A 72,089-nucleotide genomic window follows, 5' to 3' on the forward strand; every position below is an offset into this window, starting at 1 on the left:
TATAAAATCAAAAAACCCTAAGCTAGGCTAGCAAGGAAAAAACAGAAAAGAACTAATAAATAAAAATCAGAAATGAGAGAGGGGCGGCGGACTTGGCCCAGTGGTTAGGCGCCCATCTACCACATGGGAGGTCTGCGGTTCAAACCCTGGGCCTCCTTAACCCGTGTGGAGTTGGCCCATGCGCAGTGCTGATGCATGCAAGCAGTTCCCTGCCATGCAGGGATGTCCCCGTCGTAGGGGAACCCCACGCACAAGGAGTGCGCCCCGTAAGGAGAGCTGCCCAGTGCCAAAGAAAGTGCAGACTGCCTAGGAATGGCGCCGCACATATGGAGAAATGACACAAGATGATGCAGCAAAAAGGAACCCAGGTTCCCGTGCCGCTGACAACAACAGAAGCGGACAAAGAAGATGCAGTGAACAGACAACCGGGGAGGAGGGAAGAGGAGAGAAATAAATAAATAAATCTTTTAAAAAAAGAAAGAAAGAAATGAGAGAGGGTATATCACCACTGATTCCAAACAAATAGAGTATCATAATAGGATACATTAAAAATTTTTATGCCAAAAATATGGACAATTTAGATATAAGGCACAAATTTCTAGAAAGTCTCATCAAACTACATTGATGATAGAAGAAATCAAAGAACTGAACAGTCCAATCACCAGTAATGAGATTGAAGTAGTCATAAAAATCTGTCAACCAAGAAATGCCCAGGACCAGATGGATTCATGAGCAAATTCTACCAATCATCCTCAAAAGAACTAATAATAATCCTGTCTAAAATCTTCCAAAAATTGGAGACGAGGCAACATTGCCTGACTCAGTCTATGATCATATGATATCTCTACCAACACAGAAAAGACATTCAACACAATACCATCTTCTTCTTGATAAAATCACCTCAAAAGATAGGATTAGATGGAAAGTTCTCAACATTACAAAGGGCATATATGAAAGCCACACTGCTATCATCATACTCAATGGTGAAAAGTTATAAGGTTTCTCTCTAAGATCAGAAAAAAAGACAAGAATACCCACTGTCCCCACTCTTGGTTATCACTGTAGTAGAAGAACTTCCTTGAGCACTTGGGCAAGAAAAACAAATAAATGACATCCAGTTTGGAAAGGACAAATTTACACTAATTGTAGATGCCATGACTCAACATGTAGAAAGAAAAAAAAATCTGCAGAAAGCATGTAGAGCTGATAAAGCAGTTCAGTAAAATGACAGGATGTAAGATCAACAGACAGAAATCAGCAGCTTTTCCGTACATTAGTAATGAGCAATCAGAAGAAGAAATCAAGAAAAAAATTCTATTTACAGTAGTAACTAAAAGAAGCAAATATCTAGGAACAAATTTAAGTAAGGATATAAAGGACTTGTAGACAGAAAATTACACAACATTGTTAAAGGAAGTCAAATAAGACCTAAATAAAAGGAAGCATATTCCAAATTGATGTATTGGAAAACTAAATATAATTAAGATGTCAATCCTTTCCAAACTGATTTACAGAGTCAACCCAATTCCAATAAAAGTTCCTACAGCACTTATTAACAGACCTGGAAAAGCAAATTACCAAAATTATTTAGAAGTGTAAGGGGCCCCAAATAGCCAAAATCATCTTTGAAAAAAAAAAAGAAATTGGAGGGATCATGCTACTTGTCTCTAAAGCATGCTACAAAGTGACAGTTGTCAAAACTTCATGGTATTCATGTGAGGATAGAAATACTGACTAATGGAACTGAATTGAGAGTTCAGATATAGACCTGCATATACAAAGCCAACTGATATTTGAGAAGGCCACCAAGTCATTCAATTGGACAGAACAGTCTCTCCAACAAATGGTGCTTAGAAAACTGGATATCTATATCCAAAAGAATGGAAGAGGATTGCCATCTCATGCTCTATACAATAATTAGCTCAAATGGATCAAAGTCCTAAGTATAAAAACCAAGACCATAAAGCCCCTAGAAGGTAATGTAGGGAAGCATCTGTGAAATCTTGTAGTAGGAAATGGTTTCATAAACTTTTCACCTAATGGATGACAACTAAAGAAAAAAAATCGATAAATGGGACCTCCTCAAAATTTAAACTTTTGAGCTTAAAATGTGTGAAAAAAAGTGAAAGACACTCTACTCAATGGGAAAAAAATGTGAGAATAATGTAGCTGATAGGGGTCTAATATCCATCCTACAAGAGGAAATCTTACCTCATGAAAATAAAATGGCAAACAAACCATTTAAAAATGGACAAGAGATTTAAATAGACACTTTTCCAAACAGGAGATACAAATGGAAAAAAAAAGTGAAACGACACTCAACTTCACTAGCTATTAGTGAAATGCAAATGAAAACTACAATGGGATATCATCTTACACCTATTAGACTTGCTGCTATAAAAAATAAAAGAACACTCCAGCTGATGGAGAGTATGTAGAGAAATAGGAACACTCACCCAGGGCTGGCAAGAATGTACAATGCTGCAGCCATAGTGGAAGAAGTTTTGGCATGTGTACAGCAATGTTCATCATGGACTTATTCACAAATTGCCAAAAGTTGGAAATAACCCAAGTGGCCAACAATGGATGAATTGATAAACTAAATATGGTATATACATATGATGGAATATTACTTAGCTGTAAGCAGGAATGAACTGTTGATGCATATGACAGCAAGGACGTATCTTGAAGATCTTAAGTTGAGTGAAGTAAACCAGTCAGTAAAGAACAAATATTGCATGATCTCTTTGACATGAACTAAAGATACAGAGCAGACTCACAGAGGTAGCATCTGGAAGATAGGTTACCAGGAGATAAAAAGGGTGTAGAGAGTTGTGAGCCAATGTGGGCAGAATCTAAGATAAAGTGGATGATGGTGATTTGGCAGTGGTTGGGGGTGATGATGGGGCAGTGATGTGAGTGGGTTCTATGGTGCTGGCGTGAGAGTGTGAGAAGAGTTGTGGGAGTGGTTTGGGCTAACTATGGAGCTAGAGGCAGGGCTGGAGGAAGGAACTGGTGAACTGTGGGAAGGTTGAGGTGTGGTTGAGAATACAAGTCCGGTATTGTGCTTTTGGCAGGCATTGCAGAGGATAAGCACTGGTGCAGGGTATAGGTGGTGTGGGGATGCGTGGGGAAGTGTGCCTCTGGGGTTTGTCTCCAAGATGAATGTGTTCATGAGGTTGTATGGTGTTACCTAAGTAGGTGGAGACAAATTCAACAACCAAAAAAAATAGTACATTACCATTCTGGGGAGTCCCACTACATTCTCAAATAGAGTAGAAAGAATCTCTAGAGTACATAGCCCATACCTAGTAAAAGAAAACAGACCAATATGCCAAGCCCTCCATATTATTCTTATGGTCCCTATTCTTGTAAAATTGGAAAAGCCTAATATCTATGCCCTAATAGTTAACTCCTAAAACCTCCTTGTAACTTAAATATGACCTCTCTGTAAGGGGAGGAATAGGGAAGAGTAGTTGGAACATAGGACATTTTTATGGCATTGGAATTGGTCTGCATGGCATTGCAATGATAGATATAGGTCATTATATTTTTTCTCAAAGCCAATAAAACAGTACAATATACAGCACAAACCATATTGTAAACTAGAGACAATGGCAAATAGCAATGACTCAACATTTGTTCATCAATTGTAGTAAGTGTTCTGCAATAATGTAGGATGTTATTAATAGGGGAAATGTGGAAGGAGCAGGGGAGGTGGTGAGGCATATGGGAATCCCCTATAGTCCAGTGTAACTCTTGTGCAATCTGTAACTTTCTTAAGTTTATTCTATGAAAAATAGATTATTCCCTAGGAATTTATTCTCTTAGATGCTAAATGAATTCTTTTCAATTTTCATTTGGAAATATTCTTTGCTTATGTAGTAAAACATAATTGAATTTTGCATGTTTATCTCATAGCTTGCATTTGCCTGGAATCCTTCATGAGATCTAGAAGATTTCATGTGGAATTTTGGTATTTTCTATATAAAGAATCTTGTCTTCTTTGAACTCAGATAGCTTTGTTTGTTCCTTTCTAATTTGGATTCCTTTTATTTAATTTTTATTGCATAATTTATTTGGGAAGGACTTCCAATAAACTTTTTCATAATAATAGTCAAAGCAGGTATTCTTTCTTGTTCCAGAGCTCAAAGGGAATGTTTTTACTCTTTCAGCATTTAATTCATGATTACCTTTTTTCATATCTTTTACCTTTAGCATAATGAGGAATTTACCTTGTAGTCTTATTTTTTCTGAGCATTTTTTAGTGGTAGAGCATTGGATTCTGTCAATTGAATTTTCTGCAGCAATAAAGATTATTATGTGATTGTCCCCTTCATCATATTCCATTCATATTCCATTCATTGATTTTCTTATGTTGAACATCCTTGCATTTGCAAGATAAATCCCACTTGATCATAGTGGATAATTCTTTTAGTATTCTATCTTACTGGATTTTCTAATATTTTGTTCAGGAATTTTCATCAATATTTTTAAGGGAAAGGAGTCATCGGTTTTCTTTCCTTGTTAATTATGTATCTTTGGTATCACAATAACATTAGCTTCATAGAGTGATTTAGGACACGTTCCTTTTCCAATTTGGAAGAATTTGAGGATTGGGATTAATTCTTACATGAATGTTTGGTACAACTCACCTTTGAGGCTCTCTTATCTAGAAATTCTCTTTCTTGGTCTTGGGAAGTTCTTTGATGATTTATTGAATCTCTTACTTTTTATACGTTTGTTGGAATTTTTTGTACTTTCTTGAGTCAATTTAGGTAAATTGTGTGCTTCTAGAAATTTCTCTACTTCTTCTAGATTATTTAGATTGCATGCAATTGCTCAGAGTATTCCCTTATAATCCGTTTAATACCCGCAGTAACTAGTAGTATCCCAATTACATTTTAGATCTGGTATTTGCATTCTCACGTTCTTTAAAATTTCAACTAAGCATTTGTAATTTCATTGATCTCTTCAAGAACTCACCTTTAGTTTCATTGGTTCCCTCAATTGTTTCTCCATTCTCTTTTTCATTTCTCTCCACTCTAATCTTCATTATTTACTCCCTGTACTAACTTTAGTTTTAAGCTGTTGAACTCCTATAGTGCTCTTTTTTTATTACCTTTATTGCACTTATCAGCACCTGAATTTCCGTTGGTTGCATTTTATGTATTCCATTTGTCTATTGATAATATCTATTTTCATACATTGTTCTCATGATTTCCTTTAAATTTTGCACTTACATTCCCTTAAGTCTTAGAGTTTATTAAAATAGATTATTTACACTCTTGTCTAGTATTTTCACTGTCTGTTCTTTCTAAAGATATTTATATTACTTCACTTTTTAAATATTTTCTTTTATTAGAGAAGCTGGGTGTTTACAGAACAATCATGCATTAAGTGCAAGATTCCAATATACTACCCTACAATCAAATCTTTGCAATCATGTGAAACATTTGTTAGAATTGATGATAGCAGTTACTTATAATTATACTAATAATGTCACTTGTTTACCTTAAGGTTCACTATCTGAGTAGCATTTTTCCATAAGTTTTAAAAATTATATTCTGTTACCATACATATGTCTAACACTACCCATTTTGATCGTATTGAGATATGTATTTCAGTGCTATTAATTTCATTCACAACATTGTGATACCACCATCACAATCCATTACCAAATCATTTCCATCATTCCAAATAGGAACCCTGTATAGCTTCTAAGCCTTAATTTCCCATTCACTATTCTCACACTTTCCCTGGCTAATTATATTCTTGCTCCAGATTTTATGATTTCACTTATTCTTTTTCTTGAGATCATACAATATTTGTCCTTTAGTGAATGGCATATTACATTCAATATTGTGTCTTCAATGTTTATCCATGCTGTTTCATTTATCAGGACTTAATTTCTTTTTAAGAGAGAATAATATTCTATTGTGCATATATACCACCTTTTATTTATCCATTCTTTGGCTGATGGAAACTTGGGTTTTTTGCATCTTTGCCAACTGTGAAGAATGCCACTAGGACAACTGATGTGTAAATAGAAGTTTGAGTACCTGATTTCAATTCTGTGGGTTATAAACCTAGTAGAAGAATTGCCAAAACTTAGGCACCTTCACTCTTAGCTTTCTGAGGAACTGCCCAATTGCCTTCCACAGTTGCTGCACTACTTTACATTGCCAACAACGAGTGTTTCTATGTCTCCACATCTTCTCCAGCACCTGTTATTTTACATTTTTAATATTAGCCATTCTAATGGGTGTGAAATTGTATCTCACTATGATTATGATTTTCATTTCCCTGATGGCTAATGATGCTAAGAATTTATTCATGCACTTTCTGTCTATTAATATACCTTCTTGGAAAAGATGTCTTTTACATTCTTTTGCCCATTTTTAAGTGGGTTGTTTGTCTTTTTGTTGTTAATTTAAAGGATTTATTTATGTATACTGAATATAAAATGCATTGCATATATGGTTTTGAAATATTTTCTTTCATTGTATAGGCTGAGATTTTGTTTCATGATAACGTAAGTTTCGATTTTGATGAGTTTCCCTTCATTTATTGTTTCTTTTGTTGCTTGTGCTTTGAGTCTAAATCTAAGTACCCATTGCATAATACAAGGTCCTAGAGATGTTCCCTTTCTCTTTATTCTTGAAGTTTGAGATTTCTATTTCTTCTATTAAGTTCTTTCATCCATTTTTAGGTTTTTGTGTATGGTGTGTTGTAGGATCCTCCTTTTTTTCTTTGTCTTTTCCAAATGGAGAACATGTTTTTGCAGCACCATTTGAATAAAAAGACTATTCTTTACAACTGAGTGGTCTTTGTTTCTTGTCAAATATCATTTGTCCAACTTTTGAGGGTTAATCCTAAGTTATCAGTTGGATTTTCTTTTTCTTCATATCTGTCCTTCTGTCAATACCATGCTGTTTTCAGTACTGTGGCTATGTAATAAGTTTTAAGTTCTGGAAGTGTGAGTACTCCCACTTCATTCTTTCTCATTGATTTACTTTTCCAAAGAGATGTGGGTGCAAAATCCCAGAAATCTGTAGGCATTAATAAAGGGCAATTATTTTTGGTAAAAGCTTATAGTCCCAAGGCCATGATGTCCAAATCAAGGCATCAGCAGAGATACTTTCTCACCAAAGTCAGCTACTGTTGACCCTGGTGTTGTCACATGGTGAAGCAAGATGGCCACAAATCTCTGTGGAAGTTTCTGTCTTCCCGTCTAGAATCTACTGTCTCTTGGAGCTCCGCTTTGAGCAATAAGACATGGATTATGTCTCCTTCTAGGCTTCCTATATCAGTCTCAACTATCCCATTCTCTTCCCAAGTTCAGCTGTAAGCTATCAGGCCCATAGCAGGGCTGCTCTTCTCTTGAGCTGTTCTGTTGGTCCAGCCTCTTAGAGGCTTCGTGCTTAAGCAATCCTCCCTCTCATATAGCAGAATAAAATATGCCATCTCCCTTTTTACTTGTATCTAATCCTGTGAATCCACTTATATCAGGCACAGCAAAAGAGTGGGGACTCAATCTGAGTCAAACCTGATGGATGTAGTACAATCCAAAGGGGTAAAGCAATCTTATCAAGTAATCTAATCAAAGCTTCATCTGAATTAATGCAAAGGTATCCAACCCTGAGGAATAGATTAATTTGCAACTGTGGTCTTTCTCTCTCATCCCAAACTGCCACATATATCAAGGTGTCTTTAGCTATTTGGAGCTACTTACATTTCTATATAAATTGATGATTGGTTTTTTTTTTTTTTGAGTGTTTTGGCTTTTTAATGATTCCATTTTATCTTCCTTGTTGGCTTATTTGCTATAACTCTTTGTTATGTTATTTTAGTTGTTAACTTCAGGATTTACAGTAAATATGCTTAACTTATTACAACCTAGCTTCAAGTGATAAAATACTACTTGGCGTTAGTGTAAGAACCTTAGAATACTATGTTTCCATTTCTCCCCTCCAGGCTTTGTGCTATTATTGACATACATTACATTCTACTGTCACATATTTATAAACCTCAAAATGCATTGTTATTATTTTGGCATTAGATGTCAGTTGCCTTTAAAGAGATTTAGATAATTTTTAAAATCTTTGTATTTACCCATGTAGTTTCCTTTTTTGATGCTTTTCATTCCTTTGAATAAATCCACATTTCTCGGGGTATTGTATTAGTCACGGTTCTCTAGGGAAACAGAACTGACAGGAGAACTGTGTAAATAGCATGAGGTTTTATAAATTGCCACACGCAACCATGGAGATGCATGAGTCCTAATTCAGCAGAGCAGGCTGCAAGCCCGGGCCACTGATGAGAGTCTTTGATGAGCTCCCCAGGAAATGCTGGCTGTCTGAAGTGGGGATCGATCGGAATTGCCTCTGAATGCTGAAATCACATCTCCTTTTAAGGCCTTCAGCCAACTGGATGAGATGTCACTCATTGCTGAAAGCAATTTCTTTAGGTAATTGTAGATATAATCAGCCACAGATGTGATCAATTCACTGATGATTAAAGTCCACAAAATGTACTTGCATTACGATTAGCTCAGTGCTTGCTTGCCCAAACGAGTGGGCACTATTAGCTGGTCAAGTTGACACATTAGCCCAACCATCAATTTTGAAAAGAATGTTGCTAGAATTGTGAATGCATTAAGTCTGTAATTTGCTTTTTTTAGGGTTCATATCTTACCAATATTTACTCTTCCAATCCATGAACATGAAATATCCTTCCACTTATTTAGGTCTTTATTTTTTAACAATGTTTTATAATTTCTGTGTATGAGTCCTTTATATCCGTGGTTAGATTTATTTCTAGATATTTGACAATTTTACTTTCTATTCTGAATAGAAATCTTCATTAGATTTTTCATTGGTGTATATAAAAACAGTACTGGCTTTTGGTGTGATTTTTTAATCCTTACATTTTGCTGAATTCATTTATTAGATCAAGTATTTTTCTTGTAGATTTTTCAGGATTTTTCTGTATAACAGATTACATCATTTCCAAATAGGGAATGTTTTCATTATTTCTTTCATGTTTGCATGCCTTTATTTGTTTTCATTGACTAATTGCTTTGGCAAGAACTTCCAGTTCAATAACAGTGGTGATAATGGGAATCCCACTCTCATTCTTGATTTTAGAGTGAATTATTTCGTTCTTTCCTCAAGTGGGATTTTAGCTATTGACTTTAGCAGTATACTTCAAAAACATATATTCCAGAGACTTAAATCTTTGGTCCTTCAATGTGCCAATTGAACCAAGAATTTCAGGAGAGTTGCATCACCTACCCTCCAGTTCATTGGACTCCCAAGACAGCTGAAAAGGAGATGATGATGGAGAACACCCATCCCAAAGGACAGAGAGTGTCTGAAACTGCAAGCAAGACACCCCACCGACCCCCTGGGATCTAAGTTCTCTCTCAATTAGAAGCAAAGTATGCATCACCATCCCCAAATTCTCAAAAGTGGGGAATAAACAATGGACTAAAGTAGATTTATTATTACTTTACTATAGACTTACTATTCTAGCAATAGAAGAATTGTTATCATTGATATAAAGGAAGTGGCCACCAGAGTTTCTGAGGGATGAGAGAAAAAATAGGTGTAATATGGGGACACTTTTGGGACATTGTATTTTTCCTGCATGACATTGCAATGATGAATACAGGTCATTACATATTTTGTTAAATTTACAAAATTGCGTGAGACAGAGTGTAAACCATAATGTAAAACATAGTCCATGGTTAGTAGCATTGCTTCAATACGAATTCATCAATTGAGAAAATTATACCACACTAATGAACAGATGTTGTTAATTGGGAAAGTGTGGGAGAGGAAGAGAGTTGTGCATGTGGAATTCCCTTGTGTTTTAATGTAACATTAATGCAGAATCTAAACCTTCTTTAAAAAATAAAAAACAATTAATTAAAGAAAAATTAATTAAAGAAATCCAGGTGTGAATATTTCTATTTGTAATTTTCAAAATCCAAATCCAGCCAAGATGTACAATAGTGAATAGGTAAACTCACTATACTATATCTATAAAATAGAATATTACTGAGATAAAAATAAATGTTCCTTCCAGTCACAAAAGATATGGATGAATCTTAAATGATTATTTCTAATGAAAAGAAACCAGTTTTAAAGTTTTCCATATGTGTGATATCAATTATATGACCTTCTGTATGAAGCAAAACAATTAGACATCAGGATGTTAACTATTCACCAGAGGACTGGAGAGAGGGAAGGATGGTTGAAAAGGTGAAGCAAAGGGGAATTTTTAGAGAGATGAATCTATTCTTTGTAATACTGTCATTGTGGATACATGATGTTATGCGGGTGTTAAAACCCACTGAGCTTGACAACACAAAGAGTGTTTGTCTATTCAAGTAAAAAAAATCACTTACAAGTCAAGGGAATCCCATATAGAATGAAAATGTTCCAAATCTATCTAATATATTACAAATTCCTAACTTACAGGAGGAGATGGGAGCAAATGTACTGAAAGAAGTAATATTGAATACGAATGGAGTCTGTAAAATAAAGTAAAAATAATACAAAAATATAGTACTCTAATTAATGTAGCATTCTGCCATATAAGAATTAATAATTCTAATACTTCTATGCACCTATACTGGAATAAAGTTTCATAAATAGTTGACAGATGAGGGAATATTTTTCACATTGTGATGCAGGAGCTTACAGATAAGCAATGGGAGGAGGCTAAAATGTTCTATGGGAAAATGGTTTAGAGTTATGAACTTATGTATGGGTAAATATAGATACAGACAGTTGTATGTAAACATATTTCTAAACATGTGTACATACACAGCTTAGTATATACACACATATATTTCCTGACACTTTCTGCAGAGAGGCCCTAGAAGGCTGAGTAGCATGGAGCTCAGAACTTGGAAATTATCACAAGTGCCAATTGAACAAGTATTTTCAAGAAGTATTTTCTTGGAGAAATTGTTGACTCTAGGAGAGAAACATGCAAGAAGTGACTGACACGACTTGTATCACCAAAAAGTAAATAGATACTAAAATAAAACTCTCAATGATGGGGTTATAGTAGAGATACAGAGAACAGCTGATAGTTCTCCCATGGCCAAAATTTGAACAAATTAAACAACAGGAAAAGTAGTATTGTATCATAACCCAAAGTATGAAATAAATGTCATATTCATTCTGATATTAATAAATTATTGAGTAAATAAATAAGAAGGGACAAATTTCTCAGGCAGAAAAAAATCAATAATTGATGTAGATATTTCTCTGTCAAGGTCATGGAGAGAAATTCCACTCAAAGTATGGAATTCACTTAGTGACTTCTTTCCAAAGTGATATAAGAAAGGGCAGAGAATGAGGACCTTTAAACTGGGGGACCTCAAAACACTGCTGAAAGAAGTCAATATCAACAGTGATAAGTCATGTTGATAGGATGCACCCTGGTGATGATGTGATTAAAATGATATTTTATCTCTGGAGTATTCCTCCAAAAACCAAAGCTCAGTCTAATCATGAGAAGAACATCAGAAAATTCAAACTGAGGGAGACTTTTCAATATACCTAACCTCCCCTCCTCAAAAGTATCCAAGTTATAGAAAAAAAAGGAGAGCCTGAGAAGCTGTCATAGTCACAAAGTCACAAAGAAGTTACACAAAAATAAATGTAAGGTGTATTTTGGATGGCAGATATTAAGAACAGGGGAAAAGGGTTGAAAAGTTCTTAGAAAATATCTAAAACATCCTTCCTGGCTTTCTGCAAATCTAACACTCTTCTAAATATTAAGTTTATTAAGAAGTAAAATTTTTAGTGAAATGCAAATTCCTAGGAATATTGAACTCAAAGGTTCAATCCAGACACAATTACATGCATTGGAAAATTACTCTGATTTCACAGAGTAATTGAAATAACTAAATAAAATTATGAATATGAAATGACTGGTGTTGTGCCTACTATAAATAGTGAATACTTCATATATTACCCCACGTACTTCAACCCTAAGTACTTCAACCCCATGTACACTCACTCACCACATCTCCTTCCCCCTACCATTGTTCTATTTTCATCCCTCATCATGTCTCCAAAGTTCTGACAACAGCTAGAGTCATATTAACCCAGATGAGTCCTTTTACTGGGCAAGGATTTTCATGAACATTACTATCTCTAAACCCTACACAGACTCCAATAACCTCAAACAAAAATACCCAACGTGGGGAAAGAATACAAGGTTCTCTGCTAATTGGCTGCTTCCAATCTGACCATCCTCTTTTTCCACTTTTCATGCATGCCCCTCATTGTTCATCACATATTAAGAACTATTTTTAAAACCTTACCATATCTTATGGTTATATTGAACCTACATTTGTGTCCCTGTTATCTTTTTGGTGTGCTTCTACCTCCACCTCCTCATGGAATTATTATTCCTTTTCTCTCACTGCTTCTCCATTCTCCCCAAAACTTAGCAATATATGTTCAACTCACTCAATCATTTATTTCTCAGTATTTCAACAAATATTTATTCAGCAAAACTGTATGGTAAATAGTAAGCTTTGCTCTGGGAATGAAGAGAAGAGTAAGATATTTTGCTTCTGTTCAAATAGCTCACAGTCTTTATAAGGCAAGAGATAAGCAAACAAAGAAATCCGTAAGATGTACTGGAGTCCTCCTGAAGTATTCCATAGAAATCAGGATCAGCTTTTGCATTTCTACTAAAAAGGCTCTTAGGACTTAGAGGGGAATTACATTAAAGCTATAGATAACTTTGGGTAGTACTGACATCTTAGTAATATTAATTCTTCCTATTCATTAGCACAGAATGCCTTTCCATTTACTTAGCTCTTTGTTGGCCTCCGCTGCGGCGCTGCAGGCAGGTTGCTGCAGGCGAGTCGCTGCCGGGGATCGGGCCTACGCCACGGCCGGACCGGGGCGGCAGCGGGCGGCTCAAGGCTTGGGGGACGCGCGGTTCGATGGAGGAAAAACCACGGAGACGAGGTCTATGCGCAGGTCTGATTTTATTCGGGAAGTACATAGGGTTTTATAGTGTCATGGAGGCGGGGAGGTTGTGGGAGGGGCATGTCCGCGGGGCAGCTGAGGATTGGCTGCAGAGGCAAGGGCGGACCTGCGGTTTATGACGTAAGCCATTGATGGCAGAGGGGGTTGTTTCCGAGGTTGTGCCGGGGCGGATACGGGATGAGGGCGGTTGAAATGAGGCGGGGAGAACAGCGATCGGCTGGGAGGGGGAAGATAACAGTGGCTGGGAGGAGGGGCGGAGGGAGGCAGCAGCACAAACTGCTGCTGAGAAGGGCCATAATACAGGGAGGTTACGAGGAACAGGCGGGCAAAGTATAAGGAAGCGAAAGGCAGGGTGGGAGCAGGGGACAGCTCTTTTCTAATTTCTTGCAAATTTTTTTTGAAATATTCATTGTGCAACCTGTTAGGAATTGTCCTGAAAGACATCACAAAGCCATATGCAGGCCATTGTATATCTTAACATAACCTACACAATTGAGTGGGAGAGAGTGTAAAATACAATGTAAACTTTAATCCACACTTAGTGGCAATGCTCCAAAGTGAGTTCATCAATTGCTATGAATGAGCCTCACTAATGAAAGATGTTAATGTGGGAAAATGTGGGATGCATGGGGAATGAGTCATATGGGTTATGTGACATTTGTGTAATCTAAATATATTTTTAAAAATTGAAAAAATCCATATAGGCACTAAGAAAACAATTTACCATGACTAAGAGCCAGAAAAAAGAAGACAATGGAAAAAAACCCCTAAAGTGTTTCAGATTTTGAAATTATTCAGAGAATATGAAACACTTTTTACTGAGTTTTAGAAAATTACAAAGAGTATTACAGTTATAAAAATGGCACAAACATATATCAATAATGAAATAAACAGAACCTCTAAAGTTGAAATGTACAATGATGAAAATTTCAAACTTCCATGTAGTGGAACTGGGAGAAATTTAGCTGCAATGGAAACCAAAGGCCCATCAATCCTGAAACAGAAATTGGAAAATAAACCAAATTTATATCTGCGGACTTTCCTATATTTGACACTTTCTCTGTGTCCCTCAATTTACTGCCAATAAAATATTCTTTCTCTTGATATTTTCTTCCCACAGCAAAACAAAACCACAGGTTCATTTCAGTGATTTATTATTCTACTGAAGGTTTCCTCTTTGGATAATAAATAAATACAAAATATCTTCATTCGATGAAAACATATGAACCCCACTTAGGATGATGTACCTCAGAGCTATTAATATGTGGGTGCTTCCAATTCTTCTGAGAAGGATGATCTGTAGCAAGGGGAAATGGGAAGAGTGGCATAGGGGAAAGACACTAGAAGGTGATTTCCAGGATCTTCTTATCCAATACTGTTACTCTAGAATTTGCTTCTCTTGTAAACTCAACTCTTGTCACTGGAGGAAGGCATCATTGCTCCTATGTTTGAAATATACTCACTTAGACACTGGCTACATTATTACAACACATTATAAGAGGTAAGGGCTCTGTTATGTGTTTTCTACTGTGTCTTAGTTTAAATGATATTCCTTGGAACTGAGGGTGTTTATTCTTACTTCCCCCACTCTGGACAGTTAATCTTCAATTGACAGTGTTCATCCTCTCTAAATTTCTCATGGTAGGGTACCAAAATGATTATTCTACTCACACAACATAAATACAAGTGAACAGAACAGAGCTCACTCAAAATGAATGTTTTCCTCCTTCTATAGAATACACATTTCATGATTTACAGACAGTAATTAAGTCTCCCACTTCTCCAGGAAAAAAACAAACTAGTATTTTCCTCTGTAACCTCGTGTATATCCCTCACTGAATTCTTTTTTTAAAGATTTATTTATTTATTTAATTCCCCCCTCTCCCCTGGTTGTGTGTTGTGTCTATTTGCTGCGTCTTGTTTCTTTGTCCACTCCTGTTGTCGTCAGCGGCAGGGGAAGTGTGGGCGGCGCCATTCCTGGGCAGGCTGCACTTTCTTTCCCGCTGGGCGGCTCTCCTTACGGGCACAGTCCTTGCGCGTGGGGCTCCCCTACGCGGGGGACAACCCTGCGTGGCACGGCACTCCTTGAGCGCATCAGCACCGCGCATGGGCCAGTTCCACACCGGTCAAGGAGGCCCCGGGTATGAACCGCGGACCTCCCATGTGGTAGACGGACGCCCTAACCACTGGGCCAAGTCCGTTTCCCCTCACTGAATTTTTGAAAGCATCTTCAGCTGAAATCTTTGCTTTATAACCTCTCTTCAAGTTTTCCCTTAAAAAAAAAAAAAAAAACCCTAAACTGCAATTAAGTTTCCCTGATAAGAGACAATATGATGCTTTTTCTCTTGTAGTCATTTATAGATTAAGGAATAAATTTAGTTTTCCATGAGAACAAATTTATACCCTCAGTTTAGAGTGAATCATTATTGTTTCTACATATTTATGGTCCTGGAGAAGAATAAAATTCTACTGACAAAAAAATGAATACTTTTTTTGAGAGAGAAATAGAAGATGCAGGAATGGGGAAGTAAGAAAGGATCTAGGTAAGTACATAAGCACTAGGAAAGTATAATCGAATTGAAAAGGTCTCCATCACTCACAGATGGCATTTCCTTAATAAAAATCTTATCTTATGAATCGATGTACCAGTTAGGTATTTAAAAAGGGAACAGGGAAGGTTCTTAGGGGATTTTGAAAGATATACAATCACCATCTCTCCATAAACACACTCAAAGTGTAAGTAAGTTTGTCTTCCACCATCGAGTCATCACGGTATGGTGTGAGGTCACTAGGGTACACTGCACTTAGCAGCTTTTCCCCCTCTTTCTGGCTTGTGCTCCTGTCCTCCAGAAGAAGGGGAATAGACAGATATGGTACCTATTAACCAACACTTAAGGTAAGAGTCCTACTACCTGATGAAGAAAGGGGCCGTGTTTGTGCAGCCAACAATTTCAGCAGTCTTCTTGATTGTACAGTGTCCCTGATTATAACAGAAGTATCAACTTTCTTAGCTGGACTGTTTTTCAGTATTTTCTATACTTCCAATTATTGAAAGATATAATTCTAACTTCTTCAGTAAGATGCGTATGCATGCTTACTATGTTTTTTTCTCAAAATTCTTTAAAAATAAAATAATCAAAAATATTTTTAAAAGAAGATTTAGATTTCATAAATGTTACATAAAAAATATAGGGGCTTCCCATATGTGCCACTCCCTCAACCCCCACACTTTACCACGTTAACAACATATTTAATTAGTGTGGTACATTTGTTACAATTGATAAACACATATTGAAGCATTGCTACTAACCATAGATTATAGTCTAGATTACAGTTTACACTGTCTCACACAATATTATAGGTTATGACGAAATGTATAATGGCCTATTTCCATCATTGCAATATAATGCAGGAGAATTCTTATGTCTCCAAAATGTCCCCATATTACTGCTATTTTCCCCTCTCCTCCCCTCAGAACCTCTGATGGCCAGTGTCTTTATATCAATGATAAAAGTTTTTCCATTGTTAGAATAATAAGTCTATAATAATAGACCTAGTATAATGAACAATGGACTAAACAAAATTCTTAAAAAGCTTTTATTTAGAAAGAGATTTCTGCTTGAAAATAAGAATTTAATAGAAACTATTTTGTACAAGAACTGATTGCAAAGTAACAGTCTTGCAGTGTAGCATTCTGGGAATTGGCACATCAAATTGTTGGAGTGAGAACACCAATGACACTATTTCCATGGGATAAATGTACATGATTGTGTATGCATAGTTTGGAAAAAATAATTCACTGTATATTGTTTGCAGCAGCATCTAAAGACAGTGCCTAGGAAATATTTTTACAATCTGACTGGTCTACGTGATAAATTATTTTACTGAGAATCCTAATTCAAATAATGTGGAATAATGTGGGTCTCTTACTTGCACTGAAGAGAATTCCAGAGGGAAATGACAGGCTGAGGATATTTAGTTCTCAGATTATGGTGCAATCAAAGCACAGACATTTTATAAGACCACATGAAAGAAATATCTTTCCCTGAAAATTGCAGTTCTGATGTGTGTATGACTCACATCAGGGTCTGAAGCTGTATGTTAATAAATTAAAATTGAAAATGAATTCACAGCTTTCCCAAAGAATGTGAAGTGAATATAAATACATAAACAATTATTAATATTTTCAAAAATAACCATTAGCTCAGGGAAATAAGTAATTACAAAATGCCACTCTGGTTTGCCATTTGAAGTGATGGTACATAAATCAGTTCATGAATGAAGCATTCACCTGGTCTACTTCAGAAAGAAAACAGTACATCTACTTAAATATATGAAACTATGTCTTAATATTTGGGTTCAATTTTAGAATAAGTTATAATCAGAAATGGGGAAAACCACACATTGCTTTTTATGATCTGTAAATTTGGACTATTTCTGTCTGGAGTGCTGAAAGAAATTTCCAAATAAAATCCTTAACTATGAAAATAATTTTTAAAGGGCAACCTTATGTCACTGGAAGAATGATAGAAATTATTGAGACCATCATTTTTGAAGAATCAGGAATTGTGTTGTTGGTTACAACTTCACTGAACTTATGATTCGGAATATGCAGGAGAGGCATATATTGGAGATGTCATGGGGATTATTGTAAACCAGTCAGATGAGGTCTCCAGTTCAGAATGTGACCTCTTCCAGGAACAAATGAACAAAAACTTTGACAGCTGGTACAAGGTGTTTGTTATGAGAGTTTATTTTTCACTGAAGCAATAAAACACAAGCAGTTTTTTTCATCTGGCAGTGACTGCAGTATGCCTTCATCCCTGAAGCACCTGCTATAATTTTACATATACTGAATAACTTGTATGATATATTTTATTGCTGAAAATCCAGGAAGCAGTTTCTAACTTCAATCCTGATTCCAGGAAATAACAATGAGAGAACACATGATGTGAAATAATACAAAAGAAACAGGTGTCCTTGATATATAAAAAATAGAATTATTTAATTAGGCAAATAAGAGTATCTCTATACACTTACAAAGTATCTATATTATGATCTTCTACTTTTTACCTCTGTTAATCATGAGCAATTTTCTAAACATGAGGCAAGCATCCTTTAATACAGAGAATGTTTCTAAGCTTTTTAAAGGCCTGCTTCATGTCCTTGTTTCTAAGACTGTAGATAAAGGGATTCAGCATAGGAATGACCACCGTGTACATCACTGAGGCTATTGCATTCGTCCTTGAGTTTTGAGAAGCAGTGGAGCTAAGATACACTCCAAGACCTGTACCATAAAACAAGGTCACCACTGAGAGGTGAGACCCACAAGTAGAGAATGCTTTATACTTGCCCTCAGCTGTTGAAATTCTCAAAATGGAGGATATAATCTTAGAATAAGAGAAAAGGATCCCAGTGAGTGGAATAAAAGCCAGAAGGCCAGATGAAAAATACGTCACTAGGTCATTGAGGAAGGTATCAGAACAAGCAAGTTGGAGTACCTGATTAATTTCACAGAAAAAGTGGGGTATTTCCAACTCTGTACAAAAAGACAATCGCAAAATCATTAAGCATTGTAAAAGGGAGTCCAAAACACTCAATAACCAGGATGCAAGCAGCAGGAGGCCACAGAGCCGGGGGTTCATGATGACCATGTAGTGCAAAGGGTGACAGATGGCCACGAAGCGGTCATAGGCCATCACAGTCAAAAGGGCACTATCTAATTGTCCTAAAAGCATGAAAAAAAACATCTGGATGATGCAGCTTTCATAAGCTATAATTTTGTTTTCTGTCTGGAAGTTCTGCAGCATCTTTGGGACAGTGGTGGAAATGAAACAGATATCTGTAAAAGACAAGTTAGAGAGAAAGAAGTACATGGGTGTGTGGAGGTGGGAGTCCAAGATGATAGCAAGGACGATGAGCATGTTTCCAGTGAAGGTGACCAGGTACATGGAGAGGAACAGCCCAAAGAGCAAGGACTGCACCTCTGTATCTTCTGAGAGCCCCAGGAGGATAAATTCTGACACACGTGTTTGGTTTTCTGGTTCCATGTAGCTGGTGATACTACTGAAAAGAGAGCAGAGAAATGCAGATTTAGCCACAAGCTGCAAGTAGAAAATTAAAATAAATTCTATGGTTTGCAAATTCATTAAGTTAGTGATTTCTTTTTAGATAGATGATAGATAGATAGATAGATAGATAGATAGATAGATAGATAGATAAATAGATAGACAGACAGATAGAGCCCTTTATCTGACAATACCAGGGAAACCAAATCCTCCTGTATCTCCTTGATGCTGTCTAACTTGTCATCCTTGTCCATATTTTAAACATTTTCTCACTGCAATACTTTCAATTAAAAATTCTCTTAGAATTGATTTTAATCAACAAACATTTTCACTGGTCATTTTGTACCTTGTAATGAAAAACTTCTGGTAATGGATATTAGTGATGGTTGCATAATATTCACAATGCAATTGATATTGCCAAATTGAACACTTGAAAATGGATGAAAGGCAAATATTAAATTATGTATAAGTTACTACAATAAAAAGATGAAAGTAATTAATTAATTAAAGGTAATCTGGTTTACGGTACAACAGACTAAATAAAGATGCAGTTTCTTTTCCAACATTATCTTACATTCAACTTAATCCGGCTCTAAATGCCAGCAAATAACTTTTAGGATGTTGACAAACTAATTCTAAAATTTATATGGAAACATAAAAAAACCCTAGAAAACTAATATAATACTGAAGGAGAAGATGAAAGTTTTAGGAATATTCTACCAGATATTATCTAGCTAGCCTAAATAATACTGAAGAACAAAGTTGTAAGACCACTCTAACTGGTGTTAAGATTTACTATAATAAAGTAATCAAACATTGTTGCCTTGTTGAAATAAACTCAAGAACTGATGCTAGAGAACCCAGAAATAGATCCACACAAATACAGTCATGAGATCTGTGACAAGGAGAAAGGTCAATTCATTGGAGAAAGTGTGGACTTTTCAGAAAATGTTGCTGAAACGATGGGATGCAAATGTGCAAATTTAAAGGAATTTACATGCAGGTTGTGTATATTTCACAATATTAACTCAACATGAATGATACAATTATATGTAAAATGCAAAGTATGAAACTTCTAGAGCAAAATATAAATGAAAATCAAGGGTCAGTGGTTTGTTGATGAGTGTTTAGATATAGCACTCAAAGCACTATTCATGACAGAAGAAAATGTACAAGTTATACATTATTAAAATGGAAAACATCTGTTCTGTGAAAGTCATTGATAAAGGAATGAAAAGAGAATCAACAGACTTGGGAAAAATATTTGCAAAGCACATATAAATTATTTGTATTCAAAAATACATAGAACTCTTAACACACAGCAATAAGAGTATAGACAACCTATTTAAAAAATGGGCTAAATATCTGAGCAGAAACTTAACCAAGAATATATATAGCTGTCAAATAAGCATACACACTAAAAGATGCTCAAAATTATTTGTCATTATTAAAATGCAAAATTAAAACTGCAATAATGTATCATCACCTGTTTATCAGAACAGCTAAACAGCTAAACACTAACAACACCAATTGCTTATGAGGATATGAAGCAATTACTAGTCTCATTCCTTGCTAGTGAGTGTACAAAATGTACGAAATGGTACAGAAAAAAAGAAGTTTAGCAATTTCTTGTAAAACTAAATATAGTTTTACCATCCAACTCATCAACTCTCCTCTTAGGTATATATAGAGCTGATTTGAAAATAGACGTCTTCACAAAAAAACCTCATGAATGTTTATATAAGAGTTGTATTTATATTCTCCAAAATCTGAAAGCTACCAAGATGTCCTTTAATAAATGAATAGATAAACACACAGTGCTATATCTCTACAGTGGAATATTAGTCAGTGATAAAAATGAAATGGTCCATCCAGCCGCAAAAAAAAGGTTGAATCTCAAATGATTTATGTTAAAGAAACCACTCTAAAAATGCATCATATATATAATTTCAATTATATGACCTGAATAGGGCAAAACAACAGAAAATAGTCCCTGGTTGCCAGGGACTTAGGGAGAGAGGAGGAGGGTTGAAAAGGTGCAGCACATGAGAACTCTTAGATGAATGAAACTATTCTGTATAATTCCGTAATTGTAGAATGATGAAACTGTGCATTTATAAAAATCAATTGAACAAGACAACAAAAAGAGTGGACATTAATGTATGAAAATATAAATTTAATAGTTCAAGAGAATTCCATAATGGAATGCAAATTTTTCAAAAGCAACCTAACTGTATTACAATGTATGACATACCCTCTCTGAAGGGCATGCAGGGAAAAGTTGCTGAAAGAGTAATATTGGATAGGAATGGAGTCTGTAAAATGAAGTGAATGGACACTGTGTGTAAGTACTGTACTCTAGTTTATAAAGCTATATCCCCCCCAGGGTATCGGTTAACAACTCTTCTAATTCAATATATGTCCACCTGTCTCAAAGTGAAATAAATGGATGGCATGTGGAAGGAATATGTTTCTCACTGTGAAGTAGGAGGTTACAGATAAGGGGGGGGGGGGTAGCTGGACAGTTCTGTGTGGTACTGGATTGGAATTCGATACCTCACTATGAACTCGTGTGAAAGTGAATATAGATAGAGAGGCTTGCACACAGAAATATTGACAGATATGTGTATATACACAGGATAGTGGACACACATATATTCCCTTAAAATCTCCATGGAGAGGAACCAGTAGCAAGGTGTATATAAAGCACACATGTTAGATTTTAGCACAATTCTCCAAAAAGAGTCCTCTTGGAGAAATAACTAACTGCAGGATTGAGACAAAAACTATACAAAAAGGGCCTGGAGCAGCTTGTAACACCAGAAATTAAACAGGTGCTAAAATAAAACCCCAACTAAGGGCATAATATCAAATGTACCCAGGGCACAGCAGAAAGAGATCCCATGGCCAAAATTGGAAGAAACTGAAAAAAATAAAGTATTGTATTACAATCCAAAGTATAAAATAAATGTCATGAGTCAATACAGATATAAACAAATAGTTGATTAAATAAATAAGAGGCAAAAACCCATGCAGAAGAATTATCATAATTTATGTAGACATTGCATCCTCAAAGAGCTAGAGTGTAAATTCACTCTGATTGTGGGCTTCACATACTGAATTCCTTTCACAGGTGATAAAGGGAAAAACAGAGAACTGAGGAACTTTTTGGTCAGGGAACCTCAAAACACCATTCATCCAAGTCATCTTCAAAGTGAGAAATCATGTTGATAAAATGCAACCTTGATATGATGTGATGAAAATGGCACTCTGTCTCTGGTGTTTTCCTTCGAACAGTAATTATAGTCTAGGCATGAGAACATCATACAAGTTCCAACTGAGTCCTGTCCCAGACTCCTCAAAACCATCCAGTCATGAGTAGCAAGGAGAGTCTGAGAAGCTGTCCACATCAGAAAGGAATTAAGAATTTATGACAAATAAATGTAATCTTTATTTTGTATGGGAGATGGCAATAATAGGGATTCTTGGAAACTCTACTATCCTTGATATTTTGAATTTAACACTGTTCTGAAAGATTGGTTATTAAGAAATAAATTTATTGGTGAAATGCAAAATTCTAGAAGTATCAAATCCCAAGTCAATCCAAACACAATTCCATGCCTTGGACAAGAATATCACACTGCTGTGAGTCTCCCATTCTTTGTCAATTAAAACAGAATGGCGAAGACATTTCATAAAGTAATTGAATAAAAGAATGAATATAAAATGTCTGGCATTGTGCCTAGCATTAATAGTGAATATTTAAAAATTTTAATTAAACACCAACCACACTCATCCCCAAACTTCCTTCTTCATATCTACTGTGCTATTTCCAGCCTTCATCATCTCTCTGGTGTTTTGACAGCCCCCAGAGAGAGCTTTTGACAGGGCTAGACTTCTCATGAACGTAAATTCTAAAATCCCTGCACCAACTCTCCAATAACTTCAATCATGAAGATAAATACTCACAACAAAACACAAGGCACTCTGTTTTTGGCTCATATTGCACTTTACCCTCCCCCAAATTTCACTGTACATCAAATAACATGAAGTACTTTTAAAACCTCACCACACCTTAAGGTTGATTGATACCACATTGCTGTCCCTGTCATCTCTTCTTGTTCTGGTTCTACAAAATTGTCCTCCAGGACTTACTCTAATTCCTCCTTCAAACCTCAGTACAATTATCAGGTCCCTTGTGAAGCATTCATTAAACTCCACAAGGTACATCCAAAGTTTTGGATCCACATCACCAAGATTTCAGTACATCTCAGGATATTGCATGTACTGAATTCAATATCTCTTATCATTTGTACACATAATTTATTCAATGCAAAGAAAAATGTCACATCATTTCTTTGTTCCCAGAATGATACTTAGTGCCTGCCTTGAAGTATTTGATGACTAAATTGTTCACTGAATGTCTGAAAGAATTGAATGAATGTGGTTATAGTGATACTTCCTATAATTGTTGAATAAGAAGACATAGTGAAACAAGGAAAATGCTGCTGAAAGAAGGAAATCCCATGAATGAGGGCCAACACTGGAAGAGACAGATAGGAAAAAGAAATTATTTTAGTGGATCCATTAGCTCCCTCCACATTCAGCTTTTTTAAGTAGGGAGGACTTTTTATGTTTAAACTTTCTTTACATATATACCTTGCTGTTCCCTAAAATTATTACCAATAAAAGAGGTCCATGGAGTCAAACACATTTCCCCCAGCACCTGTGAAGATTCTGTGAGTCAACCTGAAGTTATCAGAGAAAGTGCCTTAGTTCACCAACACAGATTCTTCCTCCAATGATGGGTGAAGTTGGAAACCCTGCTCCCAGGAACGGCAGAGAGATGGAACCACTCACGAGGTCTCAAGAAGACACAATTGTGTTTTCCCATCTTGAGAGTGTAGTAAAGGAGACTAGAGGTATTGTAGCAGGAGATTTAGAGTTTTCATACCTTTAGGGATTTCATTCTCATGAGCCTCATTAATGAAGAATTGTTTTTTCGCTCTACTCCCTGAGTATTTAGTTTTATGGAGGAAAGAGAGAAAATCACAATGCAAATTTGTGTTGATTTAGACCCTTGGGAGAGAGCTTAGGAGCTCCATACACATCTCTTATGCCAGTGGATACTTTCTTCACACAAGTTGGTCAAAACTCTTTAGGTGTGGGCTCTAGTATGGCAAGGATTCCCAAAATGATTTCCCTATCTCGGATTATAGGTAGAAATTCTGGATACACTAAAGTATCTCTGTACCCTCTGGAATTGGCGCTAATACATGGGGTTGCCCTCTCTAAACAGAATTTCCTCTGGTCTTCTGCTTCACCTTTCTTCCCCATAGTTAGCACCATCTGTTTCCCTCAATCAACCATTTGTATTCTCAGTCATACAACTAATATTTATTTAGGTATACTAGATGATAAGCATTAAACTATATTCTGGGATGAAGAGAAAGGTTTCCATATTGTGCCTCCTTTCAAACAGCTCATAGTATAAACAGGCCAAAAGCCATGAAATAAATTGATAAAACACCAGAAGGTGGTATTGTAGTCCTGGTGAAACATAATTACATATGATTGAGTATCAGCTTTTCCACTGACTCTAAAAAGACACCTGGGGGAATAATGGGGATTATGTTGAAGCTATAGATCACTTTGGGTAGTATGACTGGCATTCAAAAATGAGTTCATGTTCATAATATTCACAGATACACAGAATTTGGAGAATTTGTCAACAAGAATTTTACCTTCAAGAAATATTGAAGGGAGTTCTACTGGTTGAAAGAAAACAGGAGAGAAAAGGTTGGAGGAGAGCATAGAGAATAAGAATGTTTAGTAAGAATAACTGAAACAATAAAAAGGGAAATAAAAACAAAATATGACATATATAAAGCTAAAGGAAAAATGACTAATGTAAGTACTGCTTTGACCAGAATAAAATTGAATGTTAATGGATTAAACTCTCCCATCAAAAGACACAGATTGGCAGAATGGATAAGGAAATATAACCCATTTATATGCCATCTATAAGAAACCACCTTAGACCAAGGAAAGAAACGGGTGGCAAGAGAAAGGGTTTAAAACAATTTTACATGCAAACAATGAACAAAAAATGGCAGGAGTTGCTATACTAACATTTGATGAAATAGACATTAAATGCAAAATTATTCTAAGAGACAAAGAAGGACACTATATATTAATAAAAGGGAAAGTATTCTAAGAAGAAAGAACAATCATAAATATTTATGTACCAAGCAGTGTGGCACAAAATATATGAAGTAAATCCTGGCAAAACTAAAGGGAGAAATAGATGCCTCTAAAATCAGAGTGGGGGACTTCAATGCACCATTATCAGGATTAGTCAGATCATCTTGGCAGACTCTTATTAAAGAAACAGAAACCTTGATTTATATGTTAGATGAACTAAATCTAATGGATTTATACAGAACATTACTTGCGAAAACAGCAGGATATATAGTTACCTTGAATATTTATGGATCAGTCTCCAGGATAGACCACAAGCAGGCTCATACAAGAAGTCTCAACAAATTTAGATATATTGAAATTATACAAAGCTTTTTCTCTAATCACAGTGTAATGAAGCTGGAAATCAATAAAGGATAGAGCACAGTACTAGTAAAAATATATGGAGGGTGGCAGACATGGCCCAGTGGTTAGCTCATCCGTCTACCACATGAGAGGTTCGTGGTTCAAACCCCAGGCCTCCTTGACCAGTGTGGAGCTGACCTATGTGCAGTGCTGATGCGCACAAGGAGTGCTGTGCCATGCAGGGGTGTCCCCTATGTAGGGGAGCCCCACGCACAAGGAGTGCGCCCCATAAGGAGAGCTGCCCAGTGCGAAAGAAAGTGCAGTCTGCCCAGGAATGGTGCCCCACACATGGAGAGCTGACACACAGATGACACAACCAAAAGTAAAACAGATTCCTGTGCTGCTGACAACAACAGAAGTGGACAAAGAAGACGCAGCAAATGGACACAGAGAACAGACAACCGGGGTTGGGGGGAAGGGGAGAAAAATAAATAAATAAATCTTTAAAAAAATATATATATATATATGGAAGCCAAGCACATTCTGAAATAATCAGTTTGTCATGGATGAAATTGCCAGGTAAATTGTAACTACATCGAAACAAATGAAAATGAGAAAAAAACATTAAAATTTATGAGATGCACCTAAATTGCTGCTAGGAAGGAAATCTATACTCTTAAATACTACATTAAAAAAGAAAAAAGAGCTAAAATCAAAACCTTAACTGCACACCTGGAGGAACCAGAAAAAGAACTACAAATGAATCCCAAAGCAAGCTGATGGAAGGAAATAACAATGAATAGAGCAGAATTAAATGAAATTGAGAGTAAGAAAGATTAGAAAGAATAAACAAAAACAAAGCAGTTTCTCTGAGAAAATTTGTAAAATCAAAAAACCCTAAGCTAGGCTAGCAAGGAAAAAAAGAGAAAAGACATAAATAAATAAAATCAGAAATGAGAGAGGGTATATCATCACTGACCCCAAAGAAATAGAGTATTGTAAGAGGATATATTGAAAAATGTCATGCCAAAATATGGACAATTTAGATGGAATGTACAAATTTCTAGAAAAATACATCAAACTGCACTGATGAAAGAAGAAATTGAATAACTGAACAGTCCAATCACCAGTAATGAGATTGAGGTAGTCATAAAAACCTGTCAAGCAAGAAATGCCCAGGAATAGATGGCTTCATGAGCAAATTCTATCAATCATTCCAGAAAGAACTAAAACTAATCCTGTCTAAAATCTTCCAAAAATTGGAGAGGAGGAAGCATTACCTGACATAGTCTATGATCACATGATATCACAACCAACACATGAAAAACATTCAACAAAATACAGCCTCCCTCTTGATAAAGTCTCCTCAAAAGATAGGATTAGAAGGAAATTTCCTCAACATGATAAAGGGCTTATATGAAAACCCCACAGCTATTATCATACTCAATGGTGAAAGTCTGTAGACTTTCTCTCTAAGATCAGAAAAAAGACAAGAATGGCCTCTGTCCCCACTCTTGGTTACCATTGTATTAGAAGTACTTCCTTGAGCACTTAGGCAAGAAATACAAATAAATGACATCCAGTTTGGAAAGGACAAACTTACACTAATTGCATGTGCTATGACTCTACATGTAGAAAATAAAAAAATAAAAAATTTGCAGCATAGCATGTAGAGCTGACAAAGCAGTTCAGTAAAATCACAGGATGCAAGATCAACAGACAAAAATCAGCAGCTTTTCTGTACATGAGTAATGAGTAATCTGAAGATGACATCAAGAAAAGAATTCAATTTACAATAGCAACTGAAAGAATCAAATATCAAGGAACAAACTTAAGTAAGGATGTAAAGGACTTATAGACAGAAAATTATACAACATTGTTAAAGGAAGCCAAATAAGACCTAAATAAAATGGAAACATATTTGAAATTGATGTATTGAAAAACTAAATATAATTAAGATGTCAATCCTTTCCAAATTGATTTACAGAGTCAACCCAATTCCAATAAAAGTTCCTACAGCACTTATTAACAGACCTGGAAAAGCAAATTATCAAATTTATTTGGAAGTGTAAGGAGCCCCAAATAGCCAAAAAGATCTTTGAAAAAAAAAATGAAATTGGAGGGATCATGCTACCTGCCTTTAAAGCATGCTACAAAGTGACAATTATCAAAACTTCATGGTATTCACATAAGGATAGAAATACTGACCAATGGAACTGAATTGGAGTTCAGATATAGACCCACATATACATAACCAACTGATATTTGAGAAGGCCACCAAGTCACTCAACTGGGACAGAGCAGTCTCTTCAACAAATGGTGGTTGGAGAACTGGATATCTATATGCAAAAGAATGAAAGAGGATGGCCATCTCATGCCCTATACAATAATTAGCTCAAGACGGATCAAAGTCCTAAATATAAAAGTCAAGACCATAAAGCCCCTAGAAGGTAATGTAGGGAAGCATCTGTGAAATCTTGTAGTAGGAAATGGTTTCATATACTTTTCACCTAATGCATGAACAACAAAAGAAAAAATACATAGATAAATGGGACCTCCTCAAAATTTAAACTTATGAGCTTATAGTTTGTCAAGAAAGTGAAAAGACACTGGGAAAAAATAGGTGGGAATAATGTAGCTGATGATGGTCTAATATCCATCATATATAAGGAAATCTTACCTCATGAAAATAAAAAAGACAAACAATCCATTTAAAAATGAGCAAGAGATTTAAATAGATGCTTTCCCAAACAGGAAATACAAATGGCAAAAAAAGAAAACACATGAAAAGATGCTCAACTTCACTAGCTATTAGCGAAATGCAATTCAAAACTACAATGGGACATCATCTTACACCTATTAGACTTTCTGCCATAAAAATAACAGAACATTACAGCTGGTGGAGCGTATGTAGAGGAATAGGAACACCCATCCAATGCTTGCAAGAATGTAGAATGCTGCAGCCATAGTGGAACAAGTTTTGGCGTGTGTACAGAAATGCTCATCATGGACTTATTCACAATTGCCAAAAGTTGGAAATAACCCAAGTGGTCAACAATGGACGAATTGATAAACTAAATAAGGTATATACATATGATGTAATATTACTTAGCTGTAAGCAGGAATGCGCTACTGACACATGTGACAACAAGGATGAATCTTGAAGATCTTAAGTTGAATGAAGTAAACCAGTCACTACAGGACAAATATTGCATTTCTCTGATATGAACTAAGGCTACTGAGCAGACTCACAAAGGTAGAGTCTGGAAGATAGGTTACAAGGAGATGGAAAGGGTGTAGAGAATGGTGAGCCAATGCATAACCTGGGCAGAATCTAAAATAAAGTGAATGGTGGTGACTTGGCAGTGGGTGGGGTGATGATGGTGCAGTGATGTGAGTGGAGTCTATGGTATTGGAGTATGAGTGTGAGAAGAGTTGCGAACGTGATTTGGGCTAACTATGGAGCTAGAGGCAGGGCTGGAGGAAGGAACTGGTGAACTCTGGGAAGGATGAGGTGTGACTGAATACAAGTGGGTTAGTGTGCTTTTGGCAGCTCTTGCAGAGGAGAATCACTGGTGCAGGGTATTGGTGTGGAGAAGTGTGCATCTAGGGCATGTCTCTCTCTAAGATGAATGTGTTCATGAGGTCATATGGTATTACCTAACTAGATGGAGACATACAATAACAACAACAACAACAAAAAGTACATTACCATTCTGGGGAGTCCTGCTACATGCTCAATAGAGCAGAAAGAATCTCTAGAGTACATAGCCCATACCTAGTAAAAGAAAACAGACCAATATGCCAAGCCCTCCATTTTATTCCTATGTTCCTTATTCTTGTAAAATTGAAAAAGCCTAATATCTATGCCCTAATAGTTAACTCCTAAAACCTCCTTGTAACTTAAATATGACCTCTCTCTAAGCCAAATTCAACAAATTTACTCACTACCTTCCCACTGCCATGGGATATGAATCCTGGGGATAAGCCTCCCAGGCACCAAATGAATAATAGCAAGTGTCAACAAGACATGTATTTGGAAAAGGACCTTGATCAAAGGGGGGTACATTAAATACAAAAGAGTTTTTACACCTAAGAGATTTCAAAATGAGTCCAGAAGTTATGCAAGAGGTTACGCCTATGCATGTCTCAGGTGGATCTGACAACTGCCACTGTAAACAAAGCCTTACCAGGGATGCTCCCAAAAGTTTTAGAAACATATGGACACTTTAGGCAAGGCACACAACCACTTGAAATGAGCACTCCATTTCTGAGCCTTAACATGGAGTATAAGATAACCTGTTTCCTCACTGTAGCAGAGTTAGATTCACTTATAATTTCCCTACACGATTCTCCTACCCCTTTTATTTGAACCTATTATCTGCACTATACCCATTAAATATGTATACCATAGACTTAAATTTTCAATCTGTTCATATGTCAGTTGAACCTTGAATCTCAGCAGAGTTGTAACCAACACCTGCTCCCCATTTTCAATCGACTTGCCCAGATAGCAAACAACAGGATGAAGATGGACATCCCTCATTCCCCAAAAAGAGACTGTCTACAACTCCAATCAAAACAGTTCCTTCCATCTTCCCCATAAGATAAAAGTCCCCTCTTAAACTGAAGCAGAATGGGCATCACCATCCACAAATCCTCAAGATTTAGGAATGAACAAATATAAGTGGGGAATGCAACCATGGACCAAAGTAGACAATATTATTGTAGTAATGAAGAACTTGTAATGATTGATATAAAAATAATGGTTACCAGAGGTTCTTAGGGGAGGGATAGAGAAGAATAGTTGGACTGTAGGACAAATTTAGGGCATTGGAATTGGTCTGCATGATATTGCAATGATAGATATAGGTCATTATATTTTTTGTCAAAACCAATAAAACATTACGATGCACAGCGCAAACCATATTGTAAACTATAGACCATGGGAAATAGCCATGACTCAACATTTGTTCATCAATTGTAATAACTGCAATAATATAGGGTGTTATTAATAGGGGAAATGTGGAAGGTTCAGGGGAAGTGGTGGGGCATATGAGAATCCCCTGTACTTCCAGTGTGATTATTATGAAATCTATAATATCTTTAAAAATAAAGTTTACTCTATGAAAATAGATTATTTCTGAGGTATTTTATTCTCTTAGACGCTATTATAAATGAATTCCTTTCAGTTTTCAGTTAGGAATATTCTTTGCTCATGTAACAAACATAATTGAGTTTTGCAAGTTTATCTCATAGCTTGTATTTCCCTGGAATCCTTCATGATATCTAGAAGTTTTCTTGTGAAACTTTAGTATTTTCTATATGAAGGATCTTGTCTTCTTTGAATACAGATAGCTTTGTGTGTTCCTCTCTAATTTGGATTCCTTTTATATAATATTATTGCATAATTTATCTGGCATGGGCTTCCGATAAAATATTTAATAGTAATATTGAAAGTAGGCATTCTTAATGGACACAACCAATCCAGTGTCCACATAGAAGAGGTGGCATTGGATTGGGAAAAGTGGACATAATGGACAAAGGGTATGGGGAAAGGCAGGAAGAGATGAGAGGTGGAGGCGTCTTAGGGACATGGAGCTGCCCTGGATGGTGCTTCAGAGGTAATCACCGGACATTGTAAATCCTCACAGGGCCTACATGATGGAATAGAGGAGAGTATGGGCCATGATGTGAACCAATGTATATGAGGTGCAGAGGTGCCCAAAGATGTACTTACCAAATCCAATGGATGTGTCATGATGATGGGAACGAGTGTTGTTGGGGGGGGGGGAGAGGGGGGTGGGGGGGTGGGGTTGAATGGGACCTCACATATATATTTTTAATGTAATATTATTACAAAGTCAATAAAAAATAAAAAAATTAAAAAAAAAAAAAAAAAAAAGAAAGTAGGCATTCTTGTCTTCTTCCAGAACACAAAGGGAATGTTTTCACTCTTTCAGCATTGAATGCATGATTACCTTTTTTATATCTATTATCTTTATCATAATGAGGAATTTACCTGTAGTCTTATTTTTCTGAGCGTTTTTTAGTGGTAGAGCATTGAAATCTGTCAGTTGAATTTTCTGCATCATTAAAGATTATCATGTGATTGTTCCCTTCATTCTGTTAATGTGGCATATTATATTCATTGATTTTCTTATGTTGAACATCCTTGCATTTGCAAGATAAATCCCACTTGGTCATGGTGGATAATTCTTTTAATATTCTATCTTATTTGATTTTCTAGTATTTTGTTCAAGAATTTTCATCAATATTTTTTAAGGGAAAGGGGTCATAGATTTTCTTTCCTTGATATTTATGTATCTTTGGTATCACAATAATGTTAGCCTCATAGAAGGAGTTAGGAAGTGTTCCTTCTCAAATTTGGAAGAGTTTGTGAATTGGGATTAATTCTTATATAAATGTTTGGTACAATTCACTTTTGAGGCTCTCTTGTCTGGAAATTCTCTTTTTTGGGGAAGTTTTTTGATGATTAATTGAATCTCTTACTTTTTTATAGATTTGTTGAGATTTTCTCTACTTTCTTGAGTCAACTTTACCTACGTTCTATGTTTCTAGGTATTTCTCTACTTCTTCTAGTTTATTTAGATAGTTTCATATGATAGCTCAGAGTATTCCCTTATAACCATTTTAATATCTGCAATATCTAGTAATATCCCAATTACATTTTAGATTTAGTAATTTTCATTCTCGCTTTTTAAAATTTCAACTAAGCACTTGAAATTTCATTGATCTCTTCCAAGAATGCAACTTTAGTTTCATTGGTTCTCTCAATTGTTTTTTAATTCTCTTTTTCATTTCTTTCCACACTAATTTTCATTATTTACTCCCTATACTAACTTTAGTTTAAGCTGATGAATTCCTGTAGTGCTCTTTTTTCATTACCTTTTTTGCACTTTTCAGCCCCTGAATTTCCATTGGTTGCATTTTATACATTCCATTTATTTATTGATAACATCTATTTTCATACATTGTTCTTTTTTAAATTTTGCACTTCTTTTCCCTTAAGTCTTAGAGTTTATTAAAATATATTATTTAAACACTTGTCTAGTATTGTCAATGTCTTGTCTTCCTAAGGATATTTATATTACTTCACTTTTTAAATATTTCCTTTTATTAAAGAAGTTGGGTGTTTACAGAACAATCATTCATTAAATGCAAGATTCCAATATACTACTCTACCATCAACCCGTTACAATCGTGTGGAACATTTGTTAGAATTGATGATAGCAGATTCTTATAATTGCACTAATAGTCATAGGTTTATCTAAAAGTTCACTATTTGAGCAGCATTTTTCCATGAGTTTTAAAAATTATATTCTGTTACCATACATACATCTAACACTACCCATTTTCAAAAAGATTTTATTTATTTATTTGTTTGTTTGTTTGTTTGTTTATTTATTTATTTATTTCCCCCTTTGTGGCTTGTTCCAGCCTTTGCTGTCTCTTCTCTGTGTCCATTCACTGAGTTTTTTTCTGTATCTGCTTGTCTCCCTTTGTTGCGTCATCTTGCTGCGTCAGCTCTCCACAGCGCATGGGCTAGCTTGCCTTCACAAGGAGGGCCTCCCATATGGTAGAAGGGAGCCCAATTGATTGAGCCACCGCTGCTTCCCAACACTACCCATTTTGACATATTAAGATATATATTTCAATGCTATTAATTGCATTCACAACATTGTGAATCACAATCCATTACCAAATCATTCCCATCTTTCCAAATAGGAACTCTGTAGATTCTAAGCCTTAATTTCCCATTCACTATCCTCATACTTTCCCTGGTAAATAATATTCTTGCTCCTGATTTTCTGATTTCACTTATTCTTTATGTTGAGGTCATACAATATTTGCCCTTTAGTGACTGACATAATACACTCAATATTTTGTCTTCAAGGTTTATCTATGCTGTTTCATTTGTCAGGACTTAATTTCTTTTTAAGACTCAATAATACTCCATTTTGTATATATACCACCTTTTATCTATCTGTTCTTTGGCTGATGGAATTTTTTTTTTTCAATCTATTGCCAATTGTGAATAATGCCACTAGGATAATTGATGGGCAGATACACGTTTGAGTCCTTGATTTCAATTCTGTGGGTTATATACCACACTATATAGTAGTAGAATTGCCAAAACTTAGGCAATTTAAACAGCTTTCTGAGGAACTGCTCAACTGTCTTCCACAGCGGCTGCACCATTTTACATAGCCACCAGCAATAAGTGAATGTTCCTATGTCTCCACATCTTCTCCAACACCTGTTACTTTATGTTTTTAATAGTAGCCATCCTAATGGGTGTGAAATTGTCTCACTGTGATTTTGATTTTCATTTCCCTGATGGTTAATGATGCTAAGCATTTATTCATGCACTTTCTGTCTATTAGTATCCCTTCTTGGGAAAGATGTCTTTTACATTATTTTGACAATTTTTAAGTGGGTTGTTTGGTTTTTTGTTGTTAATTTAAATGATTTCTTTATGTATTCTGGATATAAAATGCATTGCATATATGGCTTCCAAATATTTTCTCTCATTGTGTAGGTTGTGATTTTGTTTCATGATAAAGTAGTTTGATGCACAGAAGATTTAACTTTGATGAGTTCCCCTTTATCTATTGTTTCTTCTGTTGCTTGTGCTTTGGGTGTAAAGTCTAAGAATCCATTGCATAGCATAAGGTCCTAGAGATGCTCTCTTTCTCTTTCTTCTTGAAGTCTGACGTTTGTATGTCTTATATTAAGGTCTTTCGTCCATTTTTAGTGTTTTTGTATATGGTGTGATGTAGGGGTCCTCCTTTTTTTTTTTTTTTTCTTTTTTGCAAATGAAGATCCAGTTTTTGCGGCACCATTTGATAAAAAGACTATTCTTTCCAACTGTGTGGTCTTTGTCTCCTTGTCGAATATCATTTACCCAACCTTTGAAGGTTGATCCTAAGCTATCAATTGGATTTTCTTTCTCTATATATCTGTCCTTTTGACAATACCATGCTGTTTTCAGTACTGTGGCTATGTAATAAGTTTTAAATTTTGGAAGTGTGAGTACTCCCACCTCATACTTTCTTATTGATTTACTTTGCCAACGGGATGTGGATCCAAAGTCCCAGAAATCCGTTGGCTTTAATAAAGGGTAATTATTTTTTGTAAAAGCTTATATTCCCAAGGCCATGAAATGTCCAAATTGAGGCATCAGCAGAGATACGTTCTCACAAAAGTCAGCTACTGTTTACCCTAGTGTTGTCACATTGTGAAACAAGATGGCCACAAATCTCCGTGGAAGTTCCTGCCTTCCCCTCTAGAATCTACCAACTCTTGGAGCTCAGCTTTGAGCAATAAGACATAGAGCTTATCTAGTTCTGGGCTTCCTATATCAGTCTTGGCTGTCCCACTCTTCTCAAGTTCAGCTGTAAGCTGTCATGCACATAGCAGGGCTGTTCTCTTGAGCTGCTCCATGTGCCCAGCCTCCTAGAGGCTTCATATTAAGCAATCTTTTCTCTCACATAGCAGAATAAAATATGTCAGCTCCCTTTTCACTTGTATCTATCCCTGTGAATCCAATAATATCAGGCACAACAAGAGAGTGGGGACTCAATCTGAGTCAAGCTTCATGTAGTATAATCCAATGGTTTAAAGCGATTTTATCAAGTAATCTAATCAAAGCATCATCTGAATTTAATGCAACGGTTTCCAACCCTGAAGAATACATTAGTTTACAAAAATGATCCTTCTCTTTAGGAGATACTTAAAATCATCTCAAACTGCCACATTTATCAAGGTGGCTTTAAATGTTTGGAGGCACTTACATTTCTATATAAATTTGATGATTGATTTTCCATTTCTGAAAAGAAGGTTGTTGGGACTGGGAATGTATTAAGTCTATAATTTGCTTTTGTTAGGATTCATATCTTAGCAATATGTAGACTTTCAATCCATGAACATGGAATATCCTTCCACTTATTTAGGTCTTCTTTTTTTTTTTAACAATGTTTTATATTTTTCTGTGTATAAGTCCTTTATACCCTTGGTTAGATTTATTCCTAGATATTTGATAATTTTAGTTTCTACTGTGAATAGTGTTCTTTTCTTGAATTCTTCATTAGGTTTTTCATTGGTATATAGAAAAACAGTACTGATTTTTGTGTGAGTTTTTATCCTCACATTTTGCTGAATTCATTTATTAGAGCAAGTATTTTTCTTGTGGATTTTTCAGGCTTTTCTGTATAACAGATTATATCATTTCCAAAAAGGGAAAGTTTTCATTATTTTTTTTCACATTTACATGCCTTTATTTTTTTCTTGACTAATTGCTTTGGAAAGAACTTCCAGTTCAATAACAGTGGTGATAATGGGAATCCCTCTCTCATTCTTGATTTCAGAGTGAAATATTTCAGTCTTTCCTCAAGTGGATTTTAGCTGTGGGATTTAGCGGTATACTTCAAAAATACATATTCCAGATATTTAAATCTTTGGTCCTTCAATATGCCAGTTGAGCCAAGAATTTCAGGAGAGTTGCATCACCTACTCTCCAGTTCATTGGACTAACCCAAGATAACTAAAAAGGTGATGAGGGACAACACCCATCCCAAGGGACAGAGAGTGTCTGCAACTGCAAGCAAGATATTTCCATCTACTACCCCATGGGATCTAAGTCCCTCTCAATTAGAAGCAGAGTAAGCATTACCACATCCCAAATTCTCAAAGTGGGGAATGAACAATGTCGATTTATTATTACTGTACCCTAGACTTACTACTATTCTAGAAATGGAAGAATTTTTATCATTGATATAAAGGCAGGGGTCCCCAGAGTTTCTGATGGAAGGGAGAGAGAATAGGTGTAATATGGGTGCATTTGGGGAACATTCTATTTTTTCCCACATGACATTGGAATGATGTATACAGCTATTATATATTTTGTTAAGCCTACAAAATTGTGTTAGACAGGGTGTAAACTACAATGTAAAATATAGTCCATGGTTAGTAGCATTGCTTCAATATGTGTTCATCAATTGAAACAATTATACCACACTAATGAAGAATGTTGTTAATTGGAGTAGTATGGGAGGAGAAGGGAGTTGCACATGTGGGAGTCCCTTGTGTTTTAATGTAACATTAAGACAGTCTAAAACTTTTTTAAAAATAAAAATTAATTAAAGAAAAAATTAAAGAAATCCACATGTGAATATTTGCATTTGTAATTTCCAAAATTTGAATCAACCATTATTACAGTGTTGAATAGGTAAACTCACTATGAAATATCTATAAAATGGAATATTACTGAGATAAAAATAAAGATTCCATCCAGTCAAAAAAGATAAGAATGAATCTTAAATTATTATTTCTAATGAAAAGAAACCAGTTTTAAAATTCTCCATATGTATGATATCAATTTTTTGACCTTCTGGATAAAGTAAAACAATTAGACAACAGGATGTTCACTATTCACCAGAGAACTGGGGAGAGGGATGGAGGGCTGAATAGGTGAAGCACAGGGAAATTTTTAAAGAGATGAATCTATTCTTTGTAATACTGTCATTGAGGACACATTATATTATGCATGTGTTAAAACCCATTGAGAAGAGGCGAGGCAAGATGGCATCTGAGTGAGTGCACCTCATAATCTTGCCTACAAGGAAGCAGCTGAATAGGGTGGGAGTCCTGCTGGACTGGGCTGTTTCAGGTGCTTGCAGGGCAGGAGGTGTCTGGACGTCAATTTGGTGAGACAGTGACCGAAGAGATTCTTGCAAGATGTAGAATTTTGGGTCTCTGACACAGAGGTCAGAAGTTGTCGCCGGGACCCTTCCCCCTAGGACTGGTGGCCTGGCTGCAGTGATTCCTGAAATCTTTGTTGTGCTGTGGTGTTCCCAAACCCTGAGCAGGCTATTTAGGGGGTTTCCAGGGCAGGAGGTGTCTGGATGTCAATTTGATGAGACAGTGACAGAAGAGATTCTTGTGAGAGGTGTAATTTTGGGTTTCTGACATGGAGGTCACAAGTAGTAGGCAGAACCCCAACCCCTAGGTGGGGCCCAGCCACAGTGATCCCTGAAATTTTTGTTGTACTGCAGTGTTCCCAAATCCTGAGCAGGCTGTTCCGGGGACTTGCAGGGCAGAGGTGTCTGGATGTCTATTTGGTGAGACCATGACAGAAGAGATTCTTGTGAAAGGTGGAATTTTGGGTTTCTGACATGAAGTCAGGAGTTGTGGGTGAGATCCTTCCCCCTAGGGCTGGTAGCCTGGCCATGGTGATCCCTGAAAACTTTGTTGTGCTTTGGTGTTCACAAACCCCGTGTTAACTGGATGCATGGTTCCCAGGTCTGTATCCCCTAAACCCTGGTAGCCCATGCTCCAGAGACTCACACACCTTGAGTCTGCAATATCACAGACTTCCCATTCCTGAAACCACTGCGCCCTGAAGTCTGTTTGAGGTTCTTGATTACCCCAGCCCTCTGTGTTTTTTTGTTGTTGTTTTTATTTCTCCTTGAATTTGGAGGGGTGTGCCACATAACCTGAAGAGAGTCTGGGAAGAAAATAGAGGTGAATCTGCTGAGAAAGCCCAATTTACTTAAACATTCTGGGAAAGGAAACTTGGTCTGGGAGAAGGTGGAGTCAGAAAATCAATTAGACCTCCCCTAGCACACCTAAGGGGGAGGGACTGTAGGAGGTGCTATCCAAGCTTCCAATAACATATTTGGGGTTTCTGTTGAGGTGTAGGTGCTCTCATGCTGGAAATAAAGTGTCATAGTCTTCTGTGTTGAGTTGGTTCAACAAGGACCCACTTGTATCTCCTACTGGGACTCTCAGGCAGCTTTCCTGCTGCCCTGGGAGAGAGAGAAGTGAGGAAGGCAGAAAGGGGGAAGGTCAGATCCCTAAGCATTTTATTTAACTGCAAAGAGGATTCCTAGCTAGAAACGTTGGTTGTTTTTGTTTTTATTTTATTTTATTTATTTTTTTGGTCGTGGTTGCTAATATTGCATTGTCTCCTGGTCTTTTCTCCTGTTTTATGCCCCAAGGTCCTTTTTCATCTATTTAGTTTTTTTCTCTTTCTTGCTTGTTTCCCTCCATTTTTGTTTCTTTGCCCCATTTTCCTCTTCTCTTTTTTTCTTTTCTCTCTTTTTCTTCTTTTTTATTTTATTTTCTTTATCTAATTGGTGCTGCAGGGAGCACTTCACATTTGCTGTGTTTCCTCATCCTCCATTTCCTCTTTTCTGTGTGTATTGATTTTGGCCGCCTACAGTATCCCCAATCCCCTACATCTTTCTATCCTCCATCATCTACTGTTTCTCTTACATTCCACCTCACTTTCTTTGGACCCCAAATTGTCTGACTTTTTATTTCTAATACCTGTTTTCTGTCTCTTATCCACTCTTGATATTATTGTCATTCTTTTCTCTTTCCCACCCATGAAAACACAGGCCTTTAAATTCATACTATAATCCTCCCCATATTCAGTTGACTGTCTCATTATAGGTACTCTACTTCCTGCTATAACTACACAACTTACATGATTCTAATATCCACTCTCCTAGATCTCACTTATTACCAATACTATTTTATGCATTTTCTTTTCTTACTCATTTTGCTTTCCCTGACCCTATATTTTCTGTCAAAGTGAATTTACCCAGCAACAAGAAAATAGAGTAAGAGCAACAAAGTGACGAAGAGAAGACATAACACTTACATGTGAACAAAAACTAATCCCCAAGATGAGACAAAGAAGCTAAGGAACTGATTAAACCCATCAAGATAAAATGATGACCAGACAGCAACAAAAAACTATGAAACAAACCAATAATCAGGAAAACATGGCCAAATCCAATGAACAAACTAAAAACCAGGAAGAGGAATAGGACATCAGACAAGTAATTAAAGATCTCAAAACATATATTAAAGAACAACTTAATGAAGTAAAGGAAGAGATTAACAATATGAAGAAAACACTTGGAGAGAATACAGAAGAAATTGCAGACATACACAAAAATACGGATATGTGGATATGATGGTGATGAACACCACAGTTCAAGAAATCAAAAAATACACTATCAGAAAATAGTAGCAGATTAGAAGAGGCGGAGGAGAGAATTAGCAACGTGAAAGACAGTACATCTGAATTCAAACAGATAGTAGAACTGATTGATAAAAAAATAGACAAACTCCAGCTGGGACTTGCAGACCTGAATGACAATGCAAAACGCACAAACATACATATTATAGGCATCCCAGAAGGAGAAGAGAAGGGAAAGGGGAAATAATGGCTGAAAACTTCCAAATCTACTGAGGGAGATGGATGTACATGTCCAGGAAGCACAACACACCCCAAACACCATAAATTCCAACAGGCCAACCACAAGACATATATTTGTAAAATTATCCAATGCTCAAGACAAAGAGAAAATTCTAAAAGCAGCAAGAGAAAAGAGAACTATCACATACAAAGGAGGCTCCATAAGATAAAGTGCTGATTTCTCATCTGAAACCATGGAGGCAAGAAGGCAGTGGTATGATATAGTCAAGGTACTAAAAGAAAAACATTTCCAATCAAGAATACTCTACCTAGCTAAGCTAGCATGCAAAAATGATGTAGAGTTCAGAATATTCACAGATAAACAGAAATTAAAAGAGTATGCCAACAAGAACCCTGCCCTTCAAGAAATACTAAAGGGAGTTCTGCAGGAAGAAAGAAAAAAACAAGAGAGGCAGAGTTGGAGGAGAGTGTAAGAGCAACAACAAAAACAAAAAACAAAAAGAGAAGGGAAAAAAAAGAAAATATGACAAACACAAGTCCAACGAAAGTATGGCTAACATAATTCCTTGAAAGTGATAACACTGAATGTCAATAGATTAAATTCACCTGTCAAAAGATTCAGACTGGAAGATTGAATAAGGCTATATGACCCATCTATATGCTGTCTACAAGAAACACATCTTAGACCCAGGAATTCAACACGTCTTAGACCCAGGAAAGTGAATGGCTGGAAAACAATCTTACAAGCAAACAATAACCAAAATAAGGCAGGAGTAGCTATATTAATATGAGCCATGACAATATGATAGCCAGGCCCTGAGCCTCAACAGACTCCATCTCCTACAATCTGATTTATTGGACTCACCTCACCCAGCTAAGATGGAGTTGAAGAAGGACAACCACCACACCATGGAGCCTAGAGTGCCTACAACTGAAAGCAGGAGGATTGCATCCAGTATCCATGTGGAATCTGAGCCTCCTCTTGACATAGAGGTGCAACGGACACAACCAATCCAAGGTCCACAGAGAAAAGGTGGCATTGGAGTGGGAAAAGTGGACATGGTGGCTGATGGGTATGGGGAATGGCAGGAAGAGATGAGATGTGGAGGCACCTTCGGGACTTGTAGTTGCCCTAGATCGTGCTTCAGGGGCAATCACCAGACATTGTAAATCCTCCCAGGGCCCACGGGATGGAATGGGGGAGAGTATGGGCCATGATGTGGACCATTGACCATGAGGTGCAGAGATGCCCAGAGATGTACTTACCAAATGCAATGAATGTGTCATGATGATAGGAGTGAATGTTGCTGGGGGGGAGTGGTGGGGTGGGGGTGGTGGGGTTGAATGGGACCTCATTTTTTTAATGTAATATTTTTACAAAATCAATAAAAAATAAATAAATGCAAAACAATTTTAGAGACAAAGATGCATACTACATATTAGTGAAAGGGATGATCTTTCAAGAAGTACAAACAATCATAAATATTTATGTTCCTAACAAGGGCACCTCCAAATACATGAGGCAAACACTGGAAAAACTAAGTGAAAGAATAGATGCCTCTACAATTATAGTGGGAGACTTTAATACACCACTATCAACTTTGGACAGAACATCTCAAAAGAGAATCAACAAAGAAAAAAACTTTGAAAAGTATATTAGAGGAGTAGGATCTAACAGACATATACAGATCATAACACCCAAATGCAGCGGGATATACATTGTTCTCAAGTGCACATGGATCATTCTCCAAGATAGACCATATGCTAGGCCACAAAGAAAGGATAAATGGACTCAGAAAGATCGAAATCATACAAAAGAATTTCTCTGACCACAGTGGAGTGAAGCTGGAAATCTGCAAGGGACAGAGGCCCAGATTTCACACCAAGATATGGAAATTAAACAGCACAGCCTTAGAAAAACACTGGGTCAAAGAGGGGATCTCAAAAGAAATTAATAACTACCTTAAAACTAATGAAAATGATAACACAACATACCAAAACTTATGCAATGCAGCAAAAGCAGTACTTAGAGGGAAATTTATAGCCATAAATCATACATGAAGAAAGAAGAGGGAAACGGACTTTGGCCCAGTGGTTAGGGCGTCCGTCTACCATATGGGAGGTCCGCGGTTCAAACCCCGGGCCTCCTTGACCCATGTGGAGCTGGCCATGCGCAGCGCTGATGCGCGCAAGGAGTGCCGTGCCACGCAAGGGTGTCCCCCGCGTGGGGGAGCCTCACGCGCAAGGAGTGTGCCTGTAAGGAGAGCCGCCCAATGTGAAAAGAAAGAGCAGCCTGCCCAGGAATGGCGCCGCCCACAATTCCCGTGCCGCTGACGACAACAGAAGCGGACAAAGAAACAAGACGCAGCAAATAGACACCAAGAACAGACAACCAGGGGAGGGGGGGAAATTAAATAAATAAATAAATCTTTTAAAAAAAAAAAAAAGAAGAAAGAGCAAAAATTGAAAAACTGCACATTTGGAGTAATTACTAAAAAAACAACAAAGTAACCCCACAGAAAGAAGAAAGAAAGAAAGAATAAAGATAAAAGCAGAAGTAAATGAAATAGAAAATAAGAAAGCACTTGAAAAGATAAACAAGACCAAGAGCTGGTTCTTTGAGAAGAGCAATAAAATTGACAAACCCTTAGCTAGACTACCAAAGAAAAAATGAGAGAAGATGCAAATACACAAAATGAGAAATGAGAAAGGAGATATCACCACTGACCCCACAGAAATAAAGACTGTCATAAGAGGATATTTTGAAAAACTATATTCCAACAAAAATGACAATTCAGAGGAAATGGACAAATTCCTACAATCACATCAGCAGCCTCTATTGATGAAAGAAGAAATTGATGATCTCAACAAACCAATCACAAGTAAAGAAATAGAATCAGTCATTAAAAACCTCCCAACTAAAAAGAGCCCTGGGCCAGACAGCTTCACAGGTGAATTCTACAAAACATTCCAGAAAGAACTAATGCCAATCTTGCTGAAACTCTTCCAAAAAATTGAAACAGAAGGAACATTGCCTAATTCATTCTATGATGCCAACATTACCCTAGTACCAAAGCCAAACAAAGACACCACAAGAAAGGAAAATTACAGACAAATTTCTCTAATGAACTTAGACGCAAAAATCCTCAACAAAATACTTGCTAATCGTATTCAACAACACATTAAACAAATTAAACACCGTGACCAAGTGGGATTCATTCCGGGCATGCAAGGATGGGTCAACATAAGAAAATCAATCAATGTAATACACCATATAAAGAGATTGAAGGGAAAAAATCACATAATTATGTCTATAGATGCAGAGAAAGCATTTGACAAATACAGCACCCTTTCTTGATAAAAGCACTGCAAAAGATTAAATACAAGGAGATTTTCTGAACGTGATAAAGAGTATATATGAAAAACCCACAGCCAACATTGTTTACAATGGTGAAATCCTAAAATCATTCCCTCTAAAATCAGGAACAAAACAAGGATGCCCACTACCACCTCTTCTATTTAACATTGCTTATAAGTACTTGCCCGAGCACTGAGGTAAGAACCAGATAAAAAAGGCATTCAAATTGGAAAGGAAGAAGTCAAAATTTCATTTATTTACAGATGACATGATCCTATACATAGAAAACTCTGAGATGTTTACAAGAAAGCTTCTAGAATTCTTAAATAAGTTTAGTAAAGTCGCAGGTTATAAGATCAATGCACAAAATTCAGGAGCATTTCTGTATACAAATAGTGAGCAAGCTCAGGAGGAAAGCAAGAAACAAATAACATTTACAATAGTCAATTTAAAAATCAAGTACCTAGGAATAAATTTAACTAAAGATGTAAAATACTTATACACAGAGAACTACACAACACCGTTCAAGGAAATCCAGGAAGACCTAAATAAATGGAAAAATAATCCCTGTTAATGGATAGGAAGACTAAATACTATTAAGATGTTTACCCTAAAAAAAACTGATCTACACATTCAATGCAATCCCAATGAAAGTCAACACAGCATTCTCTAATGAACTAGAAAAACTAGCTATGAAAGTTATTTGGAAAGGAAAGAGGCCTTGAATAGCCAAAGACATACTGAAAAAGAAAATGAGATTGGAGGAATCACACTACCTGACTTCAAAACATACTACAAAGTGACAATAGTGAAAAGAGCATGGTATTGGCACAAGGAGAGACACACAGACCAATGGAACTGAACTGAGAGTTCTGATATAGATCCTCATATATATAGTCATATAATATTCGATAAAGCCACCAAACCCTCTCAATTGGGAGAGAATGGCCTATTCAACAAATGGTGCCTGGAGAACTGCATATCCATATGTAAAAGAATAAAAGAGGATTACCAACTCACACCTTATACAAAAATCAACTCAAGATGGATGAAAGACCTAAATACAAGAGCCAAGACCATAAGGACTTTGGAAAGCAGTGTAGGGAAGCATCTAAAGGACCTAGTAATAGGAAGTGGCTTCATGAACTTCACACCAAAAGCACGAGCAGCAAAAGAACAAATAGATAAATGGGACTTCCTCAAAATTAAAGCCTTCTGCACCTCAAAGGAGTTTGTCAAGAAAGTGAAAAAAGAGCCTACACAATGGGAGAAAATATTTGGTAACCATATATCTATTAGGAGACTTATAACTTGCATATATAAAGAACGCCTATATCTCGAAAATAAAAAGACAAACAAGCCATTTAAAAAATGGGAAAAAGATTTAAACAGACACTTCTCCAAAGAAGAAATACCAATGGCTAAAAAGCACATAAAAAACTGCTCCAAATCTCTAGCTCTTAGGGGAATGCAAAACTACAATGAGATACCATCTACTCCCATATGATTGACATGAAAAAAATAGAAGAGTACAAATGCTGGGGAGGATGTGAGGAATGGGAACACTCATCCACTGCTCATGGGAATGCAGAAGAATCCAGCCATTCTGGAGGAAGGTTTGGCGGTTCCTCAAAAAACTAGTTATAGATTTGCCATATGACCCAGCAATTCCTCTACTGGGTATATACCCAGTAGAACTGAAAACAAGGACACAAACTGATATATGCACACCAATGTTCATAGCAGCACTGTTCACTATTGCCAAAAGTTGGAATCAACCCAAATGCCCATCAACAGATGAATGGATAAATGAAATGTGGTATATACATACAATGCAATACTACTCAGCTTTAAGAATGAATACATTACAAACACATGTGATAACATGGATGAATCTTGAGAACCTTATGTTGAGTGAAGCAATCTAGGCATTGAAGGACAAATACTACATGACCTCAATGATATGAAATAAGTAAACCAAGTTGCCTCAGAGAGCTAGAGACTGGATGACAGGCTTAAAGGAAATTGGGGGGTAGAGGAAGAATGCAAGCTGATACCTACATGGGTAAAATCTATGATAAGCTGGAGGTAAGTATTTGTACAAGGAAGGGATAAAATGGGGACATAAGGTTACCTTTGAGTGGGCCTTTGCAGGCTTGAGGGGGGCTAGGGATGGGAGGATGGGAAATATTGCCCAAGTAATTGGGGGGAGGGTGGGGAAACATACGAACATAGGAGATCATCAGGTATTTGGTTGACAGTATAATGCTGAGAAAACTTTTTCAAAAATATAATAAGGAAGGTTACCTGTTTAAGATGCTTAAAGGGGATAATGTGATGCAGGACAGGCTCCTAGGGAGTGTATGAGTGCTCATTTTGACAGAGTGGGTTGTATCATTGGATAGAGACCCATATAATGAGAGTGAAGGTATACCCACATCCTGGAGAAGCCTGATGCCCTCAAACAGAGGGAATTGTATCTCTCGAGAGTAATGATGGCTCCCAATGCATTAGGGCAGTTGAACATGTCAAGCCCTCAACATTGTTGCAAGTATCTCTGAACATGGCCCTTTAAGCAATGAAGATTGACTGTCACCGTGGGCCCTAAAGGGAGGGGGAAAGAGGTATTAAATAGATGGAATCAATGTAACTGTGTGAGCAATAGAATGTTGGATATGTGGGAGGACTGTATATTGTATATATGAATTACTGTGATCTAAAACGTTTGTGAAGATAAGCTTAATAATTAGGAAAAAAAGAAAAAGAAAAAGGACGTAGACACTAAGGAAAAGACGGAAGAAGTTGCCTTGCTAATTTGCATACAGGGCAACACTTATTGCAGTGATGGAAGGGAAAACATCAAAAACAAAGCTTTTGCATTTTTAAATTTTTTGATACAACAATTTATTTTTACCTTAATTTTTCTAAATTAATATGTATTCTATATTTAACCTTTAAACTCATCACTATATTCCATTTTACTATTAATGGAACCTGGCAATACATTGGGCTTCATTTTTCAGGAAGTTTTGGATCACAGAGCAGTTCAACAATGGCAGGGGAGGAATACTGGTGTGGGATGTTATTGACAGGGGACACATGGTTGGCAGGGAGTTCTCCAGGGCATATATCCAGGGTACATAAAAATATTTGGATATTTTCATAGTGGTTACAATTAAAAACAACAACTGAGGGAGTGCTGAGTTCCTAGCCAGGGGAACTCTATCACAGTCCCTAAAGGAACAGCAATGGCAAAGACCAAAAAAGAAGGAAGATCCAACAATGAGCCCCTAATACTAAAGACTATTCTTCTAATCTGTGCACCTGAAATAAGAACGAGGCCTAAAGCTGCAGGATGCCTAAGAGTTACCTCCTGAGAGACTCTGTGTTGCTCAATTATGGCTAGTCTCAAAGCCAAACTCAGCATGTAAATGTGTTGCCTTCCCCCAAGCATGGAACATGACTCCACGGAATGAGCCTCCCTGGTGCCAAGGGATTACTACCAAGTAGCAGCTGATGATGTAACTAGAAAATGACCTTGAATAAAAGGGTCAACTTGGACCAGCAGAATATCTCAGTCTACATATAATACCATGAGTTAAAAGTGCTTTTTTGTAAAATGTGGTATATACACACAATGGAATACTACTCAGCTGTAAGAACAAACACACTACAAACACATGTGATAACATGGATGAATCTTGAGAACCTTATATTGAGTGAAGCAACCCAGACATTGAAGGACAAATACTACATGACCTCAATGATATGAAATAAACAAGCTGCCCTAGATAGCAAGAGACTGAACGATAGGCTTACAGGAAATCAGAGGGTGGAGGAAGGATATGAGCCGATGTCTGCAGGGGTGGAACTTAAGACAAGATGGTGGTAAGTATGAACACAAAGAAGAGATAAAATGGGGGCAAGGGGTTGCCTTTGGTTGGGGCTTTACGGGTTTGAGGGTGGCTGGGGAGGGACGGTTGGGTAATGTTGCCCAAAAACGGGGGGAGGGAGGGGTAGCATACGAACACAGGAGAGGGTTAGGAGGTGTTGGAGAGTAAAATGCCAAGAAAATAATATCAAAATATAATAAAGAGGGTTACCTGTTTAGAATGCTCGGAGGGGAGGGTCTGATGCAGGACGGGCTCCTGGGGAATGTCTAAATGCTCATTCTGCCAGAGTGGGTGACACCATGGGGTAGAATCCCAAGTAGTGAGAGTGGGGGTGGACCCACATCCTGGGGAGAACTAATGCCACCAAATAGAGGGAACTCTATCCCTCAAGAGAAAGGGTGACTCCCAGGGCATTGGGGCAGATGAGCAAGTTAGGCCCTAAACACTATTCCATCTATCTCTGGAAGTGGCCCCCCAGGAAACGGAGGTTGGCTGTCACTGTGGGCACCAAGGTGGAAGGGAAAATGGACGTTAAATGTGTGGAACCAAAGTAAATGGGGGGCAAGGGAGGAGTTTCTTGAGAGTACATAAGGATGGATATAAAACATGTAATATTACACCATAACATATAGGAGACGACAGACTGATAATGTAAACCATAATGTAAAACATAGGAGAACTAAAAATATAAAGAACTGTGTATCCTAAAGTATGCACCATAATGTAAGCACAGATATTACCATGTTAGAAAGCTAATATCTCAGACTCTGTACATCACCTTAAGTAAATATGATGTGAATAGGGTGTAAAAGTATCGCTGTGGAAGGAAAAAGGTGTTGTGGTGGATGTATGGGAGTGCTGTATATTATATATATGCATTGCTGTGGTCTAGGACTCCTACGAAGAAATGCTGAATAATTGGGGGGGGGGGGGGAAAGGATAGGATGTGGAATTTTTTCAAGTCAACATTCTTTATCTAAGTTCTTTATCTAACTTTATCCAAGTTCTTTATCTATCCTTTAAACCCATCGCTATATGCCATTCCCTAGTAAGGGACCATGACATTATATTGGGCTTCAAATTTCGGGGAGTTCTGGATCACAGAGTGTTTCAACAATGGCAATGGAGGGATACTGGTATGGGATACCAATGACAGGTGATATATGGCTGACAGGGAGCTGTACAGAACATATGTCCAGGGTGCATGGTAATGATTGGATATACTCATAGTGGCAACAATTAAAAACCCAGCAGGGGGGGTACTGGGTTCCTGGCCAGTGGTGCTCTGTCGTGGTCCCTAGGGGAGCAGCAATAGTCTCCCAGGTACAGCGGCGGGGACCGGGAGGGAGTGAGGGTTCAACAGTGAGCCCCTGATGCTAATGACTATGCTTGTGAGCTGATAAACCTAAAATAAGAACAAGGCCTAGAGCAACATTGTGCCTGGGAATTTCCTCCTGTCAGCCTTCATGTTACTCAAATGTGGCCAGTCTCGAAGCCAAACTCAGCATGTAAATGCAATGCCTTCCCTCCAGCGTGGGACATGACACCCAGGGATGAGCCTCCCTGGCAACGAGGGACCACTATCAAATACCAACTGATGATGCAACTGGAAAAGGACCTTATATGGAAGGTTCAATGCGGATCAGCAGAATATCCATGTCTACATAAAATAACATGACTTTAAAATGCTGTTTGACCTAAAGTAAGGGGGAAATGGAAAGGAGAAATGAGTTTATATGGCTACGAGTTTCTAAAAAAGAGTCTGGAGGCTGGCAGAAGGATTGCCCTCATGCACAACTGAGCAGAGTCAGAGAGACAGATAAAGCAGATACAACCCCCAGATATTGGTTCCTATGAAGGCTAAAGAGACCCATGAGAGTTATGGTCATGGCCGATGGGGTTTACTACCAGGGCAGATGGCCCCTCTCTGAAAATGGTGTTTATGTGTGATGAATCTGGACTCAGATGGGATCTCCCTTCATAAGACTTTCATACTAATCTGCTGGAGGTGCAGTTAACGTTGGGGTTTAAGATATAGTTAGGGGATTTGAATCTCTGGACTGATAATGTGATAGCCAGGTCCTGAGCCTCAACAGACTCCAGCACCTACAATCTGATTTATTGGACTTACCACACTCAGCTAAGATGGAGTTGAAGAAGGACAATCACCACACCATGGAGCCTAGAGTGATTACAACTGAAAATGGGAGGATGGCAGCCAGCATCCATGTGGAATCTGAGCCTCCTCTTGACATAGAGGTGCAATGGACACAACCAATCCAATGTCCACATAGAAGAGGTGGCATTGGATTGGGAAAAGTGGACATGGTGGACGATGGGTATGGGGAAGGGCAGGAAGAGATGAGAGGTGGGGGCGTATTTGGGACGTGGAGCTGCCCTGGATGGCACCTCAGGGGTGATCACCAGACATCGTGGATCCTCACAGGGCCCACTGGATGGAATGGAGGAGAGTATGGGCCATGATGTGGACTATTGTCTATGAGGTGCAGAGGTGCCCAAAGATGTACTTACCAAATCCAATGGATGTGTCATGATGATGGGAACGAGTGTTGTTGGGGGGGGAGAGGGGGGGTGGGAGGGTGGGGTTGAATGGGACCTCACATATATATTTTTAATGTAATATTATTACAAAGTCAATTAAAAAAAAAAGTGCTTTTTTGACCTGAAGAAAAGGGGGAAATGGAAAGGACAAATGAGTTTATATGGCTATGAGTCTCCAAAAAGAGCCAGGAGGTTATCAGAGTGGTCACCCTTATGCACACCTCAGCAGAGTCCCAGAGACAGACAAAGTAGATACAACTCCAGGTATTGGTTCTTCTGAGGGTTACAGAAAAAGACCCACAGGTTCTATGGTCATGGCAGATGGAGTTCAGTGCCATGTAGTTGACCCTACTTTGGAGTTTGTGTTTCTTTGTGTTGGAGCTGGACTCAGATGTGATCTTTGTCCACAAGCCTCTCCTGTTACTTTTATTGGATCTGTAGTTGGTGCTGGGGTTATACCCAGGGGACCTGAATCTCTGGACAGACCATGTGATAGCCAAGCCCTGAGCCTCAGCAGACTTGCAACTCCTACACTCTGGTTTATTGGACTTACCCTACTCAGCTAACAAGGAGTTAAAGAAGGTCAGCTGCCACTCCTGGGAGCTAAGAGTGCCTACAACTGAAAGCAGGAGAATTGCATCCAGCATCCATGTGGAATCTAAACCCCCTCTTGATATAGATGTGGAGTGGACACAACCATTCTAAGGTCCACAGGATGGAGAAATAGACTTTGGATTAGAGTGGACTTACTGATATTCTATTCATGAATTATTGTGATTAGTAATCTAAGAAAATGTGGCATTGGTGTGGAGAAAATGGCCATGATGGCTGCTGGGGGTAGGGAATGGGAGGAAGAGATGTGATGTGGGGGCATTTTCAGGACTTGGAGTTTTCCTAGGTGGTGCTGCAGGGACAGTTCCCAGAAATTGTATGTCCTACCATGGCGCACTGAATGGGATGTAGGAGAGTGTGGGCTATGGTGTGGACCATTGACCATGAGTTGCAGCGGTGTTCAGAGATGTATTCACCAAGTGCAATGAATATCTCATGATGATGGAGGAGGTTGTTGTTATAGGGGGAGGAGTGGGGTGAGTGGGGTGGGGGGTATATGGGGATCTCATATTTTTTTTAATGTAACATTAAAAAAATAAAGACCAAAGGAAAAATAAAAAAATAAATATACCATAAAAAAAAACAACAAAGTAAAAGATATACAGATCACATAGACATATACGAAAGGAATTACATCATTATTAGAATATGGGTATTTAGGGAAATACACAATTTTAAAAGTTAGATACCACTATACAACTATTTGAATGGTTAGAAACCCAAAAGCTGACAATTGCAAATGCTGGTGAGGACGTGGTGCAACAGTAACTCTCATTTATTGCTTGTGAGAAAGCAAAATAGTACAGTCATTTTTTTTAAAACCTAGTTTTTTTAAAAACCTAAACATAGGCTTGCCACATAACCCAACACCAATATGTCTAAATATTTATACAAGTTACTTGAAAATTTACCTCCACACAAAAACCTGCACAATTTGTTTATAGCAGTGTATCCATAATTGCCAAAAATGGTAGGTAATGAATATACCCTTCAGGTACATGGATAAACAATACACAATACATCCATTGAAAGGAGTATTTTCCAGTGATCAAAACAAATTAGGAAAATTTGGGTGGCAGATATAGTGACATTATTGTGAATATAAATAACAGCATTGAATTGTATATTGGAAAGTGATTAATATGGAACATTTTATGTTGTATATATGCTACCAGAATAAAAGGATTAAAAATCATAAAATTGTACAAAAGAGTGAATCCTAACATAGACTATGAACTATAGAAAAATGTATAAATCTCATAACAGCATTTCATTTATCTTAATAAAATTATCACATTAATGTAAGATGTTAAGAATAGGGAAATCTGTGTGTCTGAAAGGTATATGGGAATTCTGCACTTTATGCATGATTTATCTGTAAAAACCTCTCATAAAATAATTAAAATCTATTAAAAATACAAAGTAACATACACCATTAATTCAATAAAGAAAACAAAAAAAATTGATCATATGTATTGCCACAGAAAAACTATTTGACAAAATCCAATAACCATTCATACAAGAAAAAATAAGCAAACAAAATTAGGAATACATATATATAGTATCCATACTAAGTTGGGAAAGACTGAAAGGTTTCAGTTGGATCAGAAACAAACAAAAGATGACATCTTTCATCACTGTTGTTGATAATCATCCGGTATATAGCAACCACAATAATTAGCCAAGAAAAATAGAATAGGCATCCAAATGGGAAAAGAAGAAGTAAAACTGCCACTACTTGCAGATGACATGGTTTAAACATATAAAAAAATCCTCTAGAATTCACAAAAATACTGTTAGAGCTAATAAATATTATCAGTAAAGTTACATAAAAGTTTCTTATATTCCTATACCACAGTGACACGTAAGGAAATTTAAAAAGCAGTTTATTTAACAACAGCATCAAAAAGAACAAAATAATCATGAAGAAATTCAACCAAGGAGGTGGAAGATTTGTAACTTGAAAACTGCAAACCATTGCTGAAGCATATTAAAGAAGGGAAACTTGGGAAGATATTTTAGGAAGGTAACACAAATGAAAACTTATTAATTCATAAATATATGTTAGAATTAAAAAGAAAAAAACTTATTTAACACCATTACTGATTCATGAGAAATTGTTAAACACTGCAATTATGCCAACTGAAAGTGATATGAACAACATATTATAGTAATATCAGAAAATATTTTTGAAATGTTCATTTTCCTAAATTCAAGAAATATTAAAATAAATCCTGGATTTGTTACATATAAAATTCAACACTTAAAATATTGTTTAATTTTAAATTCCACATACTTCTCAATTTTAAATACTTTTCACTACTTTAAAGTTTGAAGAATTATTACACATTAATAATTGATGAAAACATGTAAACAGGGCCACCCATGGTCCCATTCTCCCTCGGCTTCAATATGACTAATCTGGCACCAGCCTGTCCCCAACTTACCCAACTGGAAAATCCCAACCTTCTGTAAACCTTCTGTATATTCATGTCACAATTGTATATGCTTTCCCACTCTCTCTTAACCTATCAGAATTTTACATGGAAACAATCCTGAACTACAGCATGCCTTGATTAGAAAGTTGCTTAAGTCTTGCTTAAGCATTCCATGAAAAAATTAAGAATAAATCTCATGGGAACAGTGCAGAAAGTGAAATGTTTTGTGCTCCCTGTCTAAGAACAATCTTCTCAAAGAATACATGGCAAAGCCCCCTCCTCAGGAGAGACACAAAGAGAAAGCTTTTCATGCAATATGGAAATATCTAGGAATAAATCTAACCAAGGAATAAAGGACATGTACTCAGAAAAAAAGAAAACATTGATAAAAACAAATCAAAGAAGAACTAAATAAATTGATAGACATTGTGTTCACGCATTAGATGACAAATATTGTTAAGATGTCAGTCATACCCAGAGCAATTTATAGAATCAACACAATCCCAAGCAACACCAACAACCTTCTTTTAAAAGTGGAAGATTTTCTTTCTGGAATAAAGAAACTGTTCTCTAAATTTTTGTCGTGATGAATACACAACATTTTGATTATACTAAAAGTCAATGATTATACACTTTGGATAGATTATATGATATATGAATATATCTCAGTAAAACTGCTTAATTAATAAATAATCATGCAAGAATAACCAGAAATAGCAGCTATGTACAGCAGAGGTAGCATAGAGATATTGAGAGTTGAAGAATTTTCTTGTTTAATGAAATAATGAAAATGTTCTAATGATGATTGAGGTAATGAATGAACAACTATGTGATTATACCAAATACCATTGATTATACACTTTGTATGAATTATATGCTTTATTAGTATGTATCAATAAAATTGATTTGTTAAAAAAAAAACAACAGCATGGTATTCCCACAAGGACAGACATATAGATCAGAAGAATTGAGTTGAGATGTCAGAAGGAAACCCTCATATTTATGGCCAAACTTATTTAACAAGGGGGCAATTTCACTCAATTAGGAAGAAATAATTTCTTCAACAAATGGTGCTGGAAAAATTGGATCTCCATTTGCAAATAAAAAGAATTACTGCTACCTCACACCTCATACAAAAATCTTTTTGATGCTGTTGTTAAATAAACTGCTTTTTAAATTCCCTTATTTCTCACTGTGGTATATGAATTTTTATTTCATTTCAAAATAAATGAAAGACCTAAATATAAGACACAGATCTATCAAATTCCTAAAAGGAAATATAGAGAAGCATCTTCAAGACCTTGTGTTAGGCAATGGTTTCTTAGACTTTATATGTAAAGCACAAGCAACAAAAGAAAAAATAAATGGGACCTCATAAAAATTTAACTTTTTAGTCATCAAAGGAATTTATCTTGAAAGTGAAAGAACAACAATTTATACAATGGGGAAAAATATTTGGAAATGACATATTCAATAAAGTTTTAATAATGTAGAATCTATAAACAAATCCTTCAATTTAATAACAAAAGACACCAACAAAATTATAAAATGGGAAAATGTCTTGAATTGACACATTTCCGAAGAAGATATATAAATGGCATAATGCACATGAAAAGATGCTCAAGGGAAGCGGACTTGGCCCAGTGGATAGGGTGTCCGTCTACCATATGGGAGGTCCATGGTTCAAACCCTGGGCCTCCTTGACCCGTGTGGAGCTGGCCCACGTGCAATGCTGATCCGGGCAAGGAATGCAATGCCACGCAGGGGTGTCCCTTGTGTAGGGGAGCCCCATGCCCAAGGAGTGCATCCCGTAAGGACAGCCGCCGAGGGCGAAGGAAAGTGCAGCCTGCCCAGGAATGGCAGGGCAAACACAGAGAACTGATGCAGCAAGATGACGCAATAAAAAGAGACACAGATTCCTGTGCCACTGACAACAGCAGAAGCAGACAAAAAGAACACCAGCAAATGGACACAGAGAACAGACAACTGGGGTGGGTGGGGGAAGGGGAGAGAAATAAATAAAATAAATCAAAAAGAATGCTCAACATCATTATATTTAGGGAAATGCAAATCAAAATTGCAATGAGATACATCTCACACCATGAGAATAGCTACTATTTTTTTTAAAACACAGAAAATTATATGGGTTTGAGAGGATGCAGAGAAATAGGAACACTCATTCATTGCTGGGGGGATTATGAAATGGTACAGTCGCTGTGGAAGACAGTTTGATAGTTCCTCATAAGAGTTAAGTATAGAATTACCATATGAGAAAGGAATTCATGTCTCCTTAAATTAAGCCTTGTCTTTTCATCTATGTCTTCTTCCCACTTAACTATTACCTTGCAAGAATATTCCAAAAGTGTGGTACAAACTCTTCCTTAAATCTTCCTCCTTCTGAAAGGCCTCCAGTGCCACAGGACCTGGTATGAATCCTGCAGGCTGCCATTCTCCTGGACCCTACTTCTCATCCACCACCATCCCTCTGGCAGCTCCTGCCCCAACCTGCAAGCTCCATTCTTTCCCGTGGGGTCTATACTCACTTCCACCTGGACGCTCACACTTAGGCACACTTATGTTTTCTGCTGCCTAGAATCTCCCACCTGCTTCCTTACAATACCCAATACTTCAGAACCATTTTCAGACACTTCCCCAAAACCAGATTGTTGTTTGAAAACAGCATTACTTTTGTATATACTTCTGTATATAGGCAACCATTGTACTGGGTCTGGAAACAGCCCTTTCAAATGTAATTTGGAATGAAACCCAAGCTCCTGAGATGGCTACTGTGCCTTGAGGAAGGTCCTGTGGCTTCTAATGTCAGGGAGGTCAGATGATCAACCTCAGCTCCTGGCCATGCTGCTGCTAATGAAATGCATATTTGCTCTGTGTAATGCTCACACTCAAGTGTCAAATGGGCCTGGGAATGCTGCTTGTTAGTTTTGTTTGCACAAACACTGGATTGTTACTGAGGACATTTTGTGCACTTAAATCATTAATAAGTTGATTGCATTTATGGCTGTTTGCATTTACAGTCAAACAAGATTTTCTTGAGCAATGAGAGATGTCTCATCCAATCAGATGATGGCATTACTCAGAGAAATGATGATTTCCGCAGTCAAAAAAGGGAATTATAATCACTAGTTCAACCAACCAATTCCCACAGGGGAATTCATCTCGGCATTCATTGGAGTTCCTGTTTTGCAGCCTGCCCTATGGAATTTAGACTTGTGCAACCCCATAGGTATGTAAGATAATCTTATAAAATTTCATAAAATGTATACATGTCTCCTGTCAGTTCTCTTTCTTTAGAGAACGCTGACTAAATCACTCTGGGAAAGGTGACTTGTGTGTTTGCTTCAGTAAAACAGGAAAGGTTCCCTGGCCCTGCTCGCTTCTCCTGTGTACAAGGCACTGCCACCTTGTGGGATTTCTTACTTAAAGGACCACGTGAGAGCAGGTAGCTCATTCAAACCACCACAGTACAAGAAAAATACAAAACTCAACCCCTGGCTGCAGTAGTATTCAAATGTAGAATTCGCTATTTACAAAAAATAAATATTATACCCATAAAACAAGTATTTTTTTGGTTTTATATACAAAAAATTTCGAGAATCCTTTCATCCCCTCAAATATACCTTCCCACAAACCAGGGCTAGCCTAGCTTGGCATATTCAGTTTTGGGATCGCTAACCTTCCTGACCAGGTCGACCAAGGTTGACCCTGATGTTGGCAGGCCTGTTAGTACTTTCTCTTTAGGAACTTGAGTCCCTTCTTATTCCTTTGAAGAATGGTTGAGCCCCGTTATTGGTGTTTGTCCCCATGGGAAAGTTCTGCTTGGTCAGGAGAAATGATAGTTTCCTGAAAACTATCAGATTCTCTGGAACTGGGTGAAAGGGTGTGTGTGCCCTCCTGTTGCCCTTTGGGGCCTGCCCTTACCTCTCAGTCTCTCTGAGGTGCTCCAATGTCCCAAACCAGGAAAATAACTGCTCGCCAGGCACCAGGTGGTCATAGGTGCAGCTTGACTGCAGGACCTGGATCTGTGAAAGGAGCTGGTATTCCTGGAATGAGAGGGAAAGAGCAAGTGGAGAAGAGGCCATGGTGGTTCTGCTTGGCAGGACAGCGGCTCCTCCAGTGACAGGGACTTTGCTCACATGGGCTCCCTCTTCCATCTGCACTCTCCTCCAAGACCTACCTGTTCTCAGATCAGGAGTCACACAGCTCCTTCTCCAGGAAAAGGTCCCAGATACCTCCTCCTGCCCCACCCTAGTGAGGCAGGTCTACCTCATCTCCTTGAATAAATGCTCCCCTTTAATAAGTGGAAGGCTGATGGGGCAATGGAATGTCCTGACCAGGTGGGTCTCTGACTTCACCCATAAACCACACCCTACCCTTGCAGTGATACACACAGCTACTCACCTTCCTCCTTTTTTCATAATAGATCATTCTCTCCTGGAAGACAGACATCCCAGCTCCATCAGAAGAGGTTCTTCACACCATTACCAGCTCCCCTCATCCTTTCTCATGTGCACTCCTGGGAGGATGCACCAGGGGACAGGCCAGCACTCCCAGGACTTGGGACTCTTCAGGTTTAGGGTAGTAGAGGAGGGGAACCTGAGGCAGAGCATAAGGGACCATCCATTCACCCCTCTCTGATGACAGAGGGAGAGACTGTGTATCAGGCTGTAGAGGCTGCTCAATCACTTCCATAATTCCCATCCATTTAGGGGACCAACCTCACTCTCCCACCAAGGCCATGCCCAGCTCATCCAGAGCATTACTTATTGTGCATTCAGAAGGTGATACATCTGCTTACTCATCTGAAAAGTGTTCCCGACACCCCGAACTCACAGGGGTGCAGTGAGACCACCATGGACCAGGCATGCCTGGTGCTGAGAACTCAAGGCTCTGGAAGTGCCTCTCTCTCCAAAACCTCTGCGCCCTAACTTCACCCCACCATGACGTCAAGCTCATTAATATCCAGACGTCCTGGAGAGAAGAGTCCAGCATGGCCAGTTCCCTGAGGAACATCCCAAGTAGGGGAGAGTGCCCTGTGTGACAATATGTGGCATTGGGTGGGGAAATTCCCCAGACTCAGATTCATACCCTCCACTGAGAGTTCTCACTGGGAGAATCTGGGAATCTTCACCACCTCCTTCCTAGTACCTCTCCAAACACCAAGAACCCAAATATCTCTAGTGGTTACCTGGAAAGTAGGGTCCCCTTGATGTCTTAAAGGCCAGATCCTCCTGCCACACCATGGCCTCAAGGACACACCCTCTCTTGTGGCTGCATCTGGTGGGCTTTCTTTGTCTTCATCTCCAGGGGGGACTCCTCGGAGGTCCACTCCTTTCAGGGTTGAGAATGAGGTCAGTGAAGCCATCCTCCCCTCACCTATTTGACCCTAGATCCTGGACCTGGGGACTTAGACAGGTTGCCCACCTCGACTGACAGAAATGCTCTTGCCACCAACTGTGAGCTCTGGTTGGAAATGTGAATTCCAGCTCCAGCTTGTTCTGGGTATGTAGCTTGGATGAGCTGCCTGGCCTCCCTGAGCCTGCTGGCTTATATGTAAAGTGTAGGTGAGAATGAAGACTAAGGGTTGCATCCTGTTATGATGGTACTCTCTGTGGCACCTTCTCCAATTTGGAGCCATGGGAAAGCTCCCTGACATTCCTGTTGTCCCTTGAACCTCTCCCCTTTCTATGAAGAAGGTCCTACACTTTGTCATGACTTCATTTCCAGGTGAAGAGACACATAGGCCTAAGAAAGCAGTGACTTCCCTTGGTCACAGTGGGACTTGGAAAAGTCCTTGTCTCCACCTCTCAGTGTGAGGCCCTGTCCAAGCTGAAGTCACCTCACATGCACCACCACTGAAAGGGTTCAGCTAATCCACCCTCACAGTGTGTAGCCAGGAATGCTGCCAGAAGAGCCACAGAGGGAGAGAAGCTCCTCCTGCCTTAAACCCTGGAGTCTCTGCCCCAAAATCTCTGATCAATGCCACGCCATATGCTGCTCCTACACCAAGCAACCCCTTGGGAAATTCTTGAACTTTCTCTCATCCACCCAGGAAGGGGTCTCCTGATGTATCAGCTCTGACTGACCAAGTAAGACACAGGCTGCCAGCAGCTCTGGACATCAATATCTTGCTTACTCTTTCCCTGTTTTACATGAACCACCATGGTTCACAAAATGCCCAAATAATTCTTATAACTGTCTGGACACATGTAACTGATGAGAATCTTCCCCATGTGAAAGAGGCCTGCTAAATCTTCTGACTCAGCATCTCCTAGAGAAGCCCAGCTGCTTCTACCACATCTCATGACCAGGGCCTATGCCCCCACTGCTTCCAGCTGTACATTGCCAAACAAATCCTCTTCCTCTTGGTCCAGACATGACCAGACTGAAATTTTTCAAAGAAACTTTCATTGTGAAACCAGGAGCCACATTGTCTTCCCGGAGCACATCCCTTGCCTCCACTTTACCTGGATCAACAGATCCCTGCTAAGTGAGGTGTTCTTCAAAGTTTGGAATTCACAGGTGCTGCCCCTTTGGTGACAAAAAGGAATGAGAAAGTTGAGGATTCATGATGAGTGATGAGTGATGAGTAAGCGAACCTGTGTGATTTTGGATACAAACGATCCTAAATGCCTGGGTGAGTGGATATGAATCTTGTTGACACTGACCCCTCCAGGGTCACAAGGTACTGATGGGTGAACTCTCAGGTGGCAAAGGTGGGACTCCCAAACCATGACACCTGAGCCACTTTATACCAAAACTGATTTTAATTGGAAAAAAAAATGTTGTGGGGCCTTGTAGCAATCACTTGGTAAGGTCCCATGTGGCTTATTTCTGTACCTCACAGGTAAGGTGAACAACCTGTGTTGAGAAAAAACTGCTGCCCTCCTGTCTGATGGAGACTGAGAACTCCATCCCAGAGCAGATCCTGGCCCCAGGAAGCTGTGCCTTCCAGCTGGGCCCAGGTCACTGAGGCACAACACACATAGAATACTGTGGAGAGAGGCCAGCCCACCTGGAAACTTCCTCCCAGGTCTCCTCTCCAGGCATTGGATTGAGTTGCTCTGAAGAGCAGAGATGATGGTGTGGAGGAAAGAGAAGTTCCTGAGAATTTGGCACTCCTGGGGAAGGACAAAGTAACAACCAATGGGATGGAGCTGAGCTCCCACCTTCTCCAGCATCACATCACTTCAGTTGGCCTCTCACATCTGGAAGATGCTATTGACCAGGGAGCCCTCTGGGGCACACCTTAGGCCCAACAGGTGACAGCCACAAGGTGGAGGACTTTATCTTAATCTAACGATGGAATATTGGTAGGAAATAAGTGCATTGTTCCTGGGCCATGTCAGGAAAGGACCTGGCAACCAGAGAGGGAGGGTCTGGGGATGGTGGAAGGGATGTGAACACAGACTCCAATCCTGAGAGCTGAATAAAATGATAAGTACCAAGAACCCAGAGTGGGAGACCTGCACTTGGGCAGCATACCCCAGCCACCTTGATCACTGCTCCACAAACCTGGCCCTACTTTGGGACTTCATGCTCTGCTCCCCGAGGTAAGTGGTGATAACACAGTTGGCCACATGATTGAACTGGGTGATGGTGGTGTGGATGGAGGGTGCCAGGGGCTCCTTGAACTTCTTGTGGTTCTGGAACCAGATGGAGCTCAGACAATGATAGGGGACAACCTTCTTTGAATAGCTCCTAGGGAGGGCAGGAGTGTCACCCAGTCATACAACACCCAGGCACAGAATGCAACCTCCAAGCCAAGGAAGTGTTAGCACCTGCATCTCTGCAGGCTGAGGGTGTGGCTTGAGCCTGGTGGGGGCCCCTGGGTTTGGTCCTCTGCCCCTCGAGTTGCCCAGTACATGTGAGAACCAGGATTCCATGATGGCAGGAAGTGAGAGCTCTATCTTCCTCAAGTCTATCCTTGCTCCTGCCATGGGCCAGATGGGGCCTATTCCCCATATGTGGAGGCAGCAACTTTGGTCCTTCTTGATAGTTCCTCTGGTCCTCTCTGTTGTTCAGATGCCCATCCCCTCTGGGGGCTACAATCAAGAGCTTTGTTTGGATGCCTTCCCTCATGACCCATCAGTGTCTAATACATTTGGAGGCTCTTGATGCCTTCTGGACAGATGGGTGGGTCAGTCATGGATCAGGCAGCACCTCAGAAAGCTCCCCTCTGCCTCCTAATGGGCTAGGCACCCAGCAAGGCTTCATTTGTTCTATCTCTATGGATAATCTCCTATGATCTACTAAAAAATGGGGAATAAGAGGCCTTCTGAATTAGAAACTGTCAATGTCATCAGGTTCAAGAAACGTGTATCTGTCATTTAGACACAGGCCACTGGACCCCAGTTCAGGGAATGGCAAGTCAGGAAGTGTAGACTCCAGAGAAGATCCCCCCTGCTCCACCCTGTTGAACCCAGCTGCTCACCACATCCATCAGTGTCAACTGTTCTGCCACCACCTTAGAAGGGAATGTCAGGAAGTGAGACTTCACCTCACTCAGCCCAATCTCCAGGGTCTCAGATGAGGAGCAGGAAGGGTCTTGAGGTGAAGGTAGGGCTGGCATGGATGTCAAATCCAGAGGAGGCAGTGAAGGTTACATCAGATCTACCACCAGCACTGGCTCTGGTACTACTGGTAGTGAATAACTGACTCTAGCTCTGTGTTTGGCAATGACATAACTTCTGGACTTGACAGTGGAGGTGGCTGTGGTGCTGCCTACAGCAGTAGACATGGTGCTTCTGCTAGTGGAGTGAGTTGCTCCAGATTAGAAGCCATCAATTATTGAACATCTGGAGGTGGCAGGTGAGGTGGCATCAGAGCTTCTGCCAGTTGTGTAAGATGTTGTAGCTGGTGATGTCACAGGCTCCAGCTCTGGAGCCCACAATGATGCAACCTCTGGAGATAGCACTGGAGGTGGTGCCAGAGGGGTCTCGAGCTCTACAATAGGCATGACAGCTGGTGCCAGTGTTGGAAGTGGTTCTGGAGGAGGCACTGCAGTGGTTTGTATCTCTGTGCCTGATATACAGCAGGAAAAGGAAGAAGATGCAACTGCAGGACTGCCTCTCTAGAAGGCTTCCCCAATCAGGAATGATTGCATTGTCTGTACCAGCAGCCCCCAGGAAGTCTTTCCAAATTGCAAGCCCTCAGATTAGTGGTCTGAGTTACTCTTTTCTCTGGGCAATCAGACCTCTTCTGGAGGTTCTTCCTTGTATGACCCCATCCCCTTCCCATAGGCTATGTCCACTCAGCCCCAGGGCTCCTCACTCTCTCTGTCTCCCTGCCCTCCCTGTACTCCAGCTGAAAAAGGAGAACTTGAGCCTGGCTCTCCAAGGCAGACCCAGGTGAGCTGACCTCTGTCAAAGCCACCAGCTGCTTAAGTCAGGGAAAGTTGGAAGGCTGGAAGAAATCCTCTGGGAATCTATCCAGCCAGGTGCACCGGATGCAGGAGGTGGTCCTGGGGGAGGACAAGCAGCAGAGTGAGTGGAGAGGCCATTGCTGCCACAAAGCCCCCAATGGGCACCTCCTATGGCCGAACCCTAGGCCAGAGAAGCCAGACCTCCTTCTCTTCTGCCTCCCCGAGCCCTCCCACTGGAACGTGACCTCCATGAGGACAGGGAGGGATTCTGTCTGCTCTGCTCATTGCACAGCACTGGCACACAGTGTGAGCTTCATACACATCTGACCCTTGAAGTACAAGCCCTGTCCTCCTGCCACAGCCATCCTGGTCCCTCATGACCCCTCAGTCTTGTTGGTGCACAGCGGTCCTGCCTCTTCCTCTCCAATCCATGTTTGGGTTCTTCTTGTCCCTGACACTGGCCTCCCAAAGGGCACGGGCATAGCCCACCACAGCCCACCAAGAACTCGGTTCCCAGGACTGCACAGCAAGGCAGATGTGTAAGCTGCTCTCTCACCACGCCTCCAGGTTGGGGCCCTCGCATATGGTGGGGTAGAGGGGCCAGCAGATGTGGGTGGTTCCTGGGTAGGCTCAGAGCTTCCAGGATGCCCTCTGCACCCTACACACAAGAACCCTTCCACAATCTCTATGCAGAGAATTGACCCCTGGCCTCTGTTCTCCAATGGGAATCATGGGAGCCAGGAGCCCCTCATTCTTAACCAGAGCTCACTCACTTTTTCAGACATTTCTGGCATTCTCCAGCCTCATCACCAAAAGTGTGGTCATCTGCAGAGCCTCTTCAGGTGGAGAGAAAATTTCTCTACGTGGACAAACACCCACAATCACCTTTTCTGCAGAGCAGGCACAGGGAAGCACCTTCAGTGGCTCAGCCCATTTTTGTTTTGACGAGTATCCCGGAAAGTTGCTGCCACTCCATTCTTCAGACAAGTAAACTGAGGGCAGAGGGTGCAGTGACATTCCCCAGGCACAGCTGATGGGTGGCAGAGCCCTCACGATGAAGGAGGGTAGGGGCTTACCTGATAAACAGCTGCTCCAGCACCTGTCTGATAGAGGTGAAGGCCCGGTATTTTGTCAGGAAGATGTTCAGGGAGGCTCGATCACCCTCCAGGATGTCAGGCACCAGGGGCTACATGAGCTTCTCCCAAGTGCCCACCTTGTCGGTGTGCTCCTGGCTGTGCTGGGCCCTCCTCAGTGCTAACTTGTTTCCACACTGGGGAGGGAAAGAGCAGGAGCACAGGGTCAGCATATGTCCCTGAATCCCAGAGCATGGGGTGGAGCAGACTGTCTTCCCCCAAACCCTTTGTGCCTTGAGGCCAGAAGTGGAGCAGGAGTGCCTGTGGCAGAGCAAGGTCCCAGCCTCAAAAATAGAATTGACCTGAGGGAATAAGTCAATTATTAGTCCCTTTCTGTCACTCCTTTAGCTGATGAGCAAGAGGACCTCCCTGCTTCACTGCCTGGAAAGACTATGATCCCCATGAGGGCCCTCAAATCACCCCCTTCCTGACTTTAGGAAATCCCCAGGGTCATGAGGTCAGAAATTGGAGCTATTCCTGCTGGGGCCACATGATACTCCCTCATTCTAATGGGAGGTGTGGTCTGCTGCAGGCATGGAGGGAAAGGGTCTGCTCACATCATTCCCCCAGTTTGGAGAAGTGTGAGAAATCAGAGATTATAAGAACAACTTTGATTTCTGAGCAACACACTGTTTCTGTCTTCTGAATTAAAGGAAACTCACAGAAGTTGCAGCCATGCTGACCCCAGCTCCAGGAAATGGGCAAATGCCAACAGTTTCCAGGTGGGAGAAAGACCCCTGCAAGGCTGAGGATATGAAGAGAAGCCTCAGAGAAGAGTAAACCCAATGGCTGGTTGGTGGGCTCCACCTTTCATTGGACAAAGCACACAAGTGGCACCATTTCCCCCTGAAGCCAGGTTAGCCAGAATGAAAAGGAATGTTAATAGCTGGGCAGGGGATGCAGGAATTGAACTGCTGGAGTCTTGTGGAGGGTCTAGGGCCCAAGCTGTGGAATTTCCCTGTGTGACCAGCCATTGCTCTACTGGAAGTCTCTCCTGGCAGGCAGGGAGGGGGAGCAGGTGATAGGACACATTCAAGATGTTCCCTCAAGCACTGAGGATTTGGCCCCCGAAAAGAATCCCTTCAAGACTGAGAGCAGGGAGAGCCTGGACCACTGCTATATGCATCCTTCCTTCTGGAATATTATTCAGCTGAATGAGGCCACTGTTCCTGGTCTGGAAAGTTCAAGGACATGTGTTATATGAGTGTGCATTTTGCACATGCACATGTCATAAAGTGAGCCCCTTTATAGCATAAAATTAGCCCTTTCCCTCAGAGGCAAAACCACCCTTGGGACATGAAGGTCTGTACTCTAAGGCTTAGAGAACGTGTGAAGGACAGTCCAGTCAACTGCTCCAGGGGACACCTGGGATTAGAGTGTGACTATAAAAAATAAAATGCAAAGCTACCCTTGGCTTCAGTGACAGTTAAAACAATATTGGTATCTCTTTTCAGGGAAGCAGCTGTGGTTCAATCGATTGGGCTCCCACCTACCATATGGGAGGTCCTGGGTTCATGTCCTGGGGCCTCCTTTTGAAGGCAGGCTAGCCCGCATCCACAGAGAGCTCACAGCCTGCACCCACAGAGAGCTGACAGTCCACACTTGAAAGCTGACAGCCTATGCCTGTGAAGAGCTGACGGCCTGCACCCATGGAGAGCTGGCACAGCAAGATGATGCAACAAAGGGAGAAAAGCAGACAAACAGAAGAATGCACAGTGAATGGACACAGAGAGCAGACAGCAAGGAAGCTACAAGGGGGGGAATAAATAAAAATAAATCTTTAAAAAAAATGGTATCTCTTTTCAGATGCTCCTACAAATGTGTGAAGAGTGACTTTCCACCTGGCTGAGAGCAGCTCTTCCCAAAGTGGTAGGGTGGAGCCCTGGGAAGGTGGACTGTCAGATGGCATATCTATGGGAGGGCTTTAGAGGAAGGTGACAGGCAGAAATCAGACCCTCTTGTCTACTCCAGTTGTCTCAGGACCTGGTGTGGCGCTGCCACCCACATGCTCTCACCTGGATGCAGCACAGTCAGGCTCCCTAGGGCTGCTTCTTGCCAACCTTCTGTGTGGAACTCTGTAAACACAGTGCCTGGTAGCCAGGCAGGAGGTGTCAGGAGGCTGCCTTGTGGTTACTCCAGGGTAAGTACCCCCTACTACTTCTGTGACCAGATGAGGCACAGAAGGGTGTCTGAATCTGCCTCCAGACCACTTGGAATGGGCCCCAAGTCTAACATTTAAAATGGTCATTGCCACTCCCCACACTTGCCTTCTCACCAGTCATCCATGGCCTGGGATGTGAACCCGAAGGGCCTGCCACATTTCCAAACCCTGACAATGAGCTCCTGCCTAAGATTGTCCTGTTCCTCATGCCTCTCACACACTGAAAGGAGGGGGTATTTGGGATGCCCAGGTAGGAGGAAAGTGTGGCAGGACTTGAGTTGGATGACCCTGAGCCACTCTGTGTTACCTTTGGGAACCTACTGGTCAATGGCCAGTGGCTTCAAGGTTGAGGACTAACCCAATGCCTACGTCGATGATAAAAGGTCTTATTCCCAGTACTCCTGAGGTCAGGACTTCTGGAATTACACATACAGCAGGAGAACATTTTGCTCTCTCCAGCGTCTCCCACTAAGTCAGGTGGGTAGTGGGCTGTCTGTGGATTCTCGGTGCCTAGTTACAAGGCTTTCAAATTCTGTTGTGTTCCTTTTCCAAGGAAATGATGTCATTCCAAGGAAGTGAGGTCACTACACTTAACTGACGGCCCCCAATGGATAAGACTTCCATGAAGGTCCCTCAGGACTGCTGGCTACTCATCCTCCTAAACCATGTCATCATATAAACTGGACAGTTTCACCACATATCCCCTCCCACAGCTACCTTAGATGGGCTGGGTGCAGACAGGGCTCCTGGCATGAAGAGATAGATCTGCCTTCAAACCTCACTACTACTTCTTCTCAGTTTAGTGACCCTGGTATTTTCATTTTACCTCTCAACACCTCCCCAGTCTTCTCACCAATACAATGGGGAACATTCTAGCTTCTTATTCCTGGGTCATCAAGTGTATGTGAGATAATAACTGTAAAAGCCATGGGCTGGTGTCTCAATAGTTAAAACAATTTTATAGAAGGATGAACTATAAGGGATGTTTCATAACATGGACTACCACACCCAACAGGACTGAGTACTGACTGTATGGTCTTGAGAAAGATAATTTCCTTCTTGATCACATTTCTCAGTTTGCACCTTGAAGAGGTTGAAATTAAATGAAAATCAGATATGATTACTCTCTCATATGAAACCTTCCAATGGCTTCCCATTATAATTAGAATCAGAGCCAAGTGGCTCAATTTAACTGATGTTGTGTATAGTCTTGGTCAATGAAATCCCATGAAAAAAGGACCAATACCACCAATATTGCCCTAAGCAATAATGGTCCCTAAAAACATATATGCAGTTTTAATTCACACATATGGAGGAGAAAATAAAATCAAGATAGTACTAGCAGTGTAATTACACAAAAGACTCTGAAGTTATTCACTCTCACTGATGGGAACACTTTCATCCACTGATGTCTTCATGGCTCATCTCAAAAAATAAACCTTACAAAGGTGTATTTCTTGTTTGTCTTGCACTGTGAACAATGAGCGATTTTCTTCAAAGTCTGCAAGTTTTTTTCTAAATCATAATTTTTCTAAAGCAAGACCTAATTAGGGATTGGCACATAAGAACAATATAGGAGATTCATTCTTCTGGGAGCCTCAGAAGAAGAGCTTCCCTTCTGAGAACATATAAGATAGGCATTTCCATCCGTGCCTTGGATGTAGACAGCCCACTGCAGGTGATGAGTGAAACATAGGCAGGCAGCATGGAATGAGGAGAGGAGTCAGTGTCACAGGAAAAATCAATGCACCTCAAAGGAGAAAGTGAGAAGATCTAGAGGAAATCATGTAGACTGTGAATCAATCAACCCTAGGGCAGCTCAATTGCTACCATATGCCTTTTTAAGTGAATGCTGGTCTGAGCCTATTGTAGACCCCCCAACAATCTTGTTCTTCATGCAAGCCCATTCCTCTGCCAGTAACCAATTATACATGGGCTTTTAAAAAAATTTCTCTCCTCCTCCCTCCACCCCACCCCAGTTGTTTGTTCTCTGTCCATTTGCTGCGTGTTCTTTTTGTCCGCTTCTGTTGTCGTCAGTGGCATGGGAATCTGTGTTTCTTTTTATTGCATCATCTTGCTGCATCAGCTCTTCATGTGTGTAGTGCCACTCCTGGACAGGCTGCACTTTCTTTTGTGCTGGGTGGCTCTCCATATGGTGCACACTCCTTGCACATGGGGCTCCCCTATGTGGGGGGCACCCCTGCATGGCAGGGCGCTCCTTGTACACATCAGCACTGTGCATGGGCCAGCTCCACATGGGTCAAGGAGGTCCAGGGTTTGAACCATGGCCCTCCCATGTGGTAGATGGATGCCCTATCCACTGGGACAAGTCTGCTTCCCTATACATGGGCTTTTGATTAGATTGCAGGACCCAGGGTGTGTCTTAATCCTCTTACTGGATTTTGTTTTAAACAGAAGATTAAACAGCCACAGACAAGACAAAAGCAGCAGAGACAGAGAAACCCTGAAAGGCTCAGTTAGATGTCCTGGGGCCAGAGTCTGGAATCAGCAAAGCTCAGAGTCATGGAAAGAGGCTCCCTAGTGGCTGAGGAGAGGCTGGAGGAGAGGGGGTGATGAGCATATGCCTGACAGCCACAGGTGAGCTCAGGGAGAAAGTGAGCCTGCAGGAGGAGGAGAAGCCCAGGGGACAGAGCCACTACCATGTCTTGCTCCATGGCAGGAGTCCAGAGTCACCAGCAGCCCACCTTCAGAGAGACAGCACCTTTGATGATGCCTTGATTTTGACATTTTCATATCCACAGAATTGAAAGCTTTTAACTGAATAAATGCCCATTATAATAGCCAACCAATTCCTGGTATATTGCTCCCAGCAGCTTTTAGCAAACTGAAATTAGGGGAGACACCAAATCTTCCTGTCTGGTGGAGTGAATTTCATAGGGGTTTTATGTTGCTTGAAGCTACAAGTCTCCAGATACAAAAATCTGATTCTAATCTCTTTCCTGTACATGATTTTTCATTTAGCTTTGTTCATGGTTGTGTCCCATTTTGTGTTAACATGCTCAAGTATGAAAGCTTATGGTTGTTAAAAAAAAAAAAGAAATTATCATGGCAACAGGTGTTTTTCTCCTGTGCTTTTGTCATAATTGTCAGATTGAGTTGAATAAGATAAACTGTGAAGTGGAAGATTAGAATAAACAAAATTCTTGATGTGTTGGATAGAGTAGAGGTCCTTAGACTAAATCTGCTCTGCTGTTCATTTTTGTAAATAACATTTATTTGGGGACACCTGTTCCTTCTTCATGTGTATATGTTCTATGCTTGCTTCCTGCCAAAATGGCAGAAAGCAATAGTCATAACAGTCTTCAGAACCCCAAAGCCTAAACTACTCAACAACTTGGGTGGGTTTTACAGAATATTTTTGCAGATCCCCATGGATGGTATAGATAAATAGAAAGGTAGGTAGATATGCACGCAGACATGCAGAAATCCATAAATGTGGAGAAAACAGCAGGAAGTACACAATAGAAATACATATGCAGGGACTTCCCACATTGCCCATTAGTAAGCCACATGGGCATCCCTGGTCCCTAAATTCACATATAAAGAGACATAAAAGAAAACACCCCAAGGGTACCTAATCCAATCATGCCACAATCTGTGACATAATCATGCATGGGCCTCAGAAGATCATTTGCTTAATTTGGAGATTGACAGGTTCCTGAAAGAACTGAAAGGAGAAATGTTTCAAATGGTGTAGTTAAAATTGGTTCTGGTACTTAGGAAGGGTACAGAATGGACTTTAGCCTCCTCACTGTAACCCTTTCACTAAAGAGATGGATAAATGAAACCTTACAGTATCAAGATTAGGTTTGAAATGTTGGGAAATGGTTGGGGAAATTTCTTTCCTATGCGAGGCCATTTCACCTGTCCTCTCATCTGCTTCCCCTACCTGGCCCTAGAAAGACCTTGGATTTCCTCTTGCAAGTAGACTGAGCCCCAAGAAACTGTCACCAGGTCTGAGCAATCCCCAAGTGTGGCCCTTTTAGCAATAATTGGGCAGACCAGAAGGGGGTGCTGGAGGGCAGCCCCCCAAGCCTGTAGAGTGAAAGGTCCAGGACCTGGGGGTTGTGATTGGAGCTGGGAGTTGCTAGAGGAAATCAGGCACTTGGAGAGGGGACACTGTGGGTTTCTGGTCCCATTGTTGTGGAAGCAGAGTCAGCAATCACATATGGAAGGTCAGGACTCAGTAATAATTTTGGGAAGAAAAATTTATTAACAGCCAGGCGTGGGAACTCCAGTTCAAAACCTAAGCCCTGAATAGGATTTTTGGGTTCCTTTTATACAGAGGATGTAGGAGTGGGAAGTTAAATGGTGCTTTGTTTGAGTACCAGATAAACTTGAATTAACACATATCCCCCACATTCCAGATAAGCTTGAATTAACATATTTAGTTTGCATCATTTCTGAATATTCAGTCTATAGAGCCTATATCACTTAATTGGTTTTCCAGGACTGGAGTGGTTGTCATGGTTACAAAAGGCAGGGCTGTAGTTTTTATTGTTGGACACAGAGAGCCCAGGTCATTCATGAAGAAATACATAGCCCTCACACATAGCCTGTATGATCATGTGGAGCCTGGGGTGACCATCTCTCCACCAGACATCCAGAGATGGGTCAGGGACCACTCACTGTTTCTCAGCCAGGTCACCACAGTCAGCACCAGGCAGAGCCAGGTGGCCAAGGAGTCCAGGAACAAAGGGCAGAGAAGTCCCAATGGATCTTCTAGCAGAGCAGTTGGGATGCATTGGAGAGAAGCTGAAGGGATGACCATCCAGAGCCCAAGGCAGAGGGGAGGACAAGACGGAGTCCAGCTGCTGAGACCAGCTCAGCGATAGGTTTGCACAAAGGGAAGGTGAAGCAGAACTGAAATAAGAGGACAGAAAGAAAGATGAGAGGAGATAAAGAAGGAACCAGGGGACTCACAGCTTCTGAAACTGAGAGCCTCAAACCTAGTTTCCACATCGTATTTATTTAGGAACCAATAAGCGGCTGCTTTTTATTTACTATAATACGGGACAGGTTCAACATTTACAATAATAAGGTACAGGTCATACAAAGTTCAAATGCCTCCTCATGCAAACATTTTTTTCGTGCTGACCAGACGGTGTTCCATCTAGTCAAGGCCCAGTGTTCCCAAGCCTGCACTTTTGTCTGCGTTGTGGAAACATTTCAGATTCAAACCATGTTCCTACTGTTTTCCCACAACAATCCCCCCTTTTTGTTTTGCAATGCAATGATGACACATTTGGCGATTTCTTGCTGCTTGAGGGGCCTTTTACAATGCACACATATAATGGTTTTGAACTAAGTGAGGGATGGAAGATTTTTAATATTCCAACAATATAGTAAATTTCATTATCATAAGAAAACATTGTACTTTATCAATTACAGTAGACGGTATAATTTTGTTTTACCCAACTAAACTACATTTAAGAATTTGATAGAGTAGCAGGGACCTTACAGCTTGTCCCAATTGTTTGCCTATTCCAGGCCCTTAAGATACCATTGTCTCTGATGTTTCTTAGTAAGGTCACTGCCACAGGTTTCTTCCATGCAGCCAGGTTCATTGCAATCAGGCCAGGGCAGAAAGCCTTGAAGAACTGCAAAAGTCCATTGTTGACCTTTTCACACAGTATTTGCACTTTTTGTATTCATTCAGGTTTGTTTCACTTTTACAAAAACACATTTTTTCACTGAAAGCTTCCACAATCTTTCTACATGCATACTAGTTCTTTCCCACATATTTCCATTTCTGATTTTATAAAACTAACCATTTTATTTTAGGATGAAATACACCTTATTAAATTTCAGTTAGCATTCCCACAAACTTTCTACCTTTTTCACTATTTGCTTAACTTTTAATCTTTCATTTTATCCTATGAAAATAAATTATTCATTTTAATTTAAGAACTATTTTTTATGAAGAGACATAGTCTCATAGCTACAATTATTAAAATTTTAAACTTAGATAATATAAGCACTTATTTAAATTTTTTGCTGTTTGAATAGAGCTCTTTTAGAAATTTTTTATCAGATTCTATCACCATCTGGAGGTATCAAAATATACACTGACAATGAACAATCACAAAAACCATTACAACACGCCCTGAAACAATTACAACACACACTGACATTGAATAAAAGCAGTTCTTTCTTCCTTTCTCTTTTTTCTTGTCTCTTTTGTTTGATCACTTAATGTAAAGCTACTCTAGTCTATAAACCTTTGTGCATGCTTAAACACTTTGTGTAATAATAATAATAGCAAAGCATACATATCACACAGACTCAATCCTGATATAAGATGTAACTGAGGTTGATCAGCTGTTGTTCGGCTTCTTGACTTTAGATTTTTAACTCACCCCCAAATGGGAGGTGAAGTTGCTCTAATCTTCAGAATGGGACCCAGCCATGCAGTTTTCAGTGTCAGTCTCTCCATCTGCATGACCAGAGGTTATGGGTTCCACAGGAACTTTCATCATCTTTTGGGGTTCATGATAAGATAAGGGGTTCAAGATAAGGTTTTTTGTTTTGTTTTTATAAATTAATTTTTATTGTTTAAAGATTTATTTATTTTATTTCTCTCCCCTTTCCCCCCCCCACCCCCAGGTTGTCTGTTCTCTGTGTCTATTTTCT

General features: G+C 39.3%; 1 protein-coding gene across 1 annotated transcript; it reads right to left on the reverse strand.

Annotated features, from left to right (window-relative positions):
* Positions 1-18,012: 18,012 nt before the first annotated feature.
* Positions 18,013-56,813, reverse strand: LOC101443496 (olfactory receptor 7A17-like). The gene is made up of 2 exons (XM_058307653.2): positions 56,699-56,813; positions 18,013-19,094 (listed from the first exon to the last, which is right to left on the reverse strand). The coding sequence occupies exon 2, from the start codon at positions 19,076-19,078 to the stop codon at positions 18,125-18,127; it is 954 nt and encodes a 317-aa protein (XP_058163636.1). The 5' UTR covers positions 19,079-19,094; positions 56,699-56,813; the 3' UTR covers positions 18,013-18,124.
* Between the last annotated feature and the right edge of the window lie 15,276 nt (positions 56,814-72,089).

Source organism: Dasypus novemcinctus, chromosome 11, assembly GCF_030445035.2.
Source record: "Dasypus novemcinctus isolate mDasNov1 chromosome 11, mDasNov1.1.hap2, whole genome shotgun sequence".
In the NCBI taxonomy this organism is placed as follows: Eukaryota; Metazoa; Chordata; class Mammalia; order Cingulata; family Dasypodidae; genus Dasypus; species Dasypus novemcinctus.

Coding starts and splice junctions, on each gene's coding strand:
- LOC101443496 (XM_058307653.2), bottom strand. CDS start 19,078: ATGGAACCAGAAAACCAAACACGTGTGTCAGAATTTATCCTCCTGGGG.